Genomic DNA, 61222 nt, shown 5'->3' with positions numbered 1-61222 from the left:
CTGTGGCTGAAGAACCTTCTGCAAATATGGTTTAACACTTCTGAGTAGAGATGGGCACGAACCAAAATACGAACCAAAGTTCGTGATGAACCACGCCAGTTCGTGGTTCGCGAACCAGCAGTTCGTCAGGGCCCATTTCTGACGAACTGCCACAAACTTTAGGTTGGTTCATTTGGTTCCTTTTTTGGTTCATCACTGCAGTCAGCCTGGCACCGATCAATCAGTTTCCTAGGCAACAGGGGATGGACTTCCTGCAGACCTTCTGCTGACCTGAAAGTGGCCTTCTTCTGGCCTGGAAGTGACCTTCTGCTTTCCCGGAAGTGATGATTTGCTGAACTAGATGTGACATGTTCACAAACCAAACGAACCGGTTCACGAACCAGGACATGTTCGTGAAAGTTCATGGTTCATGAAATGTGATGAACAACGAACCACATGGTTCGGTTTTTTTCCAGTTCATGCCCATCTCTACTCCTGAGCGGTTAAAGAGACATCAGGTGCACAATGGCTCTTTAGACTGAATGAACACGGCCCCTTTGAATTCCACAGTGGGTGCATATAAATCAAATACCATATGTCAAAATATTTGGACTCCATTAAAGCAGGCCCAGTCACGCAGCTAGCCCAAGTGATCTTTGGGAGCACAACCTCACCAGTGCCGCAACGGTGACCACTCCAATTGTTCTGTGCAGCAGCCTGGGTAACAAAACCCCCTCAGTTCCACCCCCAAACTTAATAACAAGAGAAGGGACTAGAAGATTAAGATGACTGAGGATCCAAGAGAAGAAGGGCATTCCCCCCTCAACTTTCCTCAAAGGGGCCACCATAGTGCTGGAACACTTACCGCCCACACTGCGTCGCCGCCGCCACCTCCTGCAGTTTTCCACCTCCCTACCTCTCCTCTCTCCTGGTTTGGGAGGAGACTGTCTTTTACGTTCCGTGTCTGAAAAGGCAGCTTGCACTTCTCCCAGGAGGTTCTGGGGGACTGTGCCTGAGACCAAGGGTTAGGGTCAGCGGGTGGTGGGAAAGAGAACAAAATGAAAGGCAGTGATTAATATCTAGATATTATGTACTGGCAAAGGCCTGGACCAAAGCAAGTCCCTGTCCCATATTATATGATATTTAAAGTATTGAAATTAAATATTTTAATTATTTTAATTATGGTATTTAAATGTTTTATGGTTTTAAATCGTACAAACTGTATAATGTAATTTTAAATTTTAATTGTAATCAGCCCTGAGCCTGCTGATGTGAGGAGGGCGGAATATAAATCGAATATAAATAAACAAAATAAATTAAAACATTAACATCATTTTTATGGTTTTTACATTATTTAATGTACACCTGTCTCTCTGAGACGCAAGATGAATTATACAATGTAAGTCAATGCAACCAATAGGCGGGGACATCCAATAAACAGTGCAATAGTGTTTGGAGTACAGGAATTTGAAAAAAAGCAGAAATCTGATACAGAGCTGAAACAAAACATAAGCATTTAAACACAACCCCTTAAATGCGGATCTGGACTTTTTGGGTAACAAGATCAAGATACTGAAGGACGTCCCATTTTTAGTTCGGAAAAGACGTTTTAAGTATAAAAAGCTTGCAGCTCTTCTGAGGGAACGTGGAATAAAGTACAAATGGTTATTTCCTGAAGGCATCTGGTTTAGTTACAAAGATCAAGCTTACAAGATATTATCAGAAATCAACTAAGGGATTTTGAGGATAAAAATCCGGAATTCCAGCAAGACACCAAGCAAGAAGAAAAGGAGAAGTCTGAGGGGCGGGGGGAGGAAACGAGCACTGCGGCTGCAGTTGCTCAGAGAGAACTACGTCCGGGACCCAGGAGGGGGAGGAAAACTTAATTTGAATTTGAATTGTAATTTGCATTTTGTAAGGTCGACCACTCCATCAATATTATACAAAGCTTTAGTTTTTAATAATGGCAGTATGAAGGGAAAGCATTCTGTGTAGTGTAGATGTTATATGTTGTTGTTTGGGTTTTTTTTCTCTTTCCTTCCCTTGTTTCCCTTCTTTTCCTTTGTATTGTTAGTTAATGTAGTTAATAATAAAAAAAAATAAACACAACCCCTTAAACGATGCAGAAATTAGCTAGTAGGAGCAGATTTACAGCAATAGACAGTACACAGTACTAGTAGTATATCCCTAAAGTATCTTTCTGAACCGTTTCATTACGGTATAGTTTTATTACCTGTGTAAAAAAAAAAAGCCCTCCTGAACAATTCAGCTTTGTGGAAAGCCAGGAGGGTGGGAGCCTTCCTGACATCCTCAGGCACGTCATTCCACAAGGTGGGGGCCACGATGGAGAAAGCACGTGTACGAGCAGTGGTCGATTTTGTTCATTTGCAGGGTGCCACCTGCAGAAGGCTCTGCTCAGATGAGCAAAGGTGCTGTGGCGGAGCATGAGGAGAGGGGGGTTCCGTTGATACGAAAGACCAGGGCCATGAAGGTCTTTGTACAGGACACCCAGTATCTTGAATTCAACCTGATAGGTAGCTGATGAGCAGCTGATGAAAGGATTGCGGAGTGGGAGTAATATGCATGCTCGATCTAGTTCCTGATAATACTAAATATAAACATTTGTACTTTTAGAGTGTTTGAAACTTCTCACAAACCTTTCCTCGTGCGCCTTACAACAACCCTGTAAGGTAGGTTTATTACCATTCCTGTACTGAAGGCTAGAGGAAGACCGATCTTATGAGATGTTTAGATATTATTTGTTTGTAGCGTACCCTGAGCACAGAAAAGGCACAGCAGCGGTGAAATAAACCAGTAACCAGGGTTTTTTTTCTGGGAAAAGAGGTGGTGGAACTCAGTGGGTTGCCCTCAGAGAAAATGGTCACATGGCCGGTGGACCCGCCCCCTGATCTCCAGACAGAGGGGAGTTGAGATTGCCCTCCGCGCCACTGGAGCGGAGGGCAATCTCAACTCCCCTCTGTCTGGAGATCAGGGGGCGGGGCCACCAGCCATGTGACCATTTTCAAGAGGTTCCAGAACTCTGTTCCCCCGCGTTCCCCCTGAAAAAAAGCCCTGCCAGTAACAAGTTATTAAACCAATGCGTTTAGTGTGAATTGAGTATGTTGCAACTCCTGCTTTTCTTTCCGCAAAGGTTTTTTTGGATTTTCTTCCTTTTAACGCAGACCACAAAATGCCCCACCCAACTTTCAATTCTCAGCACTTGCCAAGAAGTTGACACCATCCCATTTCCATCCAGCAGAGGGCAGCACATGTCTTTTAGTGCACACACCAATGCCAGCACCACAACCTTTCCTCTTTTCTGTCTTGCCACATGCTGTAGGAACTCACTCAAACAGAGAAGACTGAGATCATTTGGCAGATCTCTGCAGCCTCAGGTTTCCTCATTGCTGTGTGGGGAAGGGAGAGGGTCTTTAACCCTTCAGCATCCACTTAGTTACGTTATCCAAAACAGGTCCTGCCACTTTGTGACTACAACTTTACAGGGGGGAAATGTGCAATTCTGAAGGACCCATCTTTTCTACTTTAAAATGGTCACAAAAGCAGGAGCTTAGTTCCAGACAGTGAAATGGAATGGAGATAAAAGGGTTAAAAACCTTTTTTGCTTCCATGCATGGACCCGAGGCAAATTGGGGCATTTTTACTGTTTGTGTTTTAGGAATGGAAATGGATGTGCAATCTTTGTCTGGTCAGTCTGAAGCCACAGAAGACGCAGGCAACAGTGCCAGTGCCAGCAACCAAGGAACGGATCATGTGCAAGTGAAGATTCCGCACACGCATGAACACACACACACACACACACACACCATCCTCATTTGGCACCTGGAAGAATCAGACTTACCGATCTCCGATGCATGGCGAATCAGCAGCTCTACCACAGCTGCCTGCGTCTGCAGAAGTTCCTCAGCTTCCCTGTCCAACTTGCCACAGTGCTCACTGGGGAAGAGGTTGGGGGTGAAGACGACAGCCAGGTTGGCCAAGTCCATTTTGTTCTGGGCACACCTGCAAAGGAACGGCCAGGGAGGAGCCATGGACGGCTGTAGGCTTGTAAGGAAGGACCCGTGCAAGAGATGGAGAAGTGCTTCTGGCACAACAGTCAGGGGGGTGCTACTGTATCCTCTTGGAAACACTGTGCATATCCCACACAATTGCCCCATGCAAACTCAAAAACGAATCTGGCACAGATCCAGAGAAGTTAGCCGTGTTAGTCTGTAGTTGCAAAATAGAGTCCAGTAGCACCTTTAAGACTAACCAACTTATTTATAGCATAAGCTTTCAAGAACCACAGCTCTCTTTGTCAGATGCACCTGATGAAGAGAGCTGTGGTTCTCGAAAGCTGACGATGCATCTGACGAAGAGAGCTGTGGTTCTCAAAAGCTTATGCTACAAATAAGTTGGTTAGTCTTAAAGGTGCTACTGGACTCTTTACTGATCTGGCACAGCATCCTGAGAATTGTTGTTTCAGGTGGGTAGCCAATGTTGATGCGCAGTCAAAGAGCAAGGTCTGGGTCCAATAGCGCATAAAGACCAACTAGATTTCCAGGGTATGAGCTTTTGAGAGATTTGATGAAGGAAGCTTCATGGAAAGCAAGCTTAGCTGCTGAGATTTTTTAAAGATTATCTCTTGGGGGAGGTTTTTCCTCCCTCCTCCTTCTTTTAAATGAACACAGAGCACACTGAGTCCTGCTTCTGCCTGGTTTCTTTGACCCTCCAGAGGAGCAAGGCCTGGGTCAATTGGAAAGAAACATGCCCTATCCCTACATGGCACAAGAGAAAGGGGGGCAGCTGAGTAAGTCTTCCTGCCTCATAGCACAACAGAAGCTCAAGGCGCATCCATATTAGGGCAGTGGAAGCAACAAAGTCAAGAATTCTGCAGAACTCAAAAGCTTGCACATTGTTTTGCTGTCTGTATACTGGCCATAAGGAAATGTATTATATGGCTTTGGGCCTCCGGAACCACAACGGAGGGGCGCAGCTAAAGCAAGCAGCAAGGAGACATTCTGGCAAAAAGGGTCAGCTTGGCTTCCAATAATATACCCCACCACCACCCAATAACCTACCTGGCTGCCACATCCTGCAGGAAGCTGAAGAAATAGCGCAGGGTGCTGGCACTTGGTTGGGGGAGCAAGCATGTGAGCAGGAGGGTCAGCGGGCCCTGATCCTTCTCCTGGCGCTGCTGGACTTGGCACATTGGGCCCCGCAGTTCAGGGGGAACCAAGGGCTCTGGCAGCTCCCTCAGGAACTGCTTCACGAGAGTTGCCACGTCACATGGAAGAGCCATATGCAGGCAGTTCTCGCCAGCCTCCAACCGGGTCTGCAAAGAGAAATGTCAGAGATGTAGCCGTGGCACACCGTCACCAAGAATCAAAGCCCCTGGCTCTTTTCTATGAATGTGAGAGCAACTGTCTTGTTGGGTCATACCAAAGCACCAGCATCCTGTTTGCCATAGTGGCCAAGGCCTCTCCGGATTGCTGCTCCCCCCAGCAACTGGTATTCAGAGGTAGACTGCCCCTGAACATGGAGGTTCTGTTCAACTACTGAGGCGAATAGCCACTGATAGAGAGCCATGCTCCAGGGATTTCCTTTGTGAAAGCTAATGTAAAACATCAGAAGAATCAGATGGTACGAGAAGTTTTGTCTGCTTTTAAAATATTTTTTGTTCTCATGCACCTCAGATCACCAATATCACTCAAGAATTGGTGCTATCGCTATCAGCAGCAGCAGCAGCAGCAGCCAGTTTGGTGTAGTGGTTAAGAGTGGCAGGACTCTAATCTGGAAAGCCAGGTTTGATTCCCCACTCCTCTGCTTGAAGCCAGCTGGGTGACCTTGGGTCAATCACAGCTCTCTCAGAGCTCTCTCAGCCCCACCCACCTCACAGGGTGTTTTGTTGTGAGGATAATAATAACGCACTTTGTAAACCGCTCTGAGTGGGTATTAAGTTGTCCTGAAGGGCGCTATATAAATCGAATGTTATCATCATCATCATCATCATCGCTATAACCCTTTTCTTTCTCTTGGGTAGATTTAGTCCTTTAAGCCTTTTATTCTTCCCCCTCTGGGTAGATTGCTGCCACCAGGAATATTATATTCCAAGATATTTTATTTAAATTTCCCCTTTAGTAACGTGCCCAAGCGTCAGGCTCCTTCGTGGTACTATGTGGCCCTGAGGATAGGAATGGGATATAGCAATGACAGATACTCATTGTATCTGTCATACAACGGGATATAAAAAAACCCAAAGTAAACTTTTATTTTTATAAGAAGCATATCTGTTTCCTATTATTTCTTAAGCTTGATGGTTTCAAAGAGCGTTATTGGTTTGTAAAGTTTCCTTTCATAGACACAGTCACACAGATCTTCTCTCAGGCTTCACACACAGTTTGCCTGCTTCAGATATTAATTTCTCTCTTAATTACAAGTAAGACCTTTTCTCGGGCACACACAGTTTGCCTTCTTTCCCCTGACTGAATGTTCTTTCACAAACATACAGTCCAGGCTTCCACACAGGTTATATTTCTCTCAGGGCCAAACTACAACTGATGACTGACACTAGTTGGACACTTGTCAGCTTCCCTCAAGTTTTGATGGGAAATGTAGGCAGCTTGGCGGAATGTTGGACAAGTGACAGTTGAAAAGTCCATTGGACAGCAGATGGAGAGCCAAGCTGCAAGACCAGGACGCCGACATTTCCCATCAAAACTTGAGGGAAGCTGACAAGTGTCCAACTAGTGTCAGGCGTCACTTGTAGTTTGGCCCTCAGACAACATATACAAGCTCAGGCTGCACACAGCTCGCCTCTCTTGCCCTGACTGAATCTTTTCTCTCGACTCTCAGGGCCAAACTACAAGTGACGAATGACACAGGTTGAACACTTGTCAGCTTCCTTCAAGTTTTGATGGGAAATGTAGGCAGCTTGGTGGAATGTTGGACAGGTGACAGTGGAAAAGTGCATTGGACAGCAGTCGGAGAGCCAAGCTGCAAGACCAGAAGGCCTACATTTTCCATCAAAACTTGAGGGAAGGTGACAAGTGTCCAACCTGTGTCATTCGTCACTTGTAGCTTGGCCCTGAGTCTAAAACTGCCTTCACTCATTCCACCCCCTCAGTCATCAACCAATCATCTCCCTCGCTTACCCCTCTCTTTCACCCCCACTCTTCATCTATACCACACCAAGCATTTAAAGACACACACATACACATATTTACTTTAAATCATTACAATCATAATCATCATCATCATCATCATCATCATCATCATCTCATTAATAATTTTATCATAGCCAAAGATCTCTGGGCAGTTTACAACAAATATAATATAATAAATACAATAAATAGACATTAAAATTAAAATTTATATAAGATAAAAACATTAAAACAATAAAAACAATAAAACCAGTTTACAGAGGCATCAGGCTAATCATAATGGGTCTCCAGAATGACCAAGGAGAACCTGGTGCCAAAAAGAAGGCAGATTAGGTGCTAGGTAGGCTGCAGCAGGGAGGCTGTTCCAAAGATGAGGGGCCACCACTGAAAAGGCTTCCCCCCAGTTGCCACCCTCCGAGCCGCTCAAGGAGTTGGCACCCAGAGGAAGGCCCCAGAGACTGAGCACAGTGTCCAAATGAAGATGACTTCATTTGGCCTCTTCTGCCAATCACCTTACTAGATAACCCTGAATTCTAGTATCGGGGGCACGAGGGAGAAGCCATTCTCCCCACAGGGACATAAAGTAATTATGTTTAAGAAAAACTGATATTAAGACAAAAAACTACTTGGCCTTGCATGGAAAATGCTCTAGCAATGCAAAAAGACCACGATAAGCAAACCTTAGATGTGTTATCTGTTCACATTTGATAAAGAGGAAATCACTTCCTCCCGAGCCTTTTGAAAAATCTACTTTTCTTCGTGGGGCAACCAAAGGGTGGCAAACCAAAAAATGTTTACTGGCAATATAATTGCTTAAGTTCCCGTGTCTTTAAGCAACCTTTCCTCGGACGGATTTCAACACCCCTTCCATGCACACCACTGTCAGGAAAGCAAGAGTGAGTAAGGGAGTTACCCCAGACAACCAGCAGACAGCCTCGGGCACCCTTCTAGGAACAGAGACCAAAAGGCACAGGTCTGTCTTGTGACCGAAGGTGGGATTAAAGCAGCAGTGTGCTGCAGTGGCGAAAGAGTCAAACTAGGATTTGGAAGATCTGAGTTTGAATCCTCACTCAGTTCTGAAGTTCTCTAGGTGATCTTGGGCTATAATGGTGAACCGTGTATGCCCTCTGAGCTTCTTGATGGAGAAAAAAATGGTAGATTATTTCTAAGGCTGGCCGGAAAGGGATTCAACAGGTAAAGAAGACAGGCTGCAAAGAGGAGGGAAAACCTCTGCTTAACTGGCACCATGATGTGCAACTTTTCTCTGCGCAGGGAGCTTTCTTTTTATGGAGGGAAAGATTCCAGCGCATTACAAGACTCACTTTCTGCGTGGCCTTAAAGGCACACATACAGTTTCCTCAACAGCATAAGGAAAACAGAAGTTATGTAAAGAAAGCAACAGCAGGCCCTACAATAATTTCTTTCCAACGTTATTTTAAAACTGCAGTCCCAAAGATAGGCTGGAGATGTTTACTCCAGATTTTATTTTATTTATTTTATTTACTTATTAGATTTGTAATCCACTGTCCCTGCAAGCAGGCTCAGAGCAAACCACATCAATTCAAAAACACAAAAATAAGCAGTTAAAAAATTGCCTGCCTTCTACCAAGTACGGGGGGAAATGGCAGGCAAACAGAATTTTGAATGGAAAAGTAGCTTGGGGGGGTGGGGGGGGGAATTAAAGGGGTTAAATCCACCCTTTCTTCTGTTTTTCATTATCTTTCACTTGCAGCCTCCCAAGGCTACTTTTAATTAAAAATAAAGAGTCCAATGGCACCTTTAAGACTAACCAACTTTATTGTAGCAAAAGCTTTCGAGGACCACAGCTCTCTTTGTCAGATGCACCTGATGAAGAGAGCTGTGGTTCTTGAAAGCTAATGCTACAATAAAGTTGCATCTGACTAAGAGAGCTGAGATTCTCGAAAGCTTATGCTACAATAACGTTGGTTAGTCTTAAAGGCGCTACTGGACTCTTTACTATTTTGCAACTACAGACTAATACACCTAACTCCTCTGGATAAACAATAAACACTCTGGAGAAAAAGTCACATGCAATTCTTTATAACATCTCCTTCCATTCTCATTGAATGAATGATACCCTCCATGCATTTGATGAAGAGAGCTGTGGTTCTCGAAAGCTTATGTTACAGTAAAGTTGGCTAGTCTTAAAGGTGCTACTGGACTCTTTTCTATTTTGCTACTACAGACTAACACGGCTAACTCCTCTGGATCTATTCTCATTGAGGAACCCCTGATAAACTTACAAGGAAACCTGCCAATCTCTGCAGCATATCAGCTGAGGAGCTGAGACCTCCCATCTAGGGAGTTCGGGGTATCCCTGCCGCTACTCACTCACAGGGCCCAATCCCCCATACCCCAAGGCCCCACCACCACAGATTACCTTCAAAGCTTTGATGCGGGTAACCGAGCCACTTTTCCGGAAGAGTCCTTCGATATGAAGATGGAGACGGAGTAGCTCACAGGCATCCACAAGGAATCTACGGGTGCAAGGGAACCACAAGGAGATGGTGGGGAGACTATGGGCCAAGCTAGAAGTGACGAGTTACACTTGAACGGCAAGTGAACAGACTCAGGGCCAAGCTACAAGTGACAAATGACACGTAGTGATCGAGTGGAGCGCAAGTGGAGCGCAAGTGAACAGGGAGGAATACACGTGAGTCTGTTCACTTACTGTTCAAGTGTCATGCGTCACTTGTAGCTTGGCCCTCAAGCAATCTGGAGCAGGGGGGAAGGAGAGGCAGTTGCTGCTTTGGGAAGGAAAGGGGTTTAAATCCTCAGTGGGGAAAGCATAGGCTAACACATGTGGGGCCTCCTGGGCTGCTAGAAAGAAACAGCAGTACACAGCAGCTAGCCAAAACAGAGACCATTGTGAAGAAATAAAAAAATCCGTGTTGCTGTCACACAGGCTGTGTGTTCACTTGAGTAAAACCAAACTGAGAGCCAAGCTACAAGTGACGCCTGACACAGATTGGACACTTGTCAGCTTCCCTCAAGTTTTGATGGGAAATGTAGGCGTCCTGGTTTTACAGCTTGTCTCTCCATTACAGCTGCAAGACCAGGATGCCTACATTTCCCATCAAAACTTGAGGGAAGCCGACAAGTGTCCAACTTGTGTCAGGCGTCACTGGTAGCTTGGTTCTGAGTGGTCATGTGAATGAACGTCCATGGGCTGGAACAATTCAAACTCCACATTTTGCCAGTGGGAGTAATTCAGCCTTCTAGCAATGGACATGGGGAAGTCCTCTGCAATGTTTCCTGCCTGGTAGGAAATTAGGGCTGCCAACCTTCAGGTAGGGCCTGGAGATCTGGAATTACAAGCAAGAGAGATCAGTTCCCCTGGAGAAAAAGGCTCCTTGGAAGGTGGAGTCTATGGAATTATAATCGACTGATGTCCACCCCCAAATATCCAGGAATTTCCCAATCCAGAGTTGGCAACTCTAAAAAGAAACAGCCCTTGCCCTCCTATGGTGGCCTGAGGTACCCTTGAAAGGGTCTCACAACCCAAAGAAGATTCTGAATGTACACAGAGAGGGAAAGAGGTTTCCAGAGAGGTTAAAAGAGAGCAATCCAAGAAGGGCACAAAATACTTACTGCGGGACCCCTTCTGCCTGTGCCGAATAGGGCAGTGAGCAAAGAGGGATGCCGAACAGGCCTCTGGCTGGAACAGACACCGGCTTCTCCTACAAGAAAGCCAACTTAGACTGAACACCAGAGTCAACATGTCAACTGCAAACTCCTTGGGACAGAGACCTCTTTGCAGTTCTTTTGCTCTTTAAACAATATGCTGACAGTACTCTAAAAAAAAATCCAATTACCTTCACAAAATTCATTAAATTGGGGTGTTGTTTTTAAAACAGGAAGTCTTAATTGGAACCATCTGAGTTCAGCTGTAGAAGCTGACCCCCAGACTGGATGCTTGGAAAGAAGCAAGAAAAAGAATCTGCCTCTAGGCATGTACAGAGTATTATTGCCCCACCACTCTCTACACACATCCCCCCATCTAAAATTATTTCCCAGCCAGAGGGAGCCTATCAGGTTTATGCCCCTGAACCTCTCGTTATAGAAATCTGCAACATCACAGGTTGGATAAGAGTCTAACCCCTCCAAGGCAGGACTCGTGGGTTCTAAGAGGGCCTGCGGCTGCATCTGTCCTCCAAATTCCAGTTCCTTCTAGAAACGGAACACGTGAAACTACTTTTTACTGGGTCAGACCACTGGATCTACCGTGCCGGATATTGTCAGTTGTGATCGGCCGTTTTCTCAGCAGCTGGTTCCAGAATCTCCTTTACCTGGAGACACTGAGGGCTGAACACACACAAAGTAAGAACTCCCCCATGAACCACATCTCTCTCCCCTCAGGCATGCACAACGTCCCTTTGAGGTAAAGGCCTGCCCACACAGAACCTGGCCTCCGCCAGTCACTGGGTTTTTCTGCGCCTTCCATTCCCAGAGACGAGTGTAGGGTGGTTCCCCCCTTCAGCCACAAATGAGGGCTGCAGTCAGCTTAGAGGTTCAACCGCAGATGCTGTAAGCTTGGGGTGAAGGTCCCGCTGAGAACAAAGGCGAAACAGCCAGTTTGGGTCACAAAGCACCACCCCACACACACACAAGAAAGGAGTTATGCCTTCTGGTTACAGAAGCACAAATGGTTGTGGCTTGAACCTATAGAATGGAAAGGCTCTCCTGAGGCGGCTTGCCATAAAAGACTTTGCGCTTGATCAGAGGCACTATTTACTTTCCCTGTTACAGGGCACAGGACTGGCATTTAAAGTTGTGTCAAGACTCAGCACTAGAGCTCAAAGCACTCTGCTCATGTTCAGAGACTCTAATCTTTATTGATGTTTCATATGTCCTAGAATGAGCCCTGGCTTGGAAAAATAAGTCCTCCACTTTGGCGATTGAAGCCCGGCATTTCTGACTTGGGGCTGGACTGCAATAGCAAAGCATTTCTCCATCACTCTAGTCTGTGGTTTGTCCTGGAAGATTTCCCTGTTAAATTTCTGCCTGCTATGTTACCATTAAAGGTACAAGAGCACTATTGGGGTGAATCCCGCCCCAATCTACTTATTCCTTCTTAAATCCTTTAAATCACTACTAACAACACCCTATGCAGCACTTTTCAAAAAAGGTGAACCCTGGGAATGTCTCTTGCAAGAGTTTTCTGTTTCCCCAACAACCTTGGCAGGTAGGGCTTGTTATTTTCTTCCCTCTCCACCCCTTATATCACTCTGTCTCCAGAACTAGTAAAGAGTCCAGGAACACCTTTAAGACTAACCAACTTTTTTGTAGAATAAGCTTTTGAGAACCACAGCTCTTTTCGTCAGATGCATGATGCCCTGACGCATCTGACAAAGAGAGCTGTGATTCTCAAAAGCTTATGCTACAATAAAGTTGGTTAGGCTTAAAGATGCTACTGGACTTTTTACTATTTTGCAGCTACAGACCAACACAGCTAACTTCTCCAGAACTAGCAATTGAGAACCCAGGAGTCTGGTGAAATCCCCCACAAGCTTCATTTCATTCTACCGGGCACTCAAAAACAGAATGTACATACAGGTCCACAAGTTTGTGCAAGCCACTACTCCAATCCACTCACCTGGTTCGGGCTGAGTTTCCCGGGTCGGACATGAACTCCAATGCTGCGGAGGTAGTGGACGATAGCACGGGAAAGCTCCTCCTTTTCTAGGGTAGGCATAGCTTTTATGCCACTAACTATCACACATTACAAACCTGAATAATCTGGAAACCTGATTTCAGGATCCCCTCTTCTTCCCACAATTAAAAAAAAATATACACTCTGATCTTGTGTTTCGGTTTGCAAAGAAACAGGCCACGAACTCACCAAAATACCCCACCCGCAACCACAAGCCAGGCCTGCCTCAGTAAAAGGACTTTAAAAGACAACTATATTTTCCCACTGCTGTTGAGATTAATTAAGCCCCTTCTTTGGCTGGCTCCCCCAGTGACTTCTGTTCCCTTCCGAGGCGAAAGATGCCCTCAAAGGCCTTTCAAAACCCTTAACTCTGCCCCTAAAACTTTTTTTGCCAGATCCAGTTTAAAATCCTCATCTCTGAAATGCCTCCATTTGCCCACAATTTGGCTTCCTCGGAGACCATCTTCCCCCCCCAAAAGCAGGCTTTGGTCTGCAACCAGTCCCCACCTCCAGCCCACTTTGGGGATGGGAAAAAAAGGCATAGAAGCAAACTGGGAAATGGCCCTTTTATCAATTTTCTCTGGGAGGCAAAGACAATGTTTAAAGGGACACACACCTCCCGCAACGGAAGGACTGAATCCTAGACTGAGTTTGGGGAAAGTAATTTCCAGTGGTTAGAGGGCTACATTCAAAGGAAGCGGAACAGAAAAGCTTGAGTTCCATTTCCTAGCTGGGGCTGCCAACTCTGGGTTGGGAAATTCCTGCAGATTTGAGAGTAGATTGAAGGGAGGGTAGAGTTTGGGAAAGAGCTCAGCTGTCAGTTGCAAATCAGCAGTCTTTTTCTGATCTTGCTTTGTAGTTATCTGCAGGATAACTACTACTTTTAGGTCAGGATGGAACTGAATGTCCTGGAAGGTGAAAATGTCCCCCCTCCCACCACACTGGTTTTTGGTTTCTGACGTCAGACTTATGTCCATTAATTCTTTGCCGAAGGGACTGGCCACTTTGTCCAATGTAGAGGGTGGAGGGGCATTGCAGGCACGTGAAGACGTAAATCACATTCGAGGAAGAGCAGGAGTATGAACCGGAGATGGTATGGCTGATATTGTTGGGTCCACTCAGTTGCCAACCTAAATGTAGCAATTATCCTGTCTCAGGTAGTAGGTGTGGAGAAATCAGGCCTGCTATTGTCATTCTCTGTCTATTAGTATAATGGGACAGGTGCTTGTATATATTACTTGAAGTATATGAATTTTAAATAATGTATTTTATCTTGCTTTATGTCCTGATTTTATCTGTATCACTGGTCCAATGACCGTTACAATAAAATTCATTCATTTACCTGCTATTGTCATTCGGCATCTGAAATTACTCCACTCTCCGGCCGATTCCGCACGGCTTACCTGAAGCCGGAATGTTGCGGAATGTCCACAATGTTCCGGCTTCAGGTAAGCCGTGCGGAATCGGCCTCCAAGATATAAGGACAGATGGACTCCCATTCTAGCTGTATCTGAAGAAGTGAGCTGACTCACAAAAGCTCATACCCTACCACAAATTGTGTTAGTCTTATAGGTGCTACTGGGCCATTTCCAGATGGCTTACCTGAAGCCGCTCCATGCCGCAATGTGGTGGATCGTGCCAGGGAAAATGTGAAATATCGCGTTTTCTCGTGCGAGTTTTGCGCGACGTCGAGCAAAACTCGCGCGAGAAAACGCGATATTTCACGTTTTCCCCGGCACGATCCACAACATTGCGGCATGGAGCGGCTTCAGGTAAGCCATCTGGAAACGGCCCTGGACTCTTGCTCTTTTCTACTGCTACAGACAGACTAACAGGGCTACCCATCTTGATCTATCTCAATGGAAATCACTTGTAATTCCAGGAGAACTCCAGATGCCGCCTGGAGGCTGGCAACCCCTCTTGTGCTGCCCAATTGCCACCCTTTTCCTTTCTGGCTTTACTGGCTTTGTGGCAAGCAGCAGTTCAGATGGAGTCAGAAGGGGCCCGCTTTACCTGTTGAATTTCTGCTTGCCTGGCCTCCATCAAGGGCACAGGGATCCTGCTGGTTCAAAGAAACAAACAGAGCCCACCCCAAATTGCTGCTCTGCTATCAAAGCCTCAAGTCAGTGCTCCATTCCTATCTCTTCCTTGCACGCGTGCATACAGACACCCATCGCATGAGCAGTTCCCTTTTACTCCACTTCAGCTTAAAAGCAACAAGTTCATTTTTTGACTCAGCCGCCTTGCCGAGAGTGCTGTGTTCTACGGTACGCCTCTCCTTGGGTTGGGCCAGCACCTGGCAGAGAGACTTCTGCAAGGACAGGAAAGAGGCACCTACGGCAAAGCCCAGGTTGGAACTGTGACTTTGGAGAAGGATTTGCGCCATGATCCGAAGAGAGAGCAAGAGGTAAGCTGCACTGCCAGTGTCATCTTGCATTTTTGCTCCTTCATTTAGTTCTCTTTCTAGATTTTAAAAATGCTTCCTTCTGTCTGTCGCGACACAAAAATGCAGCATTCTCCCAGGAGACTGTTTCAGTAGTTCTCGTTCTTGCTGGCACAGTAAAGAGTTTCACAGTAGGCAGAAACTCAACAGGGGATGCCTCATCCCTGTGATTGCAATCTCATGCTCCCAGGATTAAATCGCTGCCCACCCAGCTCAGGATGTAGGGAATCTGCCCTGGAAAAGGATGTAACTATTGGCTCTTTTGACTAAGAGCTAAGCTAGAAGGGACGAATTACACTTGAATGGCAAGTGAACAGACTCACGGGTGTTCCTCCCTGTTCACTTGCGCTCCACTTGCAGTCCACCCTCCAAAGCAGCCAATTTCTCCAGGGGAACTGATCTTTATGGTCCGGAGATCAGTTGTAATACCGGGAGATCTCCAGCCACCACTAGGAGGTTGGCAACCTTAGTTCAAAGGCTCACCTGTCCGAACATGGGCCACTGATTTTGTGGCGATGTTTCTCGGGCAGCCCTTGCTCTGAAGCCTCTAACACTTGAGTTCTAACCACAACAAATCCAAGAAAACCAGAGCAGGGCCATTTCCACACCACTTATCTTCATCCGGAATGCTGTGGAAAGTCACGTCAAAACTACGGAAGATAGCGTCTTCTTGCACGAGAAGACGCTATCTTCCACGTTTTTTTCACAGCGTTCCGGCTGAAGGTAAGTAGTGTGGAAACGGCCCAGGTGCCTATTTTATATTCCTGTATCAGAGCATCACGTATGTCCAGAGCTTCTCTTTTGGATGCTTTAAAGCTGAACGGTACAAGTCCGTCTTTCTCATTCCGCTTGCAGTTCCAAATCTTTCAGCATCGTCAATTGGGCAGGCTGAGATATTGCAGAGGTCTGCTTCGGAAGCTCCAGTCTAATAACGTGTACCTTAAGAGCCTTGCAGGAGAACGTGTAAAGGAGCTGGTTCCTCATGGTTGGGGCAGGGGGCCCAGGTGTGACAATAACAAAAGACAGGCCAAATCTGACCTGGTGCGAAGCTGGGAAGAGACTTCAAAGGAGGAGAGAGCTTGGCCTCCTCACATGCAGAGGTAGGAGGATGCAGCCCATGCCTGCAAGGAAGTTGGGCAAAAGAGAGGAAGTCCCTGGTAGAATTCAAGACTTCCAAATATAGCTGCTGGCTGATTGGTTTGCTTTCAGATGCAAGGGACGGGGTGGGGGGAAGTGTGCTTGCATGTGGGGAAATGCGGAAGCGCTGGGGAAGTTAAGAGTGATCCAAGGGTTACAGAAAGGTCTGAAAGGCCTACTTCAGATTCTGTAGGGTCGTCGCCATCTCCAGGTTGGGACATTCCTGGGGATTTGGGATGGTGGTGCGAGTTTTACGCAACATCGTGCAAAACTCGCGCGAGAAAATGCGCTATTTCACGTTTTCTCCGGCACGAGCCGCGACGTTGCAGCATGGAGAGGCAGAAGGTAAGCTGCCTGGAAACGGCCCCTGTCTGGTCAATTTGTTAAGCTAGGACAGGAGAGTCCTGGGTTCAAATCCTCACTCCGCCGTGAACGTGACCAGTTGATCTCAGATCAGTCATTTTTTCTCAGCCTAGCTTACCGGCAGAGTCTTGAAACAGTCATATAGCAGGAAAGGAAGACCAGTGTCCACTACTCTGACCTTCTGGGAAGAAGGACAAGATCCAAAATGTATACATGAATAAAAGAACAAATAATTCCTGATCTCATTTTTTACTCTCATTTTGACTTTGGGGTATGCTTGGTTAAAATGTGGCCAGTTTGAGTGGCTAGACTTGTAATTTCTTAGGGCCAATTCACTCCCTGGGGTCTTTAGCAGCCCTATCTGTGTACTCTTTCAAGTCCTGATGCATTTCAACGCATGTACATGAACGCATGCGCATTGTGCACCATATGCCCTGCTAGGTCAAAGACTGCACTGCTGAGATATGTTTCCTTGATAACTTATCATAGGTCTTTGTAGTGTCCTTTAAGTCAACAAACAAAGAACCTTGGCATTTAAACTAGGGTAAGAGAGGCTATTGCAGGCAACCAGCTAAAAAGAGCCTTCTCAATGAGTAACGGCTACATTGTTGGGAAAATCTTGGGAATGGGGTGATGGTGGTGATTTAAGGCACCATTCTTCCAGATTCAGATATTCCAAGCTTGCTTTTTTTATACATATGAATTTAAATCAGACACAAGTCTCTCTATATGAGACATCTTACATGAGAACGCTCAAGTGTAGGGAGATGCAATGTTAGCTGGGACGTGTAGTTTAAAAAGACAGAGCCTGTCTACACAAGGTAGTTTTAAAAGTCAGAGCAGGCAGAGATGGCTCCTCAGAGGGTTTGTTAATTTAATCTTTGGGAGGTGAAATTGACAGAGCCTTCTGGAGGCGAAGATGAAATTAACAAACCCTCTGAGGAGTGATCTCTGCCTGCTCTGTCTTCTTAAACTGCGCTTCCCAGCTAATATTGTGTCTCCCTACACTTGAGCATCCTCGTATAAGATGTCTCATGTAGAGAAACTCAATAGTTCTATCCCATCTTTCCCTCTAAAAACAGAGGCCCAAGGAGGCTTACAAAACGTGTTCAACAGCATAGAACAAGGATGGACTAAATTTTTCACTTACGGGAAAGATTCGAGTGGTCACTGCCTTGGTGGGCCACTGGTGGCCAAGAGCAAGCTGAGACAAGTAGTCCGTGTGCTGCTGCTGCTGCTGGTTGCTCAGCTCTACTCAGGGACCAGTTTGAGAGTTTTGCCCTTTGCAGGAAATTGCGGACAGAAGCCCACAACCCAACAGATGCTGCCCCCCTCCTGGGCTCTGGCAAGATCCACCGGCGGAAGAGCCGACGCCGGATGACCTGTCCTAACCCCAGGGAAATCAACCAAGCATTGGCTTCCATTACACTAGGAGAACTGAACCGTTCCTGCACATTAGATGACTTGATTGAGAAATGCCTTCGCTCCTTTGGTAACTGAAGGGTGGGTGGGTGAGGGAGTGGGACCTTTCCCTTATAATAATAACATTCAGTTTATATACCGCCCTTCAGGACAACTTAATGCCCACTCAGAGCGGTTTACAAAGTATGTCATTATTATCCCCACAACAGCAAACACCCTGTGAGGTGGGTGGGGCTGAGAGAGTTCTGAAAGAGCTGTGACTAGCCCAAGTTCGCCCAGCTGGCTTCAAGTGGAGGAGTGGGGAATCAAACCCGGCTCTCCAGATTAGAGTCCCGTGCTCTTAACCACTACACCAAACTGGCTCTCAAGCACATTCAATGGGACTTTTGTGATTTTATTTGGTATTCCTCTGATGTGACTCCATCTGGGAGTATCCCAGCTGCCCACTTGAAAAGGACTTTCATCCCCGTTTCCCCTTAAAACCAGCTTAACCACAGAGAGAATATCTGGGCAAGCCATCATTCCTGTAACCAGGCAGAGTCAAGTAAATCAAGAGCGTTTCTGGCCAGTAAGAAAACAACAGACCAGAGACTTCAATGCACCTCAATGGTGCTAATTAACTGTAATGCATTTTCATCTACAACTATTGGGTACTTTCTGCCGTTGAGCTATGGGACCTTTAGGGTCATCTCTAAGCTGGAATCCATTCCACTTTCAATGCTGTAGATCCAGACAAGTTAGCCGTATTAGTCTGTAGCTGCAAAATGTAAAGGGTCCAGTAGTACTTTTAAGACTAACCAACTTTATTGTAGCATAAGCTTTTGCTATCTAGGCCACAGCTATACAGCCCAGAAAATCCACAACAACCATTTTGCTATCCATCTTCGTCAAATTCATCTGATAGCTGTGGTTCTCAAAAGCTTATGCTACAGTAAAGTTGGTTAGTCTTAAAGGTGTTACTGGACTCTTTACTATTTTTCAATGCTGTGTTGACAATCCTGTCTTCAGTACGTCTTTGCAGCCCAGCTTTTCTTCTCCTCGGCCCCAAATAATTCTGCTTAACCCTTTCCTTTTCTAGATTTGGATGGGAACCTGTGCACCAGTGATTTCATGGTAAACATGACGCTGACAGTCCACAGCTGGGTCGTGCCATCAGCAGAGCTGGCTCGCCGCCTCTTGACTCTATATCCTTTGTTTGGGTACCCTTGTTGCCCTTTCATCCACAACACGAAAACACCTCGGTAGCATTGGAAAGGGGTTCCGGTATCAAGACTGGGGAGATGGTGCCAGAAGTGGGACACTTTGAGTCCCTGTCTGCACATTTCAGCACTCTCAGAGTGTGCCGTTGCAGATACAGGCAGCAATTCCACCATCTCTGAATTTTCCTCTTAAAACAAGCGACCTCTGGTAAGCAGAGGTGGTCAGAGAGCAAAGTTCCTTGCCAACACACACTGACCTGTGAATGACCGCACCGTAGCCATCAAAAATTGTTACATTTATATTGGAATCCTCAACCAGGTTTTAGAAGCTGATTGAACAATCCTGCCTTCTCCCCAGGTGCCCTTGGAGTATTTCTTCTGGGTGGGGGATGAGAATTTCTTGCACAAGAATTCCTTAGCCTTTTGAAACTGAATGTAGACCCAGAAGGGTTACAGCTCCTTGCAGGACTCAACACTATCAGTTAATCGATTTAAAACAGGTAGCATAGATAGGATGGGCTCCAGCCGGTGGCGAGTGCAGGTAATGCCACAGCCCCTTGGCTGGCCCTGCCCACCAGCGTCACCCCACAAGGTGGCAACAGTGCAAGAAAATAATGCTCAATTGCAGAGTCTGCCCCTTCCGAGTTAAGGGGGAGACCATGAACCAAGCTACAAGTGATGAATGACACACAGAGCCAAGCTACAAGTGACGAATGACGCTTGCCTGGCAAGTGAACAGACTCACGTGTCTTCCTCCCTGTTCACTTGCCATTCACTTGTGCTCCATTTGAGCAAGTGAACAGGGAGGAAGACACGTGAGTCTGTTCACTGGCCAGGCAAGTGTCATTCGTCACTTGTAGCTTGGCTCTCTATGGGAGAAATGCTTTGCTTGTCAAGCTCAGAATCTTGGGACATGCCCTCGCTTCCGAATGGTTTCATCTTTTAACCTTTGGCTTTAAGTTTACTCCTAAAGGAATGTAGGAGGGAAGTGGGTTCGAGGTGCGAATGGCCAGGCTTTCTGCATGCCGGGCTTCTTTCCCCAAAGCTATGCACAACTGAAGCCTTAACTCAACGTCCTACATACCAGGAAGCGTCCCGGGAGAAGCGGCCGGAACACCAGCTCCGAATCTGTCACTTCCTCCGGTCTGAGTTCTCCCCGCTTCCCCTGTCCTCCCACCCCACCACCGCTATTCCTGGCCGGGCACACCCGTGGGTCTCCACCACCTGGCAGTTCTCTGCATAGTTCAAGCTGAACCATCTCCTTTCTGGCTTCAGGTACTGGCTCCTCCACTACCCCGAGGCCTTCCGGGTGGACCTGCACTTGGAAGAGGCTGTGGCTGAGATTTGGGAGGTGGTGAAGAAGGAGGACCAGGAGGCGCACTGCCAGCTGCTCGATATCTCCAACACGTGAGTGGTGCACACACACACACCCCAGCTCCAGAATCAAACCCTGCAATGGAATGGCTCAGGGGAGGGGGAAGAAAGGGAGATGCCAACCAGCAGGTATCCTTGGAGGATATTGCTATGGAGTGAACGGGAAGAGTTGTGCTCACTAAAACAGCCCAAGTAAAAGACTGAGCAGTCTGTTCAGAGGCCGCAGTGGCTATTGGTTTGGCCAAGGGGCTCCCCCATGCAGCCGTGGCTCGGCTGGCTAGCGGCATTGCAGGAAAGTGGCCCACTGGGGATTTCCTGCGAAGTTAAAGGGCGGATCCAGCCCTGCTCACGATCCACAATTTGGCATTTACCCCATTCTTTCCCAGCTGCCTGACCTTGCCGAGAACGACATTGGGCACCTGCTGTTCTAACAGAATTTTACCATTAAGTAAGAAATCCCTGTAGCTCTTTGGTGCCATTCTTGTAAGTGCGTGCACATACGAAAGTTCAAAGACCCGCAGAAATAAGAACAGGGCTTTTTTTCAGCCGGAACGCGGGGGGAACGGAGTTCCAGAACCTCTTGAAAATGGTCACATGGCTGGTGGCTCCACCCCCTGATCTCCAGACAGAGGGGAGTTGAGATTGCTCTCAGCGCCGCTTGGTGGTGCGGAGGGCAATCTCAACTCCCCTCTGTCTGGAGATCAGGGGGCGGGGCCACCAGCCATGTGACCATTTTCTCCAAGGGCAGCCCACTGAGTTCCACCACCTCTTTCCCCAGAAAAAAGCCCTGAATAAGACTCTTTTAGAGAGAGAAATGGTGACTCTCTATGGGTTTTGGGGGGGGATGTACCAGAATAATTAAGTTTTTCTTACCTAACAGAGATCTCTCTCTGTGGCTGTCATTTGATTGTGTAAAGTGACTCCAAGGGTGCTTTGGAAGGGACCCTTCAGGCTAACGCCCCATTTCCCTCCTCCCCACCAATTAATCCCCATATCATGGTTTCAGTAGAAGCTACACCCTCTGTTCTACTCTCACAACAACCCTGTGAGTTAGGATAAGGCAAGAGAGCAACTGGCTCGGGGTCACTCGTGAGTTTCGTGGCTGTGTACCTGGATTTGAACCCAAGACTTTCTGTTCCAGGTCTGACACTCTACCACACTGACACATTGCTCTGCACTACAAGACCCAGGGAGTTCTGGCTTTCTGGATTCTGACATTTATGAATCACGCCTAGGAAACCCTCAGGAATCTTGGCTCTCAATTCCACCTCCCACCCCCAAGAGAGAACCCAGGAGTTCGGGCTCCCTGATGCCTTTCCCTCTTTATGGCATGGTGCTAAACTAGGACTAGAGAGAGCAGCCGTCAGATGTGAGGAAGTGAGGGCATGTCAGTGCCCGCCCCACTCTGCCATTAAGCTCAGTGGTCATCCTTGCACCAAGCAGCCCAACCTACTCTGCAGGGTTGTTGTAAGCATCAAGTGGTGGAAGGAAGGAACTGCATACCACAGTCCTGACCTGCCAAGGAAAGGAAGGAGAAAAATGCAATAGAATAACCCAGCCATGCTAATGTGTTTAGCGTGCCTTTCTTCCTTCCATCCCTTTTGCATTTCTGGGTAAGGGCTCATAAGAACATAAGAGAAGCCATGTTGGATCAGGCCAGTGGCCCATCCAGTCCAACACTCTGTGTCACACAGTGGCCAAAAAAACAGGTGTCATCAGGAGGTCTGCCAGTGGGGGACACTAGAAGCCCTCCAACTGATTGCCCCCCCCAAACAGAGCAGAATACAGAGCATCACTGCCCTAGACAGAGAGTTCCATCTATATCTTGTGGCTAATAGCCACTGATGGACCTCTGCTCCATATGTTTATCCAATCCCCTCTTGAAACTGTCTATGCTTGAAGCTGCCACCACCTCCTGGGGCAGTGAATTCCATGTGTTAATCACTCTTTGGGCAAAGAAGTACTTCCCTTTATCCGTTCGAACCCGCCTGCTCAGCAGTGCTCCTCTGAGCATGCCAAGGGCTCCTCTGAACACACTTCGAGTCCCAACCTATCTTGGCTTTCCTTCCCTGTCTCCCTCCAGCCGTGCCTACACGTGGAACCGTTCGCTCAGCTACCAAAGCAGCCCCGGCTGTGGCAAGAAGCGGAAGGTGTCTCTACTTTTCGACCACCTCGACGCAGGCGAGTTGGCCAACCACCTCAGTTACCTGGAGTTCAAGGCCTTCTGCCGCATCTCGGTAGGGAACGGCCAGCACCAGCGAGAATCGTTGTACAGATAGGCCCGGCAGCTGCGCAGGCTTCCGGACTAGCCCAGGCATTCCTTCTGTCTGTAGGCTTCCCTGGGTAGCCTGGGCTGTCTCTTGGGGACAGTGGTAATAGCAGCCACCCATCTAGGGCTTGCAAATGTGATTTCATTTCTATCCTATGTGGAGGTGGGGGGAGGTCTGCCAGGTGAGAGATGAGCAGAAGAGGTTTGCCATTGCCTGCCTCCGGAGAACAACCCTTGGTGTTCTCCCATCCGTGTACTAACTAACCAGTGCCCACCCTGTTTAGCTTCTAAGATCTGATGAGATTAGGGCTGTTTCCACACTACTTACCTTCATCCGGAGCGCTGCAGAATGTCACGAAAAAAGCACGGAAGATAGCGTCTGCTCGCATGAGAAGACGCTATCTTCCATGGTTTTTTTGCGGCATTCCGCAGCATTCTGGATGAAGGTAAGTAGTGTGGAAACGGCCTAGTTTAGGCTGGGCCATCCAGGTCAGGTTTGTTTGTTTGTTTGTTTGTTTGTTTCAATTATATTTTATTAATAATTTTTCAGCAAATCAAAATAGGGGGAAGAGAGGGGGGAAAGGGAAAGAAGCAAAAAAATATTATATAGTGTGCTTACAACAGTACTCTACATATCATTTAGTATTACACATCAGTAGACGATGATAGTTGAAAGCAATTACCTTAAAGCCTTTATATCCTTAATACACTCACATCTTTATGCTTACTTTTAGCCCAATCATAGAATAAAGGCCCAGCAATGTCCTCTTCCATTTGTCCTTTCAGTACTGAAGTCAGTTTATCCATTTCTGCACTTTCCATTATCTTCACCACTAGTTCTTCTTGCGTAGGTATTATTTGACGTTTCCAGTAATATGCAAATAAGATTCTAGCGGCCGTTACTGCATATATATTGTAAAATATTTCTGATCCTTACTAAATTCATCAGAGACGCAATTCAACAAAAACAACTCTGGTTTAAAGGGTATTGACACCTGTAAAATTGCTTAAAGTAACGTGTGAACCATTACCCAAAATTTATGTATGCCTTTACAAGTCTACCACATGTGGCAGAATGTTCCTGTATGTTTCACACCAACAACTACTTGACACATTTTAATACATTTTAGCCAGTCTATCCGGTGTTAAGTACCATCTGTAAAACTTCTTATATAAATTCTCTTTAAACGTAATCGACTTAGTTATAGGTTTCTTACTTTCTTTATGTATTAGCTGTTAGCATAATCCCCCATTCATTTGGGGTGCTAACTTTAACTAATGAGATTTGGGTCCAGTAACACCTTAAAGAGCAACTAGATTTCCAGGGTAGGAGCTTTCATACCCTGGAAATCCACTCATTGGCCAGTATCTACCCACCCTACCCAACAGAGTTCGAAGCCTCCCTCCAACTGACATGGCTGTTCCTCCTGTGAAAGAGCCACTCCAGCTGGAGGCCCGCTTCTGAGCAGAGCAGTAGCAAACAAGCCAGTACATCTGAAGAAATAAGTCCAGAAAAGCTTATTCTGTAATAAAATCTTGTTAATCTTAAAGGTGTCACCCACCCTGCCCCGGATAGCCTAGGTGAGCCTGATCTCGTCAGATCTCAGAAGCTAAGCAGGGTTGGCCTTGGTTATTAATTGGATGGGAGACCTCCAAGGAAGACCAGGGTTGCAGAACCAGGAAATGGCACACCACTTCTGTTAGTCTCTTGCCATGAAAACTCCACCAGGGGTTGCCAGAAGTCAGCTATGACTTGATGGCACTCTCCACCACCATAGGTGCCACCCAACTCCTGTTTGTCTAAGCTCTCCAACCAAACAGCGCTATCAGGAAACGGGTTCAATTAGCTTCTATTGATCCGGCATCTGCAACCGTTAAAAAACATTAGCCCAAAAGACTCCTCCCCACCCCCGCCAATTCCTATCAGGTGTTAATTACTTAACAGAGTTTCCTACTTCAAGATGTCGTGACAGCCACTCCTTTTAAAAAGGATTAGACAGATTGATGGAGAAGTCTATATTGAGCCATTGTAGTTAAATAGAGCCTCCAAATCCAGAGGCAGTGTACCTCTAAATAATGGGTTGTGATGGCCTGCTTGATAAGTTCCTTTGTGGGCCATCTGGTTGGAAGCTAAACATTGGATGCAGGTGACCTTTGGTCCGATTCAACAAGGCAAATTCTTCTGTTCTTATATGCTGGGCAGTACCTGGACTTCCAGAGTTATGTTTTACACGGCTCGGTCTGTGGCAGTCCGGCCCTGGAGCGTTCCATCGCCCTCTGCAACAGCATCTCCCAGTGGGTGCAAGTCATGATCCTTAACCGTCCGACACCCCAACAGCGAGCAGAAGTCTTCACCAAGTTCATCCACGTTACTCAGGTGAGGCTGCATTTTCTTGCTTTGGGGGCAGCACAATAGGGGTGGTGGGTGGGATGGGAATGTAGGGAAGAAACAGGCTGGTGTCTCCGTTACCGGTTCCTCAGGAGTTAATGCTTAACCAGCAACAGTCCCTAAAACCAGATGATGGGATCTAAAATTATGATGTTTTAATAATTATGATCGATACCATTGTCTTTATCCTTATGTATATTAACATGTTGTGCTTCGCTCTGGGCCCGCTCATGGGAAGAGGGGACTAAAAGTCTAATAAAATAAATAAAATAAATATTGGGGTTGCTAGCTCTCGAAGTAAACAATGAGACCTGGGTAGGCTCCGAAGGCCTTGTTAGTGAGTGGACCTCAGAGCAAAAGAAAACAGGAGACTGAGAAATGGGGGAGGGGGGGTAGCCTGGCCCTGCTTTTCTGGCACCCACCCCTCCCCCAAATTTAAAAATCAGTGCAAGGCTGTGAGTCTCTTTATTTTCCGTGAAAGGTTGTGATTCATTGGTAATCCTATCCAGAACCAAAATCTCACCCCCCAACCCTCTACCCAAGTACTTGCTGGCTGGCAAGTGCCTCTGAGCATATTCACAGCACGGTGGCACTGAGATATCCCCAGACAACACACTTCTGATGGGCAAGACATAAGCCATGAATGATCCCTTCTTTATTCAGGACTGGGAGTTCGGGGACACGTTGGATTCTCTTTCTTCCCAATAACCATACCATACCCTCTTCCTTCCTCCCCGCTTTCTATCTTTTCTCTTGTTACAGAAGTTAAGATTGTTGCAGAATTTCAGCACACTCATGGCAGTTGTGGGGGGTCTGTGCCACACTGCTATATCCCGCCTCAAGGAAACCCACGCTCTCCTGCCCTCTGAGGTCACCAAGGTAGGGTATCTGGGGCTAAAAGAAATACACCTCAATATACTGCGTTGGTCAGGCCCTGCCTGGAGTACGGTGTGCAGTAGGGGTGTGCAAGCCAAAAATTTTCGGCTATAGCCGAAAGTAGAAAGCCGAAAGAAGATTCTCTATCGTTAAAGCCGAAAGCCGAAACAAGAATCTCTTTCGGCTTTCGGCTTTCGGGATTCTTTCGGCATTATTTCGGCATTCTTTCGGCTTTTTTCTAAGGGAAAATGCCTCCGTCTTCCAGGACGCCTGGAGGAGGCATTTTCCCACCGAATAAGCCCAAAATTGGTGGGGACCTTCCTCTAACCCTTCTCTAACAACCACCCAAGTTTCAGACAGATTGGACTTTGGGGGGCCATGTTATGGCCCCCCAAAGCAGGTCCCCCCATCCTCCCATAAGAAAGCGAAGGAGCAGCATATTGTTAGCGTGCTGCTGCTAATCTTTCTTCATTATTTCCTATGGGGAAAAAATGAAGAGGCAGGCTTCCTTTGCCAGGGGTGGCATTTTGCATGCAAAATGCCCCCTCACCCTCAGGGGCCCTTCTCCCACCCCTCCTCCCACCCCCCACCAAGGCTCAGCCTGCTCCCACTTGGGGGGGCCATTTCATGGCCTCCCCAAGTAGGTGCTCTAATCTCTACCACTGACAGCTGGGGGAGGCTTGTGTTGCCAGGGGTGGCATTTTGCATGCAAAATGCCCCCCAACCCTCTGGGGCCCTTCTCCCACCCCTCCTCCCACCCCCCACCAAGGCTCAGCCTGCTCCCACTTGGGGGGGCCATTTCATGGCCTCCCCAAGTAGGTGCTCTGCTCTCATCTCTACCACTGACAGCTGGGGGAGGCTTGTCTTGCCAGGGGTGGCATTTTGCATGCAAAATGCCCCCCAGCCCTCTGGGGCCCTTCTCCCACCCTTCCTCCCACTCCCCACCAAGGCTCAGACTGCTCCCACTTGGGGGGGGCATTTCATGGCCTCCCCAAGTAGGTCCTCTCAGCCCCTAAAGTCCACCCCTTACAGCCCCACACAAACCCAATTCCCCCCCAGCTGCCACACACAGACCCAAATCCCCACATTAGCCCCTCACAGACCCAAATCCACCCCCACCTGCCCCACACCCATAACCCCAGGAACAGGCTGGCAAAGGCCAGCCCTCTCCCTTTGTTCCCTATGCTGGGAACTTCTAAACTCTCTTTCCCTGGGCAATTCTGCACAGCCCAGGGGTGCCACAATGGCGGGCACACTTCTGAGTGCCAGCTGGTCCCTGTGAAAGAGCACCTGAACCACAGACACCCTCCCTCAAATTCCCCCACCACCTACAGAGATGGCTGGCCAGCCAGCCCCATTGTTCCCTATGATGGGAACCAACTGCACAACAAAGAATAAAACAAGAACAACACAAAATAAAGTTTAAAAAAATTATTTTCTCCCTTCCAAAGTACAAGTAGGCAAAGCATTATGACACATTACACCAGCAGTCCCCCACACAGAAAAATTAAAACAAAACTCACTTAACATCAGAGAATCACAAAACACGATTCCTGTCAAAAACACTTTATTTCTTGAACAGCTTTAGGTTACACAGCAGGGGGGAACACCAAAGGGCATGGCAGCACTATCTTACACAAAAATAACACAACTCACTTAACATCAGAGAATCACAAAAGCACAATTCCTGTCAAAAACACTTTATTTCTTGAACAGCTTTAGGCTACACAGCAGGGGGGGAACACCAAAGGGCATGGAAGCAGTATCTTACACAAAAATAACACAACTCACTTCACATTAAAGAATCACCCCAAAAAATTGCTGTCAAAAGCACTTTATTTCTGTAACTGCTTTAGGTTACACAGTAGGAAGGCACCACAGAGCAGGAAAGCAGTGTACTACACAAAAATAACACAACTCACTTCACATCAGAGAATCACACAAACACAATTGCTGTCAAAAACGGTGAAGTGGGTTGTATCATTTTTTGTAGTACATTGCTATCATGCCCTGTTGTGCCCTCCTACTGTGTAACCTAAAGCTGTTCAAGAAATAAAGTGTTTTTGCCAGGAATTGTGTTTTTGTGATTCTCTGATGTTAAGTGAGTTGTGTTATTTTTGTGTAAGATAGTGCTGCCATGCCCTTTGGTGTTCCCCCCTGCTGTGTAACCTAAAGCTGTTCAAGAAATAAAGTGTTTTTGCCAGGAATTGTGTTTTTGTGATTCTCTGATGTTAAGTGAGTTGTGTTATTTTTGTGTAAGATAGTGCTGCCATGCCCTTTGGTGTTCCCCCCTGCTGTGTAACCTAAAGCTGTTCAAGAAATAAAGTGTTTTTGACAGGAATCGTGTTTTGTGATTCTCTGATGTTAAGTGAGTTTTGTTTTAATTTTTCTGTGTGGGGGACTGCTGGTGTAATGTGTCATAATGCTTTGCCTACTTGTACTTTGGAAGGGAGAAAATAATTTTTTTAAACTTTATTTTGTGTTGTTCTTGTTTTATTCTTTGTTGTGCAGTTGGTTCCCATCATAGGGAACAATGGGGCTGGCTGGCCAGCCATCTCTGTAGGTGGTGGGGGAATTTGAGGGAGGGTGTCTGTGGTTCAGGTGCTCTTTCACAGGGACCAGCTGGCACTCAGAAGTGTGCCCACCATTGTGGCACCCCTGGGCTGTGCAGAATTGCCCAGGGAAAGAGAGTTTAGAAGTTCCCAGCATAGGGAACAAAGGGAGAGGGCTGGCCTTTGCCAGCCTGTTCCTGGGGTTATGGGTGTGGGGCAGGTGGGGGTGGATTTGGGTCTGTGAGGGGCTAATGTGGGGATTTGGGTCTGTGTGTGGCAGCTGGGGGGGAATTGGGTTTGTGTGGGGCTGTAAGGGGTGGACTTTAGGGGCTGAGAGGACCTACTTGGGGAGGCCATGAAATGCCCCCCCCCAAGTAGGAGCAGTCTGAGCCTGGGTGGGGGGTGGGGGGAAGGGTGGGAGAAGGGCCCCTGAGGGCTTGGGGGCATTTTGCATGCAAAATGCCACCCCTGGCAACACAAGCCTCCCCCAGCTGTCAGTGGTAGAGATTAGAGCACCTACTTGGGGAGGCCATGAAATGGCCCCCCCAAGTGGGAGCAGGCTGAGCCTTGGTGGGGGGTGGGAGGAGGGGTGGGAGAAGGGCCCCTGAGGGTGAGGGGGCATTTTGCATGCAAAATGCCACCCCTGGCAAAGGAAGCCTGCTTCTTCATTTTTTCCCCATAGGAAATAATGAAGAAGATTAGCAGCAGCATGCTAACAATATGCTGCTCCTTCGCTTTCTTATGGGAGGATGGGGGGACCTGCTTTGGGGGGCCATAACATGGCCCCCCAAAGTCCAATCTGTCTGAAACTTGGGTGGTTGTTAGAGAAGGGTTAGAGGAAGGTCCCCACCAATTTTGGGCTTATTCGGTGGGAAAATGCCTCCCCCAGACGTCCGGGAAGACGGAGGCATTTTCCCATTGAAAAGCCGAAAGAAAGCCGAAAGAATCCCGAAACGTTTCGGCTTTTTTCTTTCGGCTACCCGAAACGTTTCGGCATTCCCCGAAACGTTTCGGCATTCCCCGAAAGAAGCCGAAACACTTTTATTTCGGCATTCTTTCGGCATTCTGAATGCCGAAACGCACATCCCTAGTGTGCAGTTCTGGAGGCCTCATTTCAAAAAGGTTGTGGACAATTTGAAACAAGCACAGGGGAGAGCAACCAGGACAATCAGGGGCCAGGAGACCAAGCCCTAGGCGGAAAGACTGAGGGACCTGGGAATGTTCAGTTTGGAGAAGAGGAGGCTGAGGGGAGACATGATCGCTCTCTTTAAGTATTTTAAAAGGCTGCCACTTAGAGTGGAAATACACGTTGCGAATTACCTGGGGATGCTCAAGTGCAGGATTGTATGTGTCGTCCTCAATTCACACGCAGGCTGTTCTTGCTTGGTGCCCATGAATGCCGCTTCCACAGGAGCTCCCTTTGTGTGATGGCATCTGCAAATGATTCCGGAGGGCAGAGCGCCAATTCAGCACTCTTTTCGCTGCTAGTTGCCAATTTGCATTTCTTTAAAGTGTGAGAAAATGTCAAGATCTGCATTTCAATGAATGGATGTGGGGGGAACTGGGATACTTTTAGCAGTTGAGGAGGAACTGATATCGAATGCGTGAATGTATTCACGCGGAGCAAACTGAAACGTGAATGTGCCAGCGAGTGCATGGAAAGTTGGAGGGGGAACACTTGAAATGAGGTTCACTTGAGCATCCTTAGGTGCGTAGTAACGTGTATTTCCACACTTAGAGGAGGGAAGGACTGCAGAGGATACTACACAAAACAATGGGTTTAAACTACAGGAGGGAAGGTACCGGTTAGACATTAGGAAAAATGTCTTCATATTAAGTGTAATCCAGCAGCGGAATCGGCTGCCTAGGGATATGAGGGATTCCCCCTTATTGGCAATCTTCAAGGAGCGGCTGGACGAATATTTGTCAGGGATGCTTTAGGCGTTCCAGCATTGGGCAGGGGTTGGACTAGATGATCTGTAAGACCCCAACTCTAGGATTCTAGGATCCAACTCTACCCGCCTATGAAGGAGGGTAGAAAAGGAACCGGTCCTCCTGATTATTAAAATGAAACCGGGAGAATTATTTCCTCCCAATTTCCAAGCTCGGTGGTCCAAGAGCGCAGGACTCTAATCTGGAGAACCGGGTTTGATTCCCCACTCCTCCCCTTGAAGCCAGCTGGGTGACCTTAGGCTAGTCACAGCTCTCTGAAGCTCTCTCTTGTTGTGGGGATAATAATGACATACTTTGTAAACCGCTCTGAGTGGGTGTTAAGTCATCCTGAAGGGCAATATATATATCTAATGTTGTTGTTGTTGATCCAGAGGAGTTAGCCGTGTTAGTCTGTAGTAGCAAAATCAAAAAGAGTCCAGTAGACCTTTAAGACGAACCAACTTTAATATAGCATAAGCTTTCGAGAATCACAGTTCTCTTCGTCAGATGCATGGAGGGCAAGAAGAAACTGGTCAGATATAGAGGAGGAGAGGGGAGGGCGGAGTAGATGCAAACAGCTCCTTCTGATATGGAGATCAGTTTGCTTCTGTAAAGGAAATCAGTTACTTTTGATAATGAGATAACCATTCATAGTTCCTATTCAGTCCCATCTTGACAGAGTCAAATTTACATATGAATTCCAATTCAGCAGCTTGTTGTTGTTGTTGTTGTTGTTGTTGTTGTTATGTCTTCAGACTGAATGACCACAGTGAGAATCTTTCATGATCAGCCATTTTGAAAGGTGGCATCATGGGAGGGGGCAGTAAATGGGATCAACCCCCTCTCTGCTGACCACAACATCCTCTCGGCTTTTCCTCCCCCCTTCCAGATACTATCTGAGATGACAGAGTTGCTCTCGTCATGTGGAAATTACGGGGCCTATCGACGGGCGTATGCCGATTGCAGTGGCTTCAAGATTCCCATCGTGGGGGTCCATCTCAAAGACCTGGTTTCTTTGCACGAGGCCTTGCCAGACCGAGTGGATGGTGGGCGACTCAATCTAAGCAAGTTGCAGAGTTTGTACGAGCCAGCACGAGAGCTGCGGATGCTGCAGCAGGCTGAACAGCCCTTCCAAGCCAACAAGGACCTGGTGCATCTGCTCACTGTGAGAGAGGATCTTGTGCGTGCTATGAGAAAGAATGGGGACTGTGGGGTTAGGCCCACACGGAATATGAGTCTTTCAGGAATATCAGTGCAACTGCTGCTGCACTGCTGTAGCACAGTAGTTAAGTGGGCGGGCTGCAAATCAGCTCTCTGCTGGTTTGAATCCTACTCCTGCCATGAGCCCAGCAGGTGGCCTTGAGTAAGCCACTCCTCGCAGTCCAGCTCCCCAGCTGTATTGTGGGGATAATAATAACACCAAACGGTTCAGAAGAGCGGTATATAAGCACAGTTACTATTATGAAAGCTGTTGTAGCACAGTGGTTAAGCGGTTGGGCTGTGAATCAGCATTCTGTTGGTTTGACTCCCACTCCTGCCATGAGCTCGGCAGGTGACCTGGGATAAGCCACTCCTCTCAGCCCAGCTCCCCAGCTGTAGTGTGCGGATAAGAATAACACTGACTTTGTTCACCCCTCTGAGTGGGGTGCGAATCTATCTAGGTGTATATAAGCCCTGTTGTGGTGGTGGTGGTGGTGGTGTTGTTGGGGCAGAGCACCACCATGACATGAACCAATAAAGTCACATCTGGGGGAAAGGCGGTACAAGCAGTGTCTTGTTTAGCGCATGGTGCAGACTGCCCTCTCTTTTGTCACATTGTGCTATCACCATGGTGTGTGCACATGTGTATTAGGGTCACAACATTGGGGTAGCTTAGTAACCACCACTAGAGGGGGGAAAGAGCCACAACCACCGTGTTGCCTAGCAACCGTCAGTACAAAGAAAGACATCACCGTCGTGTGGCCTGGCAGTAGGTTGTTATGTGACTCACCAACTGCAATGGATTTCCTAGCAACTGTTAAACTGTTACTATAGAGAAACAGAACCACACGTATTGCATGTACTGGCTTCAAACTCCTGGGTGGCCTAGGAGTAACCACAGGGTGCTGCCCCTCATCTTGCAAACCCCGCTGCGGATCAGCGCAGTTGCCCTACCCCTCGTGTCTTCTCTTGCTCACAGTTCACGGCCTTGGGTGTTGGAAGAACCAGGGAGGATCGTGGACGTTATGTCGCCTGGCAAACGAGGCAGACGTGGCAACCTTCCTTCTTGCGGGTCATAGCATCCCCTCTTCAAGCTTGCCATATGTAGCAGCCCTGCCCAAACACATCATGTACTCACAGCTTAAGCCTGCAGAGAATAACAGGTCAAAATTGGCCAATAGAATAGGATAATTAGTGGCAGGTCCTGCGTGCGGAACACGTCCCCTCCTAACTTCTTTGTGCTCCAGCTTTCTCTAGACCTTTACTACACAGATGAGGAAATCTACACACTCTCGTATGCCCGTGAGCCCCGCTACCCTAAATCCTTGGTAAGAGGAAGGTGAATGGGGGTGTGTGTGGATGGGATGGGGGGGTGACACTGGTTAAGGCTTTGTGAGTCCCATTTCTCAAGCTACACCCTCTTATTTTGTCACAGCCGCCCACACAGTTCAAGCCCCCTGTGGTGGTGGAGTGGGCACCCAGGGTGGCCCCCAAACCAGACCGGGTCACCATCAGGAAGCATGTCCAGCAAATGGTTGAGGTAAGAACCCAATTTATGAGAGACTGCGTGGTGTAGAGGTTAGAGGGTTGGATTAGGATCTGGGAGGTCCGGGTTCGAATCCCCACTCTTCTATGGAAGTTCACCGGGTGACCTTGGGCCAGTCTCACGCTCTCGGCCTCACCTACCTCACAGGGTTGTTGTGAGGATAAAATGGAGGAAAGGAGAATGATATAAACTGCTTTGTGTTCCCATTGGGGGGGAAAGTGAGGTATAAATAAAAATAATAATAATAACGATGACGACGACGTTGGTGTGTGAAAGTCAGCGGCTAAAATTAAGGTTGCCAGCCTTCAGGAGGTGGCTGGAGATCTCCCAGAATTACAACTGATCTCCAGGTGACAGAGACCAGTTCCCCTGGAGAAAATGGCTGCTTTGGAGAGTGGACTCTATGGTATTATACCATTCTGAGGCCCCTCCCCTCCCCAAACCCCACCCTCTCCAGGCTCCACCCCCAAAATCTCCACAAATTTCCCAACCTGGACTTGGCAACCCTAGAGATGGTTTCGTGCCAGCCCCCCCCCCCCCGATAAAATTCTATACTTATAAAAATGTCCCCCTCCCACTCTAAGAGCAGTCTTCCTACTGTCCCTTTTTTTGCCTGCTGACAAGTTTGGTGTAGTGGTTAAGAGCGCGGGACTCTAACCTGGAGAGCCAGGTTTGATTCCCCACTCCTCCGCTTGAAGCCAGCTGGGTGACCTTGGGCTAGTCACAGCTCTCTCAGCCCCACCCACCTCACAGGGTGATTGTTGTTGTGGTGATAATAGTAACATACTTTGTAAACCCGTTCTGAGTGGGCATTAAGTTGTCCTGAAGGGCGGTATATAAATCGAATGTTGTTATTATTATTATTCGTGGGTACTGATATCTGTCTATCGGTAGCATACAGCACAAGAGTGCTTAAGGCCAATGGCTAGAACAAAGATTTCACATCCAGAAGCAACTTAGTGTATGGGATCGAAAACAGGTCTCATCATAAGGAAACAGATTCACACAGCATTCAAAACCTTAGTTTCTAAAGAGCTCTCTGCCCCAAAGGGATGGATTCAAACTTGAGGAAGTTATAATACTCTGAAGCTTCGAGCCGAGGAGAAAATCATCTCTCCTTTGCCGGTCACAAACACGTCTGGGAAGAAAGAAACTGCAAATGAGGTTACCCCACACCGGTAGAGACTTCTCAGCCAGAACATACACTTTGTGACAATCAATATTTTAAAAGTCCCAGTGACTGCAAGAGGAGGGGTTTTCAGAAGCCAGTCAAGAAAGGGCTTGGTTGTTGTGGATTTTCCGGGCTGTATAGCTGTGGTCTTGGCATTGTAGTTCCTGACGTTTCGCCAGCAGCTGTGGCTGGCATCTTCAGAGGTGTAGCACCAAAAGACAGAGATCTCTCAGTGTCACAGTGTCCACACTGAGAGATCTCTGTTTTTTGGTGCCACACCTCTGAAGATGCCAGTCACAGCAGCTGGCAAAACGTCAGGAACTACAATGCCAAGACCACAGCTATACAGCCCGGAAAACCCACAAAAACCATCGTTCTCTGGACGTGAAAGCCTTCAACAATACAAAAAGGTCTTGTTCTCTCATACGGAATCTATCTATTATTGAATATGGCACAATTGTTATAATTCAGTCCTGGGATTTTCCTGTCTGAATAGAAGAACCCAGGAGGCAGACTATTACAATTGCATAATAATACAATGATACACGGATCTGTAGCTACCCGAGGTTTCCATTCTCCATAGCAGTGAACGTTCACTTGAATTAAACACCTTGAAACGTTCAACCAATAGTTAGTCCAGGAAATACTGAATATCTAATCTATTTATATCTGGAGTAGCCTGATTAGTTCCCATTATAGTGTATACAGATAAGGGTTATTGGGCAACCAACCATTAAAGCTAGGCAGGACAGAGAGCTCAGCTTTTCTAGATGAAAGAAAGGGAGCAATGCCAAGTAAGACAAGGTAGCTTTGGTGAGTCCCAAAATGGACAGCAGAACTTTTAAAACGGAGGCTTATAGGTTTATGATATATAGAAAAATTCAAAATTGGAAAAAGGGATAAATTGTTTATCCAAGATGGAAACAAAGATTTACAGTTTGGGTATATAATAAGAAAAGTAGTTAAGGATGTACTGCTTAGTATAATGGAGAATATATATTTGTTTTAGATAGAGAAATTTAATAGAAGAAAGGGAAAAGGGACAAAGGGGTGGAAAACTGTTGGAAGTCAACAAAAGGGGGGGGAAAGGGAGGGGGTTAGAAATGAAAAATTTGGGGAAAATTGAATGTAAATGTAAAAATAACGGATTTTAACCCAATAAAATTTTTTCAAAAAAAAAAACGGAGGCTTATAATGTTAACTAGGTTAAAAAAGAGAAACCGTGGCGAAGGAAAAATACATTGCTGACGTATGCTTCAAGGTCTCACCTCTTGTACTCCACGTTAACTTGGCATAACTCTCTTTCTGCCTTACTTTGGTTCTTAACATTACAAGCCTTCCTGAGAGCAATTTGTATGAAGTAGCTTGAGCCCCTTGCCGTCTCTACAAGTCAGGGTAGATTAATTTAATTTAATTTTTATTTACTTTTGATTTTTATTTCGCCCTCCCCACATTTCCAGCAGGCTCAGGGCGGATTACAAAATACGTAAAGGTTAAAATATTAAAAACAGTTATTATAGTTAACAATTCTAAAAACATCCAATTTACACAGTTAAAATACAATTATAAATATCCACATTGCAGCACAGAATTCCACTGATCAAATTTAAAACAACTTCAGAGCACCTCTGCATTAAAGAGTTTTTAAAAATGGGGGTATTGGTGGTGTATTGCCATATACTTCCATTGTGTATTTAAGGAAGAAATTTTCTTGCACGGCAACACGAGGAGGAATGCTTCCAATCCAACCACTATTTTGCAGTGTGCAAGGGATTGCTGAGCCTACTGACATCTAGTCTGGGAATAATGTAGAAGCACGCACTGAAAAAAGATGCCCCCCCCCCAAAACATTGTTTGTGGCAATAATTCACCCCAAAGACTACAGCCTCCTGCATTCTTGCAGGAGTACAGGAGCATTTCAGCCCAGGCGCATTTACTCATTTTGGACCCTGTATTTGCATTGCTTGAACAGTCATTAATCTGTGGACGCACTGCAGCATCATTTCCTGTGCATCAGCTGCGTGTTCCATTTGTTGCAATGTCATGAGCCATGCAGGCTCATGATGATCACGTGGTGCATCTGCAGCAATGAGGCAAGTGTGCTAACGGGCGCTCCTTGGCTTACTCGGTTCTCTTGCATGGGACCTATTTAACTTGAGGGACGCGGTCTGGAAAGCCAGCGTCTGCTCCAGTTTCATCACTAGACTGCATGTTTCTCACTGCTACATGAGTAGGGGTCTGCAGGCACATGTTGAGTCTGAGGATCTCGTCTTGCATGAAACCACAATAGCTGAGGTCGGAGAAGGCCCACGTTGCTAGATCTGTGCGCCCCGTCACTAGGATTAAAGCTAGCAAAGGCAATTTTGACTGCCTTCTCTCAGCAGCTACGGCTGTGCTGTGCTACTACAGGATGTTGGCTTGCTTTGCCCATAGGCAACCCACTGGGAGTCTCTCAACATGAGACATCTTACACGAGAACGCTCAAGGGCAGGGAGATGCAATGTTAGCCAGGAACCGCGGTTTAAATCTCATCTCTCTACACAGAGCAGGTAGAGATTGCTCCTCAGAGGGTCTGGGAGGCGAAGAGGAAATTAACAAACCCTCTGAGGAGCAATCTTTGTGGCTTCTAGAGAAGTGAAATTGACAGAGCCTTCAGCTCTGTCTTTTTAAACTTCCCTTCCCAGCTAACATTGCGCCTCCCTACACTCGAGTGTTCCCGTGTAAGATGTCTCGTGTGTAAAGAGAATCTCAGGGTCGCACTACAAGTGACGAATGACATTTGCCTGGCAAGTGAACAGACTCACGTGCATTCCTCCCTGTTCACTTGCCATTCACTTGCGCTCCACTTGATCAAATGGAGCGCAAGTGAATGGCAAGTGAACAGGGAGGAATACACTTGATCAAGTGGAGTGCAAGTGGAGTGCAAGTGAACAGGGAGGAATACACTTGATCAAGTGGAGTGCAAGTGGAGTGCAAGTGAACAGGGAGGAATACACGTGAGTCTGTCCACTTGCCAGGCAAGTGTCATTCGTCACTTGTAGTGCGACCCTCAGAACCTGCAGGCCTTCCAAAGTGGCACACTTTCCGGCACGTCTCCTCCCCCTTCCCCATAGCACAACCCTTCTGTGGAGGAAGAGGCTCAAATCCGGCCACCCCAGCCACTTCCTTTTCTACAAATAAAGATTGCTGCTGAGACAACTTGTGCATGCTTTGAGTGGAGAGGGAGGGGAAGCGGAGGTACGGGGATCAGCGAAGGGGCGCTGTTAGCCCTGCAAAACAGCGGGACTCGCTCATTCCCATTCTCTCTAAATTCTGCACCAAGGAAAGCCGGAGTCTCTGACCTGAATTAATCCTGCAAACACTTTACATACTTTAGTCTGCACTGCTATCCAGTTTCCGGGCAAAAGAGCTCCGTATGGATTGAAGCCCTGGCCTCCTGTTTGTGGAAATTCTCTTTAGCCCACCCTCTGCACTGAGGTCCCCCAAACGCAGCCCACATGCTTCCCAGTATACTTCCAGAATCAGAAGGGCCAGGAACTTGAGATTAAGAGTCTGTTGTGCTTAATGACTCTGCCTCAAGCATGCAGTGGTGTTCAAAAGCCACGTCTCTCATGCAAGCCTCTTTTTTCAAACAGGGAGGCTCCTGGAGCACATGTTTTTTGTGATGCTAATGGGTTTCCAGCTCCTGCTTAGGAAATTCCTGGAGATTTGGGGGTGGAGCCTGAAGAGGGCAGGGTTTGGAGAGGGAAGGGACCTCAGTGGGGTTATAATGCCACAGAGTCCAGCCTCCAAAGCAGCCATTTCCTCCAAGGGAACTGACCTCTGTCATCTGGAGAGCAGCTGTAATTCCGGGAGATCTCGAGGCCCCACCTGGAGGCTGGCAACCCTATGACAGGCTGATGCCAGCGGGTTGACAGTAGTCTCCTTGCACATAGAAAACATCCCACCTACTCCAAGGGCACGGCAACGTACAACCAGGTAGGGAAACAATGAAAGTGAGGAAAGGTTGAAGGATCTGGGTATGTTTAGCCTGTAGAGGAGACAACTGAGAGGTGATATGATAACCATCTTCAAGTACTTGAAGGGCAGTCATATAGAGGATGGCACGGAGTTGTTTTCCATTGCCCCAGAAGGTCGGACCAGAACCAACGGGTTGAAATTAAGTCAAAAGAGTTTTCAGCTAAACATTACGAAGAACTTCCTGACAGAGCGGTCCCTCAGTGGAACGGGCTTTCTCGGGAGGTGGTGGGCTCTCCTTCTTTGGAGGTTTTCAAGCAGAGGCTAGAGGACCACCTGACAGCGATGCTGATTCTGTGAACCTGGGCAGATCATGAGAGAGCAGGAAGGGTTGCATCCGTGCTTAGTTCTCATGGCGCCTTCTTACATGCCCAGAGTAATGCCACTTTGGGGTCAGGAAGCAATTTTCCCCAGGCCAGTTTGGCTAGGGATCCTGATGGTGTTTTGTCATCTTCTGGGCATGGAGCAGGGGTCACTGGGTGTGTGTGTGGGGGGGAGGTAGTTGTGAATTTCCTGCATTTTGCAGGGGGGTGGACTAGATGACCCTGGAGGTCCCTTCCAACTCTATGATTCTATGCAAAGCCCCCCCACCCACCCACACGGCCTACTCACTTCCCCTCTCTCTTTTTTTGCCTCCCCATTGCCACCAGTCTGTGTTCAAGAACTACGACCCTGAACAACGAGGTTCCATCTCCCAAGAGGATTTCGAAACCATTGCCACAAGTTTCCCATTCTCTTTCTATGGGCTAGAAAGAGATCGGTAAGTTTGGGGGTGTAAAGAAAGGGGGGTGGGGGTGCCCAGAGGCTGTGGACCAGTGTGCTTGCCTGTTGGCATGAATTTAGGGCAGACCTCCACGTCAGGATGCCCGGGTCATAAGGCGCGTATTCCTAGGAAGAGATTTAGAGCCAAGCTGCAAGTAACGAATGACGCTTGACTGGCACATCAAGGGCTTTGCGTGCCTTTCTTGTGGGTAGGTAGCCATCTTGGTTTGCAGTTGAAGAGCAAGATGTGAGTCCAGTAGCCCCAACTAGATTTCCAAGGTGCGAGATTTTGATGAAAGGAGGAACTTTGACTCTTGAAAGCTTCTACCCTGGAAATCTAGTTGGTCTTTAAGGTGCTACTGGACCCAATTCGTTCTGTAGCCCCAGATCCTTGCGAGCTGCACGGACCCTGTCACCTGGCTGTCTGTCAAGGGGATTCGTGGGGGTCAGCCTGGGTGGGAAAGTGGCAGAACTGCCAGTTCGGGTGACAGCTTTGCAGAAGTAGGAGTGGGTTGCAATGTGCTACAACAGCCTGACTTGGGGGCTCCCCCACGAAGTCTGTAAAGGGGACACTCTGGTGAGAGCTCAGAAACAACAGAGAACCTTCAACAGCAGCTTGCTCAGCTGTACAAAACTCTCCCTGTAAAATAGCAGGCACGCATCGACAGCACATGGCACAGTCAGCCAGTGGTTCTGCAGGCACACAGACCCCCTTTTCCTGAGTGGCCCAGTTTGTGCTTCATGTAAAGTGACCAAAGGCATACCAGGACCCTCAGGGGTAAAGCTGCAGGTGGGAAGAGGTTTTTGGTAGCCAAACAGCAACTGGGAAGAGGGCTTCCCACAGCTAGCCACCACAGCAAAGATGCTAGGATCTCCCTATTTCTGGGAATCCTGTCAGGGCTAAGGCGACTCTTTCTCTGTCTCTTCCCTGGCTAAGGCAGCTCTTTCTCTGTCTCTGTCTCTTCCCTGGGTAAGGCAGCTCTTTCTCTGCCTCTGTCTCTTCCCTGGGTAAGTTGGCTCGTTCTCTCTCTTCCCTGCACAGCGAGGGTCCGTGGAGCCGGGAGGAACTCCTGGAGTACTTCATGCGGGCCTGTGCCATCTTCTCCAAACTGGGCCTGGGATTCCTACACAACTTCCACGAGGCCACCTTCATGAAGCCCACCTTCTGCGACAGCTGCAATGGTTTTGTGAGCATACAGACTTTTCTTCCCCCAAAACTAACCCTCTGCAGTGGGAGGGAGAGGATAGCTGGTATTGAGGCGATACATGTTGGTACCCTATTGGGGATGACAAAAATGGAGTAGAGCCAGAGGTGAAGAAGATGGATGTGGAAGGTTGGATGAAATTGTAGTGAACCATTGGTTACCAGGGAAGGGACAGAGCCGTGCAGAATGGCGGCCTCTGGTTCTCTAAAAGCATCACCCTGACCCTTCTGGACTGCTGTAGCACAGTGGTTAAGTGGTTTGGCTGCGAATCAGCACTCTGCTGGTTCGAATTCCACTCCTGCCATGAGCTCAGTAGGTGGCCTTGGGTCAGACCCTCCTCTCAGCCCCAGCTCCCCAGCTGTATTGCGGGGACAATAATAACACCAATTTGTTCACCGCTCTGGGAGAGGCACTAATCTGTCTAGAAGAGTAGTATATAAGCACAGTTATTATATTTTCTTCTGCGGCCATGAGGCCTAGAAATATGAGGCAGGGGTCCTGAGCTGCGCGACTGCACACATGCAAAAATTTAACCCATACCCTCTCCCATTAAAAGACCTCTGGCTGCCCGTGCCAGGGAAGAGCTTCCAGTACCAGCGTATTTGCTGCCCCAGCTGAGCCAGAGGGACTAGCACACCGTCTCACCAAGCTATTTTTTAAGCTCAACTTTTTCTCTTTCAAAGCTAAAAGTGGGGTTTCCGAGAATTGAGAGGTTGCTGCGTTTCTAGAAACCTGCTTTTGCGATTAGGAACACGATTGGCAAGCTGTTAGGCTTAGTCTGAGGTTAAACCACATTCAGTGTGTTCCAGTTACGTATGCAAAGTGATGAACGTCGCTGCAAAGCTAACCTGCTGCATTCTTTGCAATTCTAGCTCTGGGGAGTCTCCAAGCAAGGATACCGATGTCGGGGTAAGCATGCCCCCTATTGGACATGAACAGCGACAAAACGGATTTTAAATAAGAGCACCTCTCAAGGAGGTTCCAGTCTGTTTACACCACGCACTTTGCCTCTAACGTTCTTGTTACAGTACAGATAACGTGTGTGTGTGTGTGTGTGTTATGTGCTGTCAAGTTGCCTCCAAACTATGGTGACCCTATGAATGAAAGACTTCTGAAATGTCCTATCATTAAGAGACTTGCAAACTGGAGGACGTGGCTTCTTTCATTGAGTTCAGCCATCTCCTTTTAGGTCTTCCTCTTTTCCTGCTGCCTTCCTCTTTTCCTAGCATTAGTGACCTTTCCAAAGAATCTTGTCTTCTCGTGAAGTGACCAAAGTACGATAGCCTCAGTTTTGTCATTTTAGCTTCTAGGGAGAATTCAGGCTTGATTTGATCCAGTACCCACTTATTTGTCTTTTTGGCTGTCCATGGTATCCACAAAACTCTCCTCCAGCACCACATTTCAAATGAATCCATTTTCTTCCTGTCAGCTTTCTTCACTGTCCGACTTTCACACCCATACATAGTAATGGGGGGAATACCATAGTTTGGATTATCTTGATCTTGGTTCCCAGAGACACATCTTTATCTTTCAGGATCTTTTCTAGCTCTCTCACAGCTGCTCTTCCAAGTCTCAATTTTCTTCTGATTTCTTCATTGCAGTCTCCCTTTTGGTTGATAATTGATCCAAGAAATAGAAAATCTTTAACAGATATTATTGAGGTGTAAAGACTGGTTACGAGGCAGCGACGCCCTGTGGTGTCAATACACTGCAACGATTCAGAGTTCTGGCTTGGAATGTTTCTTTGCATTAAAAAATGTCCACGCAACTAGAAAACTGGCACACCAAAAATTAAAACATTTTGGGTGCTTTTCAGTCTTGCAAAGAAATCCTTAAAGATACTAGTCCACAATAGTGACTGGCCTGCATAGCTACGCCAGGGGTTTTGCTACATACATACGTCTTGAAGACAGAAAAAGTCAGAACCAAAACCATGTCCTTTGCAGCCAACAAGATATCCCTTAGATGGCTTTCTCAAAAAGGCGGTTCCCCTGCCAGATTTAGCAGTTTAGGTGGTCTGTTGAGAGAATAGCCAGAGTTCCCAGTCTGGAATTAAACAGAAGTTTTAACATGCCTAACTGTGAGACTGAACAATTATGCATGCAAAAAAAGTTCGTCAAACTCCATTTCCCTCCCTCTCTGTGTCCTGCTGTGGATTGTACTGACCCAGCTTTTAATTGCCAACCCATTCCTGTTTTCCTTGGCAGGGTGTGCTACACACATGCAAGTGAATGGGTTGTATCACTACCGGTGCCGTTCTTTAAAAGTTGGTTTATATAAAAACAAGACAACTTGAGCAGGAATCTTCTATCTTCTACCCACTCCCAGCTGGGCTAGTTTTCTGCTGCTGCAGCACAGCTTTCTAAGGCAATAGCAGCGCCTCCAGCCCACAGCAATACTTGCAATGTTGCTCTGCTGCCCCGGACAGGCTTAGGGAAGGGGCAAGCAGCGGCCCACCTGCCTCCCAACATTAACGCCTCTCTTGTCTCCTGCAGACTGCGGCATGGTTTGCCACAAGCAGTGCAAAGACCAGGTAGAGGTGGAATGCCAGAGGCGGTTCCATTCCTGCTCTTCCGACAGCGGCACGCCTCGGCCAGCCACGCCAGCTCCCACCCCGCAGCCGAGCTCCGGTAAGGGGAAAGGGGGCACGGGTCTGTGGGAACCTGGAAGCAGCTCACAGCGGGCCATCTTGGATGGTGCTTCATAGCAAAGCGGTGCACCTGTGGAACCACTTTAACTCCAGTTAAAAACCACTGCTCTGCAATCAGAGAAGGTTGACAACTGCCCACTTAACTGTATCCGAATACGGGGCCCTGGGCTTAACCACCCTTCTCCTTCACGGCAGGTTCGGAGGAAGAAGCGTTTCCTTTCCCCCCGGGAAAGGAGCAGAGTAAGAGCCGCAGGCTCCTGTCAGCAAGTAGCCCGGGCAGCCGGCTGATGAAGCACGCCTGCACCCAAACGGAGGGCCTGCAGCCAGAGCCCCACGGCGGAGTGGGGGGCCACGGCAGGACACAGAAGCAACTCCCAGAACAGTTGAAGGAGCTGGAAGAGGTGAGGAGACCCTGGGCAGCCGTTTGGCACGAGGATGATGCCCTGGCGAAAGAGCGGGCAGCTGAGTCAATCTGTGATGGGGGCTCTAGTCATTTACGGGAGGAATGCTTGCCTAGCAATCCCCGGGAAAACATGCCCACCTCACCCAAAGCTGCTTGGGTTGCCTTTGGCTAGTGCTGTTATTGGGGAGAGGAGTTTCTTCTTCCAAAATTCACTTTTTTAGATACGGCCATCGATTCCTTTTATCCTTTCTCCTCTGTTAAAAGAGGGGTTTCTCTTCGCAGAGGAATCAACGCAGCCTTTTGTTAACTTCAGTGTTTTGTTACACACCACAGGGTGGTGCTTCAGCAGGAGGGTAGGAAGGTGAGGGAAGACACCGTCTGCTGCTGAGCATTATGGGCCAAGCTACAAGTGACGAATGACACACAGAGCCAAGCTACAAGTGACGAACGACACTTGCCTGGCAAGTGAACAGACTCATGTGTCTTCCTCCCTGTTCACTTGCCATACACTTGCGCTCCACTGGCAATGGCAAGTGCACAGGGAGGAAGACACGTGAGTCTGTTCACTTGCCAGGCAAGTGTCGTTCGTCACTTGTAGCTTGGCTCTACCACGTGAAACCCCGCAACGGTGCGAGCTTCCCTTCCTGCCCCTCTTCTCTCCGAATTTCTCAAAACAGAACTGATTTGACCCTGAGTCCAAATTCCTAAAAAGAGGAAATGCAACTGTTGGATTTCAGGGAGAAGTTGGCTAAAGAGGAATTCAGTGGCTTTCTCATTAACACTGCTACTAGGAACTCGGTTGCCCAATCTCAATTTATTTATTTAGTTTATTCAATTTATATTCCGCTCTCCCCGCAAGTAAATGCAAACTCTCCTTTTGATGCAGAGCCCTTGGGAGGAAAAGAACTTTGGTTTCTGCTTGGCCAGACCAGGCTGCCTCCAAAGGCAGCAAAACACTAGCAAAAGGCAAAGCCCTTGCAAGTGAAAATTCAAAGTTCAATTAAAAACGTAATGCAAAATTTAATCCCCCTGCTCCTTTGGTCAAAACGACGTTGGTAAAGCAAGGGAATTTCAAAATCCAGAGACACACATTCAGGTTGGATGCAGTTCTTTTGTTCCATTTGGGGACGGGCTTTCCTCCGGCTGAAGAACCCTTCTCAAGCGCTTTCCCCCTTCCATTCGTTGAAAGCACCCCCCACTAGCGGATCGGGCCCGTGGGATCCAACCCAATTGTCTCCAATTAAAAAAAAGCTGCCTCCTCTCATGTAACGCAGTGTTGGGAATTTTACATCTTTTTTGGCTGTAAGACAAGGAGGATTCCGTTTCAAAATTTCAAAATTATCTATCCCGTGCAGCTGATTTTTAGACAGCTGCAGGACAATCTTGGCGGGTTTTTTCCCTTTGTGGAATAAGAACTGAGGAGCTGCTTTAGGGGATGGAAAGGAGAACAGCTACCACTCCTAAGGTCTCCTTAGGAGTAAGCCATCTCCTGGTGCAAAGAACTAGAAGTATGTTTAACACAAGGGCCAGAGGGGCTTGGGGAAAACAGATGGCCGCGTAAGACAGATTTGGCCCAGAGTTGCTTGTTGCTACTCCTGCTGCATCTCTCACGCTTCTCACTTATAGCTGGGACTCTGTTAAAGGTTCTGGGGCTTAGGCCATGTAAACTGTGCCTGTTACGGTTGCTTTGCTTTACAGGAACGAGACAGGTTGCTGCTTGCCAATCAGAACCTCCAACGCCGAAACTCTGAGCTGGAGAAAGAGAACAGGCGGCTTCAAGGCACGACGCAAGCAGCCCAAAGCGAGCCCTCTGTTATGCTCCTCCTGGAAGGGATGGACCGCCTGCAGCTCCCACGAGCATCCAAGGCCTAGCAGGCCTGAAAGAGGTCAGGATGAATGGCAGCAGGGAAACTAGAGCTCCCGAACAAATGGAATTAAAAAACAGACTATTTATGGAAGGGCAGATCCTTGCCATTGGGCTGGTTTTTCCCATTTGTGGTGTAGGCTGCAGCTTGGCTCACTCACTCGAGCCGCCTTCGATGTTTTACAAAGCCGCTCCTGAGTTCGGGCAGGGCTGACTCCAGCCTGAGGCAGACTAGAACAAGCCAAGAGCCACTGTGCATGTGCAGAGACTCCCCTTACCTTGGAGGCAGTCAGAGTTGGAGTGGGTGGCTTTCTGTCGAGGCCTCCAAGTCCAAATGTCAATTTGGAAAGTGGATGTTTGAAGGCCGTGGAGAAGGAGCTGGGAAGGTAAGAGCAGACGGTTGGGCCGGTGGGGAAGAGAGACAAAAGGTGGTGCAGAAGCTTTCAGAATAATTCATTCTCTCACCCGTTGCTCCTCCAACGTTGCCTCCCTTCTGCTGTAACTTCGCTCTCAGGCAGTTTTGTTCACCGCTCTTCAAAGGAGGTTTTCCCATTCACTTCCCTTTAACCCCGGCCCTGCAGCCAAAGCTGCAATTCCTAGCACCCATTTCAGGAACCTTCTTTCCACCATCCCTTCTGACTTGCCTCTTGAAATATCTCTGCAACACCAACACGCCAATACTCAAGACCCCTCCAAGAGGCTCTGCCCCTCCAAGAAAGGGGTGAGTGGGCAAGCAAAAAAAAAAAAAAAAACACACTTTGCACAAACTGTCAGAATTGAAAAGCAATTTAATTCTGGGGCTTATAGCCAGGGCCGGATCGAGGGGGGGGCAGGGGGGTAGTCTGCCCCTGGTGCCGCCAGGGAGGGGGCATCGGGAGCAGCTGCCAGCTGCCAGGAGCGCATGGGCGGCAGCGCGGGCAGCTTTGCAGCCTCCTGCGCTGCCTTTCGCCTGCCCGGCAGGACAGGGGGCGGCCAGTTACCAACAGGTGTCTAGAACTGACGTCGATTCTCGGGGCAGGGCGGGGGTTACCCAGGCAAAAGTAGTGTGTCGGCTCCCACACAGGTGTTTTCTGTACATTTTGTACCAGGAGAATCGATTTGTGCTGGAGGAAAGCACCTCCCTTGGGGCTGCCCTGTCCTTCAGGGCAGGCAAAAGGCAGCGCGGGGGGCTGTGAGGCCGCCCACGTCATTCACCTGCGGGGAGGCGAATGGCGCGGGCAGCTTCCCAGCCCCACACACTGCCTCCACCGCTCTGCCCTGTGTGATGACATCACCAAAATGACGTCATCACGCAGCACCAGAACACTCCAACTAGGGTTGCCCTGGGCGCCGGCAACCCTAGATCTGGCCCTGCTTATAGCCACTTCGTGTTGAACTTGGCCGCCTTGTTTTCTCTCTAAACTGTGTAAACTTAACAGTCTCTGAACCAAAAATCCAGGTAAGTAAATTTCATCGGCCAATGGGGCCAGCAGACAGGACAGATAAGCAGGAGAGAGCTGAGAGTTTCAAGTCTCTCCCCCCACCCCACTACATTGCCCAGTTGTGTCACGTCCCACCAGAAGAGCCGGTACAGATGATTCCGTTGAGAATGCCAAACACAGAGAACCATCGCCTAACGCATAACCGGATCTCAGGAAAGAAATTCAGAACTCAGCCAGACAGCCAACAGGGTAGCCTTCGTACTCTCCAAAACACAAAACGCTGCATTTGAATTTCTAAGGGTTGGATCCTGCCCATCTTCCACCAAGGGAGGTGCTTTCCTCCAGCGCAAATCGATTCTCCTGGTACAAAATGTACAGAAAACACCTGTGTGGGAGCCAACACACTACTTTTGCCTGGGTAACCCCCGCCCTGCCCCGAGAATCCACGTCAGTTCTAGACACCTGCTGCTAATTTCCAGCAGCTCCACAAAAGCAACCTCAAGGTGGCAGGCATCTGCTGTCAGGTCGTGTCATAGGGGGACTCACTTCTGGCTTAAGGGTATGCTAAAACTGCGTCCTCAGCCCTCATTCAAGCTGCAGGAAAGGTAATTTGCAACCATGGCCACGAAAACTGCCAACTGCGCGTCCCGTGAACACTGCAGGGGACACTGCCTTGCGCCCGCCCCATTCCTGGAGCCCCCGCCCCAAAATAAATAAGCATAGTCTTGAGAGTGCACCATTTGGAAGAGGGCTGCAATTCCCATTTTATTTCTTCTTCTTCCCCCTTTTGCCCCAGCGCTGGTAGCCGCCACCTCCTCCCCCCTCTCGTCTCTTCTCCCACATGGGCATAGGGGGCTCGATCTCATTTGGACGCCCACCTCGGTCCGGGACACCACCTGTCATCAGCACCTGTGGAATTGAAACCCAACAACAGACAACCGTGTGTAAGGAATAAACACGATCAAAATCACCGTGTGTGAGCTAAGAAACCAGCCCACCAAAATCCTGCAAGGGTATAAGGAATAACTGTGCTAAATCTCCATTATATAATGTCTGCTGCTGAGAATAGCTGTTGAAGAGTTAAATGTCAATGAATGTTGCTATGAAAAAGAGTGTTTAATACCCCAAAAGAAGGAAGAGAAAGAAGCAGGATGTACAAAATCAAATTCCACTACGGGTAGCCAGTAACTTGCCCATTTCAAATGTGATTCGAAGTCATCTTATTGTGGAGTAACACAAGAGTCTGTGTTACTCTTGGGAGTTCTTCCAAAAGAAGTTTACTCCCTTTGCGGCTCAATTCCTTCTAAAGAATGTGACTGCATTCACTGCCTATGATGTATAACTACATAACAACAATTTAGACGTAGGATATTGTAATGTAAGGGAACAAAATAGAGGAGCTAAGTAACAACATAAAAATATATTAGAAAATATTTATTATGAATGTGCACAAATGCAGATTAAAAACAAGTTTAAAACGTAAGGCCTGAATGGCAGGCTACATGTATATGCTAAAACTTGCTAAAACATCTCAAGGTACAGATGATGGTACAGTGCAATGACCGACACAAATAGAGCAAGGTACAGTAAAAACCGACCAGACACGTTTCGGCCCTAAGGCCTTCCTCAGTGGTCAATTGTAAAAAATTTATAATCAAACACACCCACACATATAGAAACCAATCATGAAATGCTTCCGATGTTTTATCTGGAGCTGTAACAAAAGAAGAAGGGGGGAGGAGAAAATGTCTTAATATAATATAGTCTGTTATTAAGTGCTAGAATGATTTTGGGTAAAATACTAAATCAAAAGTTACCTCTAGTATTGTGTGATAAAATACAATTATTGCAGTAGACCCAGGACAGCATTCACACAATGCTCTCCATTTATTGTTGTACTCTACAGAAAAAACATACCAAATTAGATAATTATTCCATTATCTAATTTGGTACGCTTTTTCTATACAAATAGAAAAAATACTGCAATAATTGTATTTTATCACACAATGCTAGAGGTAAATTTTGATTTAGTATTTTGCCCAAAATCATTCTAGCACTTAAATAGACTATATTATATTAAGACATTTTCTCCTCCCCCCTTCTTCTTTTGTTACAGCTCAAGATAAAACACCGGGGGCATTGCATGATTGGTTTCTACATGTGTGGGTGTGTTTGATTATAAATTGTTTACAACTGACCACTGAGGAAGGCCTTAGGGCCGAAACGCGTCTGGTTTTTTACTGCACCTTGCTCTATTTGTGTCGGTCATTGCACTGTATCACCATCTGTAACTTGAGATGTTTTAGCAAGTTTTAGCATATACATTTATCCTGCCATTCAGGCCTTATGTTTTAAACTTGTTTTAAGTCTGCATTTGGGCACATTCATAATAAATATTTTCTAATATATTTTTAGGTTGTTACTTAACCCCTCTATTTTGTTCCCCTGCTTGTTTGGGCTGAGTTTGTGGGGACTTTCCCCCACACCCCCTTTTTCTTCTGCTTGGATACTGTAATGTACCTGATGAAGATTTCTTTTTGAAACAGGCAAATTACCGCCTACCTATAGTGGAATTTGATTTTGTATATCTTGCTTCTTTATCTTCCTTTGTGTATTAAACCCTTTTTTTCATAGCAACATTCATTGACATTTAACTCTTCAACAGCTATACTCAGCAGATATCATTTAATGGAGATTTAGCACAGTTATTTCTTTGGTGGGCGGGTTCTTAGCTCATACATGGTGATTTTGATTGTGTTTAATCAGCACCTGTAGGGCGGAAGGGGAAAAATTATTCCAGAGGTTTGTTAGCAGGAGAGGTTGGCCCAGGTCTTATTGGACAGTGACTGCAGAGAGAGAAACTCATTGGCCTACAACATCCATTGCTCTGCAGGCAGTTGTGTGATTGTGCCAAAGCCCCACATGTACACAGCCACAGCTATAGGGCTGCCCCTGACTCAGCATCATTATTTGGGTCCCAGATGTCCTCCTGTGGCCCATACCTTGTTGATAGCACAACTGGTCTTGTCCCGGGACGTGCCACTGCTGGTCTTGATGATGCGCGAGAGGTCATCTCTGGCCGCTAGCAGATGCGCGAGGGTGACCTGAGAATCCTCCTGTAAAGATTGCCGCAAGGGCTTAAAGGCCTTCGCCATGGCTTTGCTGCGATCCTAGCAGAGGCAAGAGTTGGAGGGAAATAGGCAAGTAATAATAACAACAACAACAATCGATTTATATACCGCCCTTCAGGACAACTTAATGCCCACTCAGAGCTGTTTACAAAGTATGTCATTATCATCTCCACAACAAAATACCCTGTGAGGTGGGTGGGGCTGAGAGAGCTCTGAGAGAGCTGTGACTGACCCAAGGTCCCCCAGCTGGCTGGAAGTGGGGAATCAAACCCGGCTCTCCATATTAGAGTCCCGCGCTCTTAACTACGGCACCAAACTGGCTCGCTTAATATTTTATTACAGTATAACAACATGTTTACCTTCTTACATACATCACTGTAACTAATTTTTAAATAATCGATACTTTATGTAAACATTAACGAACATAAAATTGGTTGTTGTGGGTTTTCCGGGCTGTATTGCCGTGGTCTTGGCATTGTAGTTCCTGACGTTTCGCCAGCAGCTGTGGCTGGCATCTTCAGAGGTGTGGCACCAAAAGACAGAGATCTCTCAGTGTGGACACTGTGACACTGAGAGATCTCTGTCTTTTGGTGCTACACCTCTGAAGATGCCAGCCACAGCTGCTGGCGAAACGTCAAGAACTACAATGCCAAGACCACGGCTATACAGCCCGGAAAACCCACAACAACCATCGTTCTCCGGCCGTGAAAGCCTTCGACAATACATCGAACATAAAATTACCTTTAATAACAGCTGTTAGGGGTTGCTAACAGCTGCAATTAAAAGGCGGTCAGCCACGGACCCTTGCAGCACCTGGGATGGCAACATTTTCTATTCTTGAGTGAAGATCAACAACTACAAAAATTATACCCCAGGGAAAACCACTTGCTCCTCTACAGTAGAATAAAATTAAGTTGCCAGACTATGCGAGAAACTATCCTTTTAAACTAATTAACAAGCTGGGGGGAACCAGTACCCCCTTTGAGGAGGACAAAAGCAGGGTGAAAGTATTTGAATAGAGGAGACCACCGAATTGGTGATTCCAACCTTCTGCTTTTGAGGCAAAGACAAATATCTTGGGGAGGTGGGGTGGAATGCAGCCCTGGTTGCTGACCTTCCCGACCTCTCACCTTTGCTCTCTCGGACCAATGGAACGACTCTAAAGTGACGTCAAAACGAGTGATCATCATGCATTTGCGGCACTGGTACTCCGCCCGCAACGCTCCGTGGATCTTCTCTACAGTTTTCTAGAAAATTGGGGTGGGGGGTGGGAAGGGGGACAGGAGAAAGGGAGAGTCGCGGCAGCTCTGCATCCACCCGGCCTCGGTTACCCGACCCACCACAAATCGAGTGGGGGAACCGCTGGTCCCAAACCAAGGAGGCGCCAGTGCCAACCGCCCACATGAAAAGCTTCCCCTACCCATTCCTCAGAAGCCAGCGGGGTTTTCAGAAGCGGCGCCATCTGCTCTGGAGGCATCGTGGAAAGCAACCCTGAGATCTAAGAGGGAGACCACAAATTTAGCTGTTTGGGGAGAGAGAAAAACAGACCGTTTGCATACTGGGGTGGTGACCACGCAGGAGAAGGGTGGGGAGACTGGTGAGGATGGATGCCTGCCTGCCTGCCTATGTCGTCAGCCCCAACCGAGATACAGCACAGCAAAATTAGCACACGAGCACACGTGAAGCTGTCTTATATTGGATCAAACCAACGGTCCATCACGGTCAGTACTCTCTACTCCAACTGGCAGCAGCTCTCCTGTCTCAGACCGAGGTTTTTCGCATTGCCTCGTTGCGGTTTTTATTTTAGAGAGCTGAGATTTACCAAGTTTTACATGTTGGCACTGCATTCCCCCCCACCCACCCACGCAGCGACTTTGCATTACGTGAAAAAGTCAGCACAGGTGGCCCCATAAGCAAGGAATAGGATGAGACTCCTCTGATGTTCCAAGCACAGTCAAGAAGTCCTGCGGTCTGAATTCTGGCTGCCAAGGCCTAAAGCACTGTTGCTCCCGGCATACTAGAATCTCCAGCCTGGACACTTCTGCCTCAAAAGCAATTTGTAAAAATCCTCTTATCCCCACACAGTCAGAAAGACAGCCATGTGAGAAGGCCCAGTTCCCTGCTTCTCCTTGCCCCGACGGAGACAGCAACCCCTATGCAGTTCCTCCTAACCAGAATCTAAAATGCCACCAGCCCTCCTGGGCTGCGCGTGCACCAAGTTGGCCCTACTGCGAAGAAGTCCCTGCAGCATCCGACCATCGACTCCTACCTTGGATTTTATGTCAGCCATGAGTTGAGGGATAGGGCAGTCTGGATCTACTTCTGGCATTCCCAAGGCCTGGCAGATGTGCTGCAGCTCACACACGGCCTCCCGAGATCGATTTTCTTGTTCCGGTGAACGAGGTCTCTTCCGGGCTTGGAGCCGGGCCGCAAGCAGCTCTGAGCTCAAGAAATCTTGATACACAGAAAAAGAGTGTGGATTCACGTTTAGTCTGCTCTGACTCAAAACACTCATTGCAGGTTCAAGCTGGACTCCTGCAGGATCACAGAAGACTGAGGGGCAGCCAGAGAGAACACCGTATCGGCCCTTCCTTTCGCCCATCTTTCATAAGGAACTCAGTGTGGCGTACAAGGGGCTGGATGCTGGGGTGGAGCTGAGCTTGGACCAAGGGGTGCTGCCAGTCTGGTGTAGTGGTTAAGAGTGTGGGACTCTAATCTGGAGAACTGGATTTGATTCCTCACTCCTCTACTTGAAGCCAGCTGAGTGATCTTGGGTCAGTCACAGCTCTCTAGAGCTCTCTCAGCCTCACCCACCTCACAGGGTGATTGTTGCTGTGGGGATAATAACAACATACTTTGTAAACTGCTCTGAGTGGGCATTAAGTTGTCCTGAAGGACAGTACATAAATCAAATGTTGTTGTTATTATTATTGATTCTTGCAAGCAAACTGAGCCCCCCCCCCCGATGAAACCCTCCTCGCTGTGCAACCTCAAGCAGTCGCTTGTCCCAAGAACCAGCCCTGAGCGGCTCCCAAGCCCTCAATTCAGAGCTCTTCGCCACCCATCCTGTTCTCTGCTTAGAAAAAGCTTAGAAAAGTCCTGAGCAGACTCACATAGAAGCTGGAGGCAATTCTCTGGTGTGCGAAGCCTAGAAGTCACGTCCCCTGTCGTCAATGAGGGGTACGGGCAACGCAACTCGCCTAGCAGCCCGCTCATCTCTATCTGGAATGTCTCCGCATCCTCAGGACCTGACGGTTAGGACAGAACAATAATTGTGGGGGGGAGGGTTCTCTCTCTCTGTTTTAAAGGACAAATAAGTGGGCACTAGATCAAATCAAGCCTGAATTCTCCCTAGAAGCTAAAGTGACAAAACTGAGGCTATCGTACTTCGGTCACAAAATTCTCTGGGGAAGTCAATAATGCTAGGAAAAGTGGAAGGCAGGAGGAAAAGAGGAAGACCTAAAACGAGGTGGCTGGACTCAATAAAAGAAGCCACGTCCTACGGTTTGCAGGATCTGAGCAAGACTGTTAATGATAGGGTGTTTTGGAGGCCTTTCATTCATAGGGTCACCATAGGTCACAGGCAACTTGACAGCACGTAACACACACACACATTCTCTATGCTTGAAGGAATGTTTTATGACAGATTTTTATTTTTTTATTTATGTATGTTATTTATAGTCCACCTTTCTCACTGAGACTCAAGGCGGATTACACTGTGTATGTCAATGAAAGGTACATCTCTGAACTCCAAATAAACAAAAATTTAATAGACCCTTGAGATGAAAGCCTGTTAATTTGCCAGTTTTACAGCTCTCATAACCCCTCCTCAAATACCACTTTGCTGTTTTCTTCCCTATCCCCATTTTAAAGGCCCAGCAGTTCCTCTGGTACTGCGCATCCAAAAATCTTCCCCCTTCAAGTGACTATCTAAATTAAGAAAACATTGCGGCAAGCAGTTCCACAGGCTACTCAGCCAAACCTTGCCAATGAAACATTAAAGATGTTGGGGTTTCCCATTTTAATTTCTGCTTCAGGCGACAGCTGTATGAGCACTGCCCGATAGACAGAAGATGTTGGGGAGATTTCGGTTTTATCTGCTGCTTTTCAAAGATGCCAAACCCCACATGTGCTATTCCTTGACAAGCGCACCGATTCTCTTCAGCTCCTACCCAAAGGAAATCACAGATCGCATCTAGCTCTGGTTTCCTACCACAGGCGGGACTAACATCTTCCTCTAAGGGACAAAGGGCTCGGAGCTCCGAAACAAGCCAAGTGCAAAGAGAAGTGAATTGGGGGCTGGAAACGCCGGCTTCAGCCACCTCCGTGAAAGTCTCTATAGACAGACACCTAGGAACAAAACATGCATCAGTTAACCATCACGCCAAAGGAAGGGCCTAAGAAACCAGCACTTTGCAAATATTCCTTGCCCACTTCATTCATCTTTCTGGATTTCCCAGACTCCAACGGGCTATACTCCACCCTCAGTCCCGGTAAGCAAGACTCCACCTTGGAGAAAAGACCGACTAATGTAATTATTTCTTTTTAATTCTATCCTTCCTCCAAGGGTGGCACATCCCATTCTCTCCCCCCGCATTTTAATTTTCACAACCACCTGGTAAGGTAGGTTAGGTTGACAGCAGGACTGGCCTAAGGTTATCCAGTGCAGTGGTTCACAATCAATGGAATGCTTACCACCTGTGGGACAAAGGGCTTCAAACCCCATGGCCACCTACAAGTGTCCCAATGATGTGCTATATCTCACTCATGTACTCTGTATAGATTATCCATCCATTGGAGGAACATAAGAACCCCCAAAGTTGGAAACCACTGGGGTATATGATGTCATTAAGTCCAAGAGTATGGCTTAAGCCTTTCTCCTATTCCTGTTCCCTCTGCCCACCAGCAAGAATCTATGAGATGCCAAATAGTAAAGAGTCCAGTAGCACCTTTAAGACTAACCAACTTTATTGTAGTGTAAGCTTTTGAGAACCACAGCTCTCTTTGTCAGATGCCATCTGATGATAGCATCTGACAAAGAGAGCTGTGGTTCTCAAAAGCTTATGCAATAAAGTTGATTAGTCTTAAAAGGTGCTACTGGACTCTTTAAGACTAACATGGCTAACTCCTCTGGATCTATGAGATGCCAGATATTGTTAACCCAACCTGCCAGAGATTATCCACTGAAGCCATAGCAATAACACTTGCTCCCAACAATACTACTGCAACTTTAAAGTCCTTAAAACATACCATAAATTGTAAGCATAACAAAAGAATTCTTGAAAATATATAAATGTCCTTCTTGGGAAAAGCGGACATTTCGTTCCTAGCATGGTAGGACGTCTTTGATAAAATGATTAGTGGGACAAATCTAACAGCCGATAGCCCAGACCAGCCCAATCTTGTCAGTGCATGGAAGCTAAGTAGAGGCAGCACATGGTTAGTACTTGGAGGGGAAACCACCAAGGAAGACTACGGCTGCTATGAAGTAGGTGGCAATGGCAAACCACCTCTGCTCATCCCCCTCATGTGGGTGCCAGAAGCTGGCTGTGACCTGACTGCTCACTTTACTTTAACATCTGTTGAGAACCACTGATCTAGCGAGCCTGAGAGCTGTGTGGGGATTTGACACTGGGTGTCCCCAGCTCTAGCCTGACATTTGAGCCCCCGAAGAGTGTCATTCTGGTGCAGTGGTGGACTAGGATCTGGGAAGCCCAGGTTCGAATCCCGCTCTGCCATGGAAGATCGCTGGATGACCTCGGGCCAGTCACATACTCAGCTGAACCTGCCTCACAAGCTTGTTGTGAGGATGAAATGGAGGAGAGGAGAATGATGTAAGGAGTCTTAGTGGTGGTTAGAATATTGGACTAGGACCTGGGGGACCCACGTTCAATTTCCAGCTCTGCCATGGAAATCAGCCTAACCTACCTCACAGGGTGGTTGTGAGGATAAAATGGAGAACAATGTAAGCCACTTTGGGTCCCTATTCAGGAGAAAGAGGGTATAAATGAAGTAATATAAAATAATAATAAAACCACACTGGGTCTCTGGAGGAAAAATAATAATAATAAATGCATATATACAGTGCTCTTCTAGACAGATTAGTGCCCCACTCAAAGCAGTGAACAAAGTCGGTGTTATTCTTATCCCCACAATCCAGCTCAGGAGCTGGGCTGAAAGGAGTGGCTTGCCCAAGGCCACCTGCAGAGCTCCTGGCAGGAGTGGGATTGGAACCAGCAGAGTGCTCATTTACAACCCAACCACTTAACCACTCTGCTACAGCAGCTGTCATAATAACTGCATTTATATGCTGCTGTTATAGAGAAAGTAGTGAAGAAAGTCAGTGTTATTATTTCTGCAATCCAGCTGGGAAGCTGGGCTGAGATGGGTGGCTTACCCAAGGCCACCTACTGAGCTCGTGGCAGTACTGGGGGTCAAACCAGCAAAGAGCTGACTCACATCCCACCCACTTAGCCACTCTGCTACAGCATCTCTTTCACGCTCTAGAGGCTCAGCACTCCCCACCTTTTCTGACCCTTATTTATTTTTATTTTATTTATTAACATTATTTACAATCCGCCTTTCTCTCCTAGTCTAAAGTGGATTGCACACTGTGAGCCAGTAGGTCGATTCCAAAGACATCTCAATGCATCACCCCGCCTGCGCCACCATTCCCACCTGCAGCTTGGGTCTGATCCCCTTGCAAGCAATGCACTCATGACCCACCAGAGTACCGCAAGCGATGCGTTGCTCGCCCCACCAGAGCATTGCAAACCTATTCCCAACCACTTTAGGATGCCCCCCCCACCCCCGCCTCCCTGGTCTGAGCCCCAGGCTTCCCAGCCCCTCTCCACCCACCCTTTGTAAAGACCCCTAATTGGGCCCCTCCCCAGCCTCTCACCCCTCCACTCCAGCTCCTTCCATGCCTGGAGCAAAGGCCCCCTGTCACTTCCTTCTCGCCACGCACGCGCACATCTGCAGGAGGAGGCAAAAACACCCTGCCAGTTCTTCGGCTTGGCGTTCATTGGCGTCACGGCCAGAACTGGGATACTTTTTTCTCACTGGCTGGGAGCCATTTAAGCCCCGCCTCGCAGCCAATGAGATCGTTCCATGACGTCAATAAAAATATCCGCGCCCCTCGCTCTTCCACCCGCCCACACACAAAACTATCAAAAGCGCCCACCACCGCGAGTCGCCTCTGATTGGCTACGAGCTCTCATGGCAACCGGTGGAAGCCCTACATCCTGGCCAATCAAGAGTTTCTTCTCGCAACCTCGCCTCAACCTGTCAGAGTCGCTGTTACATACGCCTCTCCTTGTTCACCATGGCAACCAGCCTGCCGGCAGTTGGGATTAAACTCCTACCTGGTGCCCAGATCAAGTTAGGCCCAGGTCCCACCCACCGCACGCACCTGACATTACCTGTCGGGTTACCTGTGCGAAGTGCTTGGGAGGGTACACTTGGCATAGACTAAAATGTTGTTTCACTGATTTGACAATTATCGAGGTTGCCAACCTCCAGGTGGTGGCTGGAGAGCCACAGGTATTAAAAATGATCTGCAGGCCATACAGAACACTCCCCCTGGAGAAAATGGCTGCTTTGGAGGGGGGATTCTATGGCATTATACTCCACTGAGGCCCCCCTCCCCAGGCTCCACCCTCAAATCTCCAGGAATTTCCCAACCTGGAGCTGGCAAACCCATGCACTCATATTCAAAATACAAGAGACAAAATTAAGATAAATGCAGCTTTCATGAATCTGTCTCTGCTTACAAAAACTGCTGCTGCGATCCTCCATGTGGGGCCTGGAGATCTCTCAGAAACTGATCGCCAGGATACAGAGGTTGGCTCCCCTGGAGAAAATAGCTGCTTTGGAGCATGGTCTGTACAGCATTTGACCCTGCTGAGGTCTCTCCCTCCCCAAATCCCATCCTCTTCAAGCTTCCCCAGCCCCCCGCAAATCTCCAGGAATTTCCCACGCTGAAGCTGGCAACCTTACTGAGTTGGGTCGGCAGAGGGGGAAATATAACCTCTGCATCCTGTATTAAAAAGAAAAATATTTAATAAAATTCCTGATACTAATTCCACAACAAACAGAAATAGAGAGGCGAAATACCTCTCTCTTGCCAGCTCACCTGCGGATGCCTCTGGAGGGTGGGAAATTATTTTTATTTATTTTATGTCATTTATACTCCACCTTTCTCACTGCGATTCAAGGCGGATTACATAGTGTGAGTTTAGTACAGTCAATATCAAGGACATTTCCATAAACAATACCATTAGGTAAATAAATACAAGTTTACAAAGAGGTGGCATTAGCAAGATCTGGAGGTGGAGCCTGAGAAGGGTAGGCTTTGGGGGTGGGGGAGTCCTCAGCGGGGTATCAAGTCCACTCTAGAAAGCAGAATAGTAAAGAGTCCTGTAGCACCTTTACTATTTTGTGACTACTATTTTGTGACCACAGCCTAACACAGCTAACTCCTCTGGACCTAAAAATCAAGCTATTTTTCCCCATGGGAACCCAATCTCTTTCATCTGGAGATCAACTGCAATTCTGGGAGAGCACTAGCTCTGACCTGGTGGTTGGTAGCTACAGGACGAGAGCCTGCAGGTTTTTCTGGATCTGGTGGGCTGGGCACAGTGTTTGAGAGCGTCACCTCCATCATCTTTAGACCATGAAAGGGGATTCTGGCTTCTCCTGCTCTTCCTTGACCCTGGCAAAACTGTTGAGGTTAGTCAAGTACTACTAATGCACTCTTTATATCTACAGAGCACCAGAATATCTTCAGTCCTGGCGAAAACAGCCCACGCTGCAACCACTCCACATCATGGATCCAGAGGAAAACATTTTTGGCATGCTGACTTTGCATAATCTTGTGCACAAGGTGGGCCATGCGCTCTTTGATGTGCAAACTGGCAACAGCCAGCCACAATTTCAGGCTGGTAGGGTGGTAAGTGGCTCCTTGATACTCCAAGCCAATGAAGGTGTACCATTTCCATCTCTCATCTGCCTGAGCACAAGGGAACCATTTTGCAGTTTTACAATTAGCCAGAGGAAGGGGGGTGGGGACAAAATATCAAGAGGGAGGTGTCTTTGGGAGCTGACTGGAAAAAAGGCGTGATTGGTAGGCTGACTGACTAAAATCACATGTGTGTGTGACATGTGCAATAAATGACCACCAATTTAAAACAAAAAATGAACCAAAGGGGGGGGAAAGTCCCATGAAGATAAGAAATTAATGGAACACAAGGCTGTTTCTACGTTTTAATTTACAACGTACATTTTTTTAAATAGAACATTCTCTTCAAGTGTTCTGTACTTCTCTCTTTTAAATACACAGAAATTACAATATTGAATATACAAATCTGATAAAATACTTAAAACATGAAAAAAAAGATCAGCAACCACCCCCCAAAAATATTCTTGCCATATTAATTTCCATCCCTCCCCCATTTTGGTTTTTTGCTAACCATCCCACCCCTTGTTTTAAAAAATATATAAAAGAGAATGAAAACCATCTCGGGCAACAATATACACTGCTCCTTTATGAAATGTCCCCATCTTCAGAGGCCGAGTTTTGTGTTCCCTGCGGTGTTGCTCTCTCCCTTAGTGATACAACCAGTGTGCAAAATGCAAACAACCCACGCCCACGGGTACCCTTGCAAAGATTCGATACATTTGCCATTTGGCTCTTTATCGGAGTGTGAAATTTTTAAGAGAAAAAAACCAACAGAGAGATTGCCAGTTTCTTATCATTAAGTCCCTTTCACACAGCCCATCAATGAAGGGGTCAGTGGGCTCAGCTGCAGAAGGTGGGGAGAGATTTTGGGCACTACCATGTAGGGTGCTGGAACGGCAGGCAGGCAGATCCAACAGCAGCGCGCTCATGCAACTCCCGTTCATTTCAGTGAGGGGCGCGTGGGAGAATTTCCCAGTAGATCGTGTCCCGTGTGAATCCATGAGAGGTTGCATGCCGCTAGCTGCAACTGAATTGGAGAGGGGGGCTTAGGCAGGGCACCCCCAGTGAGCCCTTAACTTGGAAAAGGGGGAGGGTTCAAACCCAAAATATTCTCATGCTTCCTCCGAGTTTCTGGGATGCTCTGTGGGAAATGAGGCATTTTGGTGACGGTGGCAGGAAAAGCTGTAATGGCCAGCCAGAGGGCGACACGGCCAGGCCTTTCCCTGATTAAAACGAAGAGCAGAATTTTTTTAAGGCTCAGGCAAAAGACCAACTCTGCCACGCACTGGCATTGAGTTCCTGACTCCACCACCAAAATGTCTTGGGCCAGCCCTGACCCGATCCTAAGCATGGTGACGCAGGCATAACCCCCTCCGCTTGAGGCTTGTTTTGTTGGCGACTGTGCTTAGTTGGCCACTGTAAGTGTACAGGAAGAAACAGGGCTGGGTTCTACCCAGGGATTTTTTTCTGGGAAAAGAGGTGGTGGAACTCAGTGGGTTGCCCTTGGAGAAAACGGTCACATGGCTGGTGGCCCCGCCCCCTGATCTCCGGACAGAGGGGAGTTGAGATTGCCTTCGGAGGGCAATCTCAACTTCCCTCTGTCCGGAGATCAGGGGGCGGGGCCACCAGCCACGTGACCATTTTCAAGAGGTTCCGGAACCCTGTTCCCCTGCGTTCCCCCTGAAAAAAAGCCCTGGTTCTACCTATTCACATAAAAATGGAGCATCCCACAGAGTGTCACGGCCCAAGACTGATGGTGAGGGGCTTTTATGGGACGTACTTCACATTACACCCAAGTGCTCTTTGGAAGCGCCACCTCCTTTAACATAAAGGCAAGATCTGCATCTGGGCATTTGGCTTGCAAGCGGCCCTCTTTCACTCTGACCTGCACCCAGCATGCGGTAGCAGTGCGGGACAGAAAGAGGCCCAGTTGTGCTTTTATGGCCCGCCCTCGACACAAAAACCCTTCAACGGATCTTCCCGAAAGATATTTACGGAGTCGGGTTCGGTTTGAAGGATTTTCCCACAAACAATGGGGTGTGTTATGAAATCGCGTTGTGGCTTTCCGCTGGGAACGAAGGTGGCTCAATGAACGATTTTTAAAATGGCGCTCGTCTTCTCAAG

General features: G+C 47.7%; 2 protein-coding genes across 4 annotated transcripts; one reads left to right on the top strand and one right to left on the bottom strand.

Moving 5' to 3' along the window:
* The first annotated feature begins 15142 nt into the window (after nucleotides 1–15142).
* Nucleotides 15143–45638, top strand: RASGRP4 (RAS guanyl releasing protein 4). The gene is given in 18 exon segments (XM_054998955.1): nucleotides 15143–15220; nucleotides 18046–18248; nucleotides 19257–19362; nucleotides 20458–20520; nucleotides 20653–20784; nucleotides 22835–22988; nucleotides 25224–25397; nucleotides 26172–26288; nucleotides 31659–31934; nucleotides 33217–33297; nucleotides 33405–33509; nucleotides 39354–39463; nucleotides 40508–40652; nucleotides 41543–41579; nucleotides 43166–43300; nucleotides 43516–43721; nucleotides 45422–45541; nucleotides 45543–45638. Coding segments are annotated over 18 exon segments (2283 nt in total). The 5' UTR covers nucleotides 15143–15197.
* A 1862-nt stretch (nucleotides 45639–47500) lies between these two features.
* Nucleotides 47501–57108, bottom strand: FAM98C (family with sequence similarity 98 member C). 3 transcript variants are annotated; one of them, XM_054999032.1, is made up of 8 exons: nucleotides 57041–57108; nucleotides 54353–54489; nucleotides 53253–53387; nucleotides 52409–52593; nucleotides 51560–51637; nucleotides 51270–51386; nucleotides 50011–50178; nucleotides 47501–47917 (listed from the first exon to the last, which is right to left on the bottom strand). In XM_054999032.1, exons 1-8 carry the CDS (start codon nucleotides 57061–57063, stop codon nucleotides 47774–47776), a joined length of 987 nt encoding a protein of 328 aa, XP_054855007.1. In that variant the 5' UTR covers nucleotides 57064–57108; the 3' UTR covers nucleotides 47501–47773. The 3 variants fall into 3 exon arrangements, with proteins under 3 accessions (XP_054855007.1, XP_054855009.1, XP_054855008.1); XM_054999034.1 differs by lacking the exon at nucleotides 57041–57108 and having other exon boundaries at nucleotides 54292–54445; XM_054999033.1 differs by lacking the exon at nucleotides 57041–57108 and having other exon boundaries at nucleotides 54312–54445.
* Nucleotides 57109–61222: the final 4114 nt, after the last annotated feature.

Source organism: Eublepharis macularius, chromosome 15 (genome assembly GCF_028583425.1).
Source record: "Eublepharis macularius isolate TG4126 chromosome 15, MPM_Emac_v1.0, whole genome shotgun sequence".
Taxonomy (NCBI): domain Eukaryota; kingdom Metazoa; phylum Chordata; class Lepidosauria; order Squamata; family Eublepharidae; genus Eublepharis; species Eublepharis macularius.
This window is presented reverse-complemented; position numbering and strand designations above follow the sequence as displayed.

What these genes read in the sequence shown, in the direction of transcription:
- FAM98C (XM_054999032.1), bottom strand. Translation starts at nt 57,063, where the DNA reads ATGGAAGGAGCTGGAGTGGAGGG. An exon ending in GAATTGCCTCCAGCTTCTAT is followed by an intron (nt 52,594 to 53,252) that starts GTGAGTCTGCTC and finishes CTGTGTATCAAG; the next exon opens with ATTTCTTGAGCTCAGAGCTG. An exon ending in CCAGTTGTGCTATCAACAAG is followed by an intron (nt 47,918 to 50,010) that starts GTATGGGCCACA and finishes TCAATTCCACAG; the next exon opens with GTGCTGATGACAGGTGGTGT.